Genomic DNA, 70,775 nt, shown 5'->3' on the forward strand with positions numbered 1-70,775 from the left:
CGAATTGGCTCTTCCAACTATGGAGACTTCTGTAGAGGGATACAAGTTCTTACTGCCAGTAGAATTTCATGATTTTTGTGTGAGTGGTTTGTGAGATATCGAATTTTGAAGTTAACTACGCTGTTGTCTGAAACAGATTCAGTCAGTTATCTTGTCAGATGTTTTAGAACTTATATATGGCAGAATTTAATTATCCATTGAATACCGAAGTTGTAGGGTATTTTGTGTAGATAGTCCTAGATTATTTGTTTGATATCACTATCGTTATAATTTTAAAGATACAAAATTAACAAACAGCGCTGCTGCTGTATGGCATGTGGTTAAGGGTGGGAGGCTTTCCACCAGGTCTTGGTTTCAAGTGTAGGAGTAATTTGTTGATTGTTGGCAAATGTTTGTGAAATATTTGTACTAAGTTTTATGCCCGCTAGCAGGTGGCTACACTCCAGATCATGCCTAGTACATTTCTTTTTCTTCGATGAAGGCAAGTGAATGTAGCGGTGGTTGCTACCGTTTTGCCTTGTTGTTTTTTTATCGCCTACACTCTAATATTCAGAATTATGGAATTCTTTCATAATTTAACTCTATGGTGATGCTTTACTTGCTTGTATTATACTGATGCTCAATCATATATTGATGATGATTATGGTTCGAGTATGACCCATGAGATTAATTTACACCGCTGAAGGCAGATAAAGTATTATTTGAGGTTTGTATTGTATCTGAAGGCAGATAAAGTATTATTGGAGGTTTGTTTTGTATTTGAAGGAAGTGAAGTATATTGATAAATGCAGCATGCCATATGCATTACATGATTCATTTGCATCTGAAGTTTGGTCGTGACCTATGGTCCGACCGTACTGGTACAACTTAGCATCGTACGTTGCCCGATGAGGGGTACAATGCGGCTTCATACCCTTAGAGGTATGAAGGCAGAGGACATATGCATTGCATTCATATGCATTCATTGATGTGATATTAGCAGATGATGTGGTTTTATACTCTCAGTGGTATGAGGGCAGAGGACCTACACATTGCATTCCTATGCATACATTGAAGTGATATCTGCAGGTATTGTTGACGCGGGGAAGGGTTATACAACCTATTGTGGCTGTTCGAGGAAATGAGATGGTATTGGTTATATTGGGACTATTAAGTTCTATATCTACAAGTATTTCTAATCTCAATTGTGATTCCTTTAAAATGTTGTTAAATTCAATTTGTAGTTTAAATATCTCGTCAAAACAATTTGCTTGCTGAGATGTATCATCTCACTCTTGCATTACTCAATGCAGGTACTTGATTCATGTTGGGAATGAGGGAAGTAGCAGCACGTCCACCTTCACTATTATAATAACGTTGCCCAGTTGCAGCCATGATTTAATTAGAAACTCGATGTCAAATGATGTTTGCTTTTTTCTAGTCGTGTGCACTGGTTAATTTAGTTCATGTCGTTATGTTTAACTTTCCTTTGCTAGCAGATTAATAATGCTTAGTATGTTTTTTTGTCATGATATATGTTTATACACAGTTGCCCCTCGTTTATGCAATCTTTGAAAGGAGATGCTGCCGAAATTTTATATACGAATGTTAGAGGTGTAGTTTAGTAGCATTCTGGGGTGTTTGTGGATCCCGGGGTGTTACAGTTGGTATTAGAACATAGGCTTTAGATTCTTGGCAATTTGAAGATAAATTTGACACACTTGCACATATAGGAATGGTATGGGTTCAAATATCTTTGATATATATTAGTGTCTTTGAAGTGCAGATGACAATAATTTCACCCCTCCCTATTCCTTTACAGTGATGTGGTAAGTTGTTTATGACTTAATGCCTAATATGATTTATCTCTAAATCTTTATATTGTTTTATTAATGCGATTGATATCGTTGGTCTTTGGTGAGATTGAAGTTGTTATTATGCTTGTGATATACAAGTATGCCTAAGTTGTTTTCATCATGTTTTTCATGGTTGAGTTTATTACAATAATATTGTTATATATGCTTGATTGAGGATGTTCCTAAGAGGAGTTTGAATTGTGTGTTTTGGGTTACAAGGTAACCATCAATTTGAATTTAAGTTGTTGAGCGGTTGGTGGATAGTTCCAACTATCTTTGCAAAGAATGATTGTTTATGTCGAGAAACTAGTTATGAAAGAAATGAATATTGGTACTTTTATATGAATTTGGGGGAAGTCTTTACATAGCCAGAATGGCTTACATGTCTCTCTTCTATTGTGTGTTTTAGTAGCCACAAAGCCTAGAGGTGCTTTAAAGTGGTTGCATGTTAGTCATGCTAGTTGTAGAATAAATCTTTGTTTTTCTTGACCCATTGGTTATGTATTAATACGTTGAGGATCAAATGGTTCTCTCCCCAATGCATGCTGGTGGAGCCATTGTTGGACCACCTATCTATTGGTTTGAATGAAGTCATTGCCTAGCCTAGAGTTGGTTGTGTGTGGTTAGTCACCTGTTCCTAAATGATGTGGTTTTTACATCAACTTGAGATGTTTGTCAAATGTGTGAAGGATTACGGGGTTATTATTGACCTCGTATGTCTGGTACTTTGAGTGCATCGTATGATAAAATGAAATGTAAGTTTCTGAACTACAGTAGATGAAGACTTATATTATGTGTAGGTTAACCTTACTAGTTGGGATATTTTTCTTAGTTGAGTTGTTGGATGAAGTATAGCGACATTGGTTAAGCAAGTATTGTGTTGTTGTTGTGCTGTCAATGCTCTTTGTGGAGTTTTTGGCATTTCTTCGATGAAATGTGTCGCACAAGATGTTATTGGCTTCTTGTCGGCTTTATTGCTCCATTAGTTCTGTAGATTTTCTCCCTTTTGCTGGGGTGCAAAGTATGTTAGATTACATGATTATCTTTTCATTATGGCAAGAACAAGGTTTAGGAAGATTAGGAGTTTTGTTTCAATAGAACTACTTGTTTTCGTGGTGCTGTGAGGTGAGGTGTTTGATCTTCTTATACATTCATCTGGTGTGGATGTTTCACCATTGAATTAAAATGAATTGTTAAAGTTGGTAAAGGGTGTGCTTAGTGCGTATTACCCCTTCATAAAAGAGTGTCTTTTAAGACATTGATGCTGATGTATGGCTGCATCCAGATTCGATGTTGTGAAATCGTAGTGTTGATTGCATCTATGACTTGGGTTGAGCTCTTGATGTTAGGTGTTGTAGTTTCCTTAGACAATTAGTCGATGTAGAAGTTCTTGTGTTAATTAAGACCAATAATGGACCCATGTTTTGCATGGTGCTGCTATATGGGGTACCTTGGATGTTTTGTTGGAGTGGTCGAATTCGAGGACGAATTCTTTTTAAGGGGGGTAGAGTGTGATACCCCAATTTTCTGAAAAGAAGTTAAACTTATTTTTCTCTTTTCTTTCATGTTCTGTGGCATTGGGGTTTGGAGTTTCAGGAGGCATTCCTCAGAAAATAGTAGATCTTTTGGCATTTTTTTCCGCTGGGGTCAGGAGCTCAAAGGGGAGAGCGAGTTTGGGCCATTGATCTTGATCCGGTGGATGGGAGCCCCCCCTCTCCTCCCCAACCCTAGCCCCCCCCCTCTCCTTCTCCCCAATTGGGTTGCAGCCGCCCCCTCCCTCTCTTGCTCTCCTCCCCATTGGTAGCCACCCCCTACCCTCTCCATGGCTCCCTCCTCCCTCTAGATCCCCCCACGCAGCAAGGATCGAGAAGAGGAGGAGCACGTTGAATTGAAGAGGAAGAGAGGATCAAGGAGATGTTCTTCCCCATCTCTTCTTGAAGATTTTCTTGGGAAAAACCCTAGGTATGGATGAAATCCTTGTTCCTCCCTGTAATTATGTGCTTTTGGAGACTGTGGATCATGGGGATTAAAGGATTAGAGGTTGGATTAGATGTGGGGTTAGGTTTTGATCTCGAATTTAGTTTTCTGTGGAATGGCAGATTCGACAGTTTCTGTTCATGCCAGTTTTTCATGGTCTTGGTGGCCTCAAAAAAATGAAAAGTCTATATATGAGTCGTAGATAATTTGTAGATATTCCCGTGGCCGTGAAGAACACCTCAATCGGACATAAGATTAGAAAGTTATTGCAGTTTTATTATAGCAGTTTTTCAGTCTCATAATTCTGTGAAGAATCTATTCTCTTAAGATTTAGGCAATTGTATCAATAGAATTCAACTTTGGGTTTGTAAGCAAAGTTGTAGATAATTTCATAAACTTTCCAGATTGTTAAAAAGTGCATTCATATGAATTATGAAACCCCAGTTATGTTTGTTTTACTGTGGTTGTTCCTGTTTGCCTGACAAAAATGAGTGGGTCTGTTCACTGGTAGGTTTCATCAGGTAAATGGCCGAATTGGCTCTTCCAACTATGGATACTTCTGTAGAGGGATACAAGTTCTTACTGCCAGTAGAATTTCATGATTTTTGGTTGAGTGGTTTGTGAGATATTGAAATTTTGAAGTTAACTATGCTGCTGTCTGAAACAGATTCAGTCAGTTATCTTGTCAGATGTTTTAGAAATTATAGATGGCAGAATTTAATTATCCATTGAATACCGAAGTTGTAGGGTATTTTGTGTAGATACTCCTAGATTATTTGTTTGATATCACCATTGTTATAATTTTAAAGATACAAAATTAACAAACAGCGCTGCTGTTGTATGGCATGTGGTTCAGGGTGGGAGACTTTCCACCAGGTCTTGGTTTCAAGTGTAGGAGTAATTTGTTGATTGTTGGCAAATGTTTGTGAAATATTTGTACTAAGTTTTATGCCTGCTAGCAGGTGGCTACACTCCATATCATGTCTAGTACATGTTGGGGACTTGTTCTCAAATGCTATGAGTTAAGAACAAGGCAACACAAAGAATGTTAAACGTTAAAGTCCTTCGTCCTTCGAAGCATTATTTCCCTTGGGATATAATAATTTTCGGACGAAGGTTATGAAGGACATAACTTCATCAACACAACATATAATAATGAAGCAAGAATCATATACAACATAAAAAATAATATAAGCAGTCATGTATTATTATCAGCTCATTTCTATTTTATTACTATGGAAAAATAGAAATGACATCAGATTACAAGTGTACCTTCGGCTTGAAAGAAGGTAAAAGTACAAGCGTGACGCAAAAGCAAATGCCAAGTCAGCGTGAACAGTACTGGAGCACTGTTCATCTATTTATAGGCATGGGACGTAGCCCATGTAAAATTACACCCATGCCCTTTACATTTGCTAATAACTATATAGTAATCCATCGAGGTGTAAATAGCTTTTTCATCTTTAAGTCGGTTTCCTTTTCTGCTATCATGCCGAAGCTCCCCTGCGCATAGCTTCGGCTCTGCACCATCCTTCGTATTCCTTGTACTTCTTCACACTGTGGTTTTGATTCAAGTCCAAAGGTACCTATTCATGAATTATACTCCAGAAACATTGTTAAATCATGTTTTTAGGACCTTCGGAAGCCGAAGGCCCCCAACAGTAGCCCCACGCAATATTAATTTGTTAGAATGATAAATTCAGATTGCGATATGGACGAAGGCCCTAAGCCGAAGGTCCGAAAAAACACCTTCCCTTTGCTAGAATCGCAACAGTCAATGACAAGCGGGGCCCTCCTGTTTTCAACGTACTAGGCGTATAAATAAGAGCACACCACGAGCTCATTTGGCATGCTTTTTTGCCATCTGCTCTTGCTTGCTCAATTTTTAGCTCTTGCGCACCAACACTTGCTTGGTTTTTTAAATTTTCTAAGCTTCGGCTTTGAGAGCACTTTTTTAGTATTTCCGAAGATGTCTCAAGATAAAAAAGTTGTTGCTGAAACGAAGCTGAGCCTTTCTGAGGAGAAGAATCTTGGCTTTATTGAATCAATAGCAAAGACAAATACAGAGAAGATTACTAGGGAGATTTTAGAAGGTTTATCTGAAGACACCGGTGACAGCGACAGTTATGACATGAAAAGTGGCGGGGAAGACTATGAAGATCGACCCTGGAGACCAAGTCATGCAGTTTTCGGAAAATCAACTATTAAACAGAGTCATCTCGACAATATGAGGGGAAGATACTTTCGAGATGTGTCTATTGTGAGGGCTGACAACGGAGACAAGACTTCTCCTACTCCCGAAGAAAATGAAGTCGTGATCTTCTGAAGCTTCTTCAAGGCTGGGCTTCGGTTCCCCCTAAGCAGCTTTGTGGTTGAGGTTTTAAAGATATTCCAGTTTTTTCTTCACCAGATTACTCCTGAAGCCATCATAAGAATGGGAATCTTCGTATGGGCTGTGAGGAGTCAGGGCTTGGAGCCAAGTGCAAAAAGTTTCTGCAGTATGCATGAACTTTTATATGAGACGAAGCCCTGGGGTAAAGAGCAGTATCATAACAAATTTGGCTGCTACAGCTTCGTTGCTCGCTCAGGCTCAAGCTGCCCAGTGCCAACCTTTTGGAAAAGGTGGCCTGGAGACTGGATGAAGGAATGGTTCTACGTGAAGAACGATTTAAAGGTACGATAAGACATTAAAGATATCATCATGCGTCCTATTTGGCAGCGCTTTGGCCTTCGGAAACCGAAGGTAGAGACTGATGAGGCAGCCGAAGGATGCCGAAGGGCCTTCGGCACGCTTTGCTCTTTCATCGGGACAAGGGACCTAGTCCAGGAGCATATAGCCTTCAAAATATGGCCACTTTTAGAGAAGTGGGAAATGCCGAAGGAGACTGTCACTAAAACTGGCGAAGGAAATCTGGTTCGACTGAAATACAACTTCAAATATGGAGATAAATTTGATGAGCCAAATGATGACTGGCTCAAATGTATCGAAGCTACAAGTGATGAACTGCTTGGGTCGTACTCCAAAGCGGAAGATAATGCGCTATCTGCGGCCTTCGGAAGCCGGAAAAAGAAGAGACTGAATAGAGTTTTTGATGCTATTGGGTTCATGTACCCTGACTACCGCTACCAGTCACGGGGGCAAAAAAGAAAAAGTGCAACTTCCGGGAAATATGATGCTTCAGCTGCTCCAAGCGAGCCCGCGCCGAAGAGGAAAAAGGTGAAAGTCCTTACTCACCGACCGCGCTTCATTGAACCGGCCATAGTGCCTGAATTTGGCGGTGAAACCTCTTCGGCTATTGAAGCCAAAGAACCTGCGGTTACGCAGAAAACTAAAGAGCCGGCTGCAATGCCGAAGGCATCACCAGCCAAATCAGGTGAGCCAAAGGCCATTAATATTGAAGAGGCAGAGGTTGAAAGAACAAAAATATTAAAAGTTATAAGCCCTTCGGCAGAGGTGACAGTGCCGAAGGCGCAAAAGGATCTTACAACGACCCCCAAGAGGAAAAGGATGGTCAACGTACTAGATGTACTGGAGAAAATAAAGACTTCAAGCTCTACTCCAGGGAAAACAGCCGAAGCTTCAAAAACGCGAATTGAAACAAAACAAACTGAAGCCGAAGCTGCAAAGAGTCATGCCGAGACCGAAGTTGGGCCTTCAGAGCCCGCCAAGGATAAATCCCTGGAAACTGGAGAAGAAGAAACGGAAAGAGAAGCTACGAAACAGATTCTGTCTGAACAAACTGCCACTCCTACTCCCGAAGCATCTTCTGAAATTCTCGATTATATTGTACGACATGCTTCGGGAAAAAGGTTGTCTGAAAAAGAAAAGCGAGAAGCTCAATTCTATGCCCAAAAATTGAAATATCCAAAGGGGGCATTGATATTCAACGGCAGCGAAGAAGAAGATTTCTTGTATTGTCTCCCAGACAACAAGGAGATCTCTGTCTGCCGGGAGATGAGAAGGAGCTTCGGATTCTCGACACTAGAAGACGGGCTCTTGGTATTATCGAAAGATGGACTGGCGGACAACTTAGCATATAATAGTTTAAAGGTATGAGAATAATTTTTTTGTATTTTAAAGCAAAAATTTGTTTTATTTGCTTATACTTAATACTACACTTCTTTTTGCAGGGCCTGATACTTAGCAATGCCCTCAGAGCTCAGAAGAATGCCAAAGACAAAGGATGTACTATAGCTCTGAACAACCTTCGTTCCGAAGTAACTGAACTAAGGAACGAAGGTCTTGAAAAAGATAAAATCCTAAATTCGTTGGTGAACAAAATAAAAGAAGATGAAGTTACTTTTAAAACCCAAGCTGAAGCTCAGAAATGCGAAATTGAAGATCTTCGGAAACAGCTGGCTGAAGCAAAATTGAAATGCGCCATCGCCAAAGCTGACCGAGACGCCAGTGATTACTGGAAAAATTATTGGGAAAAACGGTTGTAGAACTTCGTTCTTCAAAAGAAAAATGTTATGAAAAATCCATAGAATGTGTGGGAAAAATAAAAACTAGCTTCGCCAATGTTGGCACATACTCCAGCGAAGACAACTTCGTAAGAGGCGATCCTGAGGGCCCAATTGACTGGATCAGCAACGAAGCCGAAGCTTTTGAGGAAATTTTGAGTGGTCGTGGAGATGTCTGCGCCTTCTCAGGTGCCTGGGGAATTGCGGCTATTTTGGAGAAGTCAGGTTGCGACCATGTGAAAACTTTAGCCCAAACCGAAGCTACTTTATCTATTGATGACATGAAGGACCCCTCGGCTGAAGCGAGCTTAGTTGGCGAAAAATTCTTTACTGACATCTGGGAGAATGGCGGCCGAGGGATGGCCCACGAGATAATAAAAAAGAGCGAAAAAGATTCTCACGATGCTAGAGAAGTAGCGGAGGCAGCTAAAAAACTGCAGAACTCGAAAGGCGGATAGGTATTGCCTGATTGTTTTTAACTTTATGTTTTATTTTTGTGACTTCGAACTTATTTATGTTTTGTATCGCAGCTGAACTATCTCCTCCTCCAGAGCCCTTCGAGTCAATAGCCGACCCAGAAGCAGAGAAAGAAGATGAAATTACTAAAGTGGCCGAAGCTATTATGGACGAAGTTGTTTCTTGACTGCTAAACGAAGCTGCGAAAACAGTTTTAAAAGAAGAATAGCTGTTATTGTAAAAACATTTGGAATGTAATATTTGCTGAACAAAGTGTGTAACATTTTATAGTTTTGAGTGTAATATATAAGCTGTTTGCAATTCAATTCTTTACGATGCATGAAACTTTACGTACATACTGTTTTTGAGCCTTCGGCGAAAAAACACCTTCCCTTCTTTTCATGCTTCGTGAAGAATATCCATATTCCGTAAAAACATCCAATCTTCGTAAAAACATTATGCTTTGTAAGTAATAGATCTCATTTCATATTAGAGTTGATGAAGCTGTACTTCTTCAAAACTTATTTTGTGCCTTGGCACAACCTCTTCGAAGCAATTTCCGAAGATTAACATTGTATCCCCTTCTTGTGCCATTGATGCAATATGATGTATGATGTTATGTTATGCGAATGATGTAATGATGTTATGCTATGCAAAATGATATTTGTGCCGAAGATACACACACATTCCCATAGTAGAACACACAATCTCTTTGCCGTTTATTTTTCGGCTTCACCGCTTATTTTTTGGTGTATCAGCGTTGACTTTTCGCTGTAAGTTCTGCATTCCCTTAGGAACGTCTTTTGAACTTCTTCGCCTTCTATTTCGGCGGTATTCGCGTTGACTTTTCTCGCTTCGCCTTATATTTTGGCGAAATCAGCGTTTATTTTTCGCTGTAAGCTCTGCATTCCCTTTGGAACGACTTTTGAGCAGAAAACTTACGCTGCGCTCCCTTAGGAACGACTTTTTGTTGCTTCGGCAAAACTTACGCTGCGTTCCTTAGAACGACTTTTTGTTGCTTCAGCAAAACTTGTAATATAATTGTGAACCCTGCGTTCTCTTGAGAACAACTTTCGTGCTTCACCGACTTTTGAAACTTCGTGAGTCTGTGAAGAAGGTATATTATATCATGACAATAACGAAGCTATTACAAGAAATTGAAAACAACAAAAGAACTAGGCTTTCAATGATTGCTCCTTATTAAAAAAGAAAATGATTACGAATGCAAAAACTGCTTCAGGGGTAGGATATCTCTTAGTAGATATGCTTCGATTCTGGCACAATATTGTTGACTGTGTGAGCTTCGGACTCCTCCCTGAAGTCTCGCTGCTGGTGAGTATGCTGGCTCCCTTCTGGCTGTTGGCCTCGGGAGTATGCTGGTTGTATTGGTGGTGGAGGTGGAGGCTGTTGCCAAGATGCCTGTGGTTGGCTTGCCGAAGCAACAAAAGCTGCAGGATGGTTACCCACATACTCTGGTATATATGGTGAGTGATACGGAGCAGTGTGCATAACCTGCTTCGGCTGGTTCTGTTGGGCTGCAGCTTCTGCTATCTCCTTCTGTTTCTGAATGGTGACATGGCACATCCTTGTAGTATGGCCCTTGTCCTCACCACAAAATAGGCAATAAATTTTCCTGGGCTGATCCCCAAACCTTCCACCGAAGCCCCTGGCGTTTCTGCCCCTTGGAGCTAGGGGCCGAGGATAGCTTTGTTGCTGTCCCGAAGCCTGGGAGGAATATTGCGGCCTCTGTTGCTGACTTCCTCTGTCGTCATTCTGAGTGGAGTGGATTGATCTGACGTGCCTTGGGTGGATTCTCCCTCCGAAGCCCCTGGTCATTTCAGAGAACCTGTAAGCTTCCTCCCTTCTCTGTCGAAAGTCATTATCAGCGCGGATGTATTCATCCATCTTCTGAAGCAATTTTCCAGGGTCTGAGGGGGTTTCCTGGCAAAGTATTGGGCCGTAGGTCCTAGCCGAAGCCCCTTGATCATGGCCTCAATGACAATTTCATTGGGCACTATTGGTGCTTGTGCCCTCAGACGCAAGAACCTTCGGACATACGCCTGAAGGTATTCTTCGTGATCTTGCGTGCACTGGAACAAAGCTTGAGCGGTAACCGGCTTCGTTTGAAACCCTTGGAAACTGGTGATCAGCATGTCCTTCAGCTTCTGCCATGATGTGATTGTTCCTGGCCGAAGAGAGGAGTACTAGGTTTGTGCAACATTCTTGACTGCCATGATGAAAGATTTCGCCATGACTGCAGTATTGCCACCATATGAAGATATGGTTGCTTCGTAGCTCATCAGAAACTACTTCGGATTTGAGTGTCCGTCATACATGGGGAGCTAGGGTGGCTTGTAAGATGGGGGCCAAGGTGTAGCCTGCAGTTCTGCTGACAGAGGAGAAGCATCATCAAAAGCAAAATTTCCATGATGGAAATCTTCATACCATTCATCCTCGTTGTAGAAGCCATCTTGGTGCAGCTCTCTGTGCTGGGGCCTTCGGTTTTTCTCATCTTGAGCAAGATGACGTACTTCTTCAGTGGCTTCGTCAATCTACCTTTGTAGGTCAACTAGCCGAGCCATTTTTTCCTTCTTCTTTTGCACTTGCTGATGAAGCATCTCCATATTCCTGATCTCTTGGTCCAACTCATCCTCCTGGGGCGTTGAACTGGTGGCCTTCCTCTTCTGGCTTCGGGCCTCTCGAAGAGAAAGGGTCTCCTGGTTCGGGTCTAGTGGCTGCAGAGCAGCAGCCCCTGTCGCTGAAGCTTTCTTCGGTGGCATGACGAAGGTCAAATGCTTGTCGAAGGTGGTCGAAAAGGATTCACCGGAGGTGGGCGCCAATGTTGGGGACTTGTTCTCAAATGCTATGAGTTAAGAACAAGGCAACACAAAGAATGTTAAACGTTAAAGTCCTTCGTCCTTCGAAGCATTATTTCCCTTGGGATATAATGATTTTCGGACGAAGGTTATGAAGGACATACCTTCATCAACACAACATATAATAATGAAGAAAGAATCATATACAACATAAAAAATAATATAAGCAATCATGTATTATTATCAGCTCATTTCTATTTTATTACTATGGAAAAATAGAAATGACATCATATTACAAGTGTACCTTCGGCTTGAAAGAAGGTAAAAGTACAAGCGTGACGCAAAAGCAAATGCCAAGTCAGCGTGAACAGTACTGGAGCACTGTTCATCTATTTATAGGCACGAGACGTAGCCCATGTAAAATTACACCCATGCCCTTTACATTTGCTAATAACTCTATAGTAATCCATCGAGGTCTAAATAGCCTTTTCATCTTTAAGTCGGTTTCCTTTTCTACTATCATGCTGAAGCTCCCCTGCGCATAGCTTTGGCTCTGCACCATCCTTCGTATTCCTTGTACTTCTTCACACTGTGGTTTTGATTCAAGTCCGAAGGTACCTGTCGGCGTTTCGACCCCGGGGGGTCCCTGGAACGACGAGTAAATTGTCGCTGCGTGTCCCAGCCCAGATGGGTCGGCGCGAGATGGAACACAAGGGGGAAAAAGGGAACCGCGGCTCGTGTTACCCTGCGCCCAGAGGGGGTTACAAGCGTTCGCGAGAGCGGGAGAGAGCCTGCTCGTCAGCCCGTCCTCCCGCACGGCCACCTTCTCATACGAGATCCCTGGACCTTCCTTTTATAGATGTAAGGAGAGGGTCCAGGTGTACAATGGGGGGTGTAGCAATATGCTAACGTGTCCAGCAGAGAGGAGCCAGAGCCCTATGTACATGCCGACGTGGTTGTCGGAGAGGTGCTAGTGCCCTGTGCATGTGGCGTCGTGGCCGTCGGAGGAGCGCTTGAGCCCTGTAGAAGCACAGCTGTCGGGGCTGACGGGACCTTGCTTACGTCTCCTTGCTTCCGTAGGGGGCTGAGAACCGCCGTCGTCACGGGAGCACGCGGGGTGTCATCATTACTTGTTTTACCGGGGCGAGCCAGATGGGACGACGGTCTTGTTCCCCGTAGCCTGAGCTAGCTAGGGGTAGGGTAATGATGTACCCCCCTGTGGCGTGGTCAGCCCGAGCCCAAGGTCGGGCGAGGCGGTGACTCCTCCGAGGTCGAGGTTGAGGCCGAGCCCTGGGGTCGGGCGAGGCGGAGACCGTCTTCTGAGGTCGAGGTTGAGGCCGAGCCCTGGGGTCGGGCGAGGCGGAGACCACCTTCCGAGGTCGAGGTTGAGGCCGAGCCCTGGGGTCGGGCGAGGCGGAGACCGTCTTCCAAGGTCGAGGTTGAGGCCGAGCCCTGGGGTCGGGCGAGGCGGAGACCACCTCCCGAGGTCGAGGTTGAGGCCGAGCCCTGGGGTCGGGCGAGGCGGAGACCACCTTCCTAGGCCGAGGCGGGGGCCGAGCCCTGGGGTCGGGCGAGGCGGAGCTTCCTGTTGCGCCTGAGGCCGGACTTAGCTGTTGTCAGCCTCACCCTGGCGGGTGGCACAGCAGTCGGAGCAGGGCAAGCGGCGCTGTTTTCCTGTCAGGTCAATCAGTGGAGGGGCAAAGTGACTGCGGTCACTTCGGTCCTGCCGACTGAGGAGCGCGCGTCAGGATAAAGTGTCAGGCGATCCTTGCATTGAATGCTCCTGCGATACGGTCGGTTGGCGAGGCGATCTGGCCAAGGTTGCTTCACTGTGAAGCCTGCCCGAGCTGGGCCTCGGGTGAGTCGAGGGTGCGCCCGTTGCTTGAGGAGGCCCTCGGGCGAGGCGTGAATCCGCCTGGGTCTACTGTTTCTGCCCAAGGCTGGGCTCGGGCGAGGCGAGATCGTGTCCCTTGAGTGGACGGAGCCTTGACCTGAATTGCGCCCATCAGGCTTTTGCAGCTTGTGCTGATGGTGATTACCAACCGAGTTTAGGAGTCTTGGGGGTACCCCTAATTATGGTCCCCGACAGTAGCCCCCGAGCCTCAAAGGGAGTGTTGGTACTCGCTTGGAGGCTTTGTCGCACTTTTTTGCAAGGGGACCGGCCTTTCTCGGTGACATTTTGTTCCGGTGGTTTGACTCCTCTGAGGTCTTAATGCCTTTCGTGATGCCTCGGCCGGTCTGGTTGTTCCCTCATGCGATCTGATCGTAGCCTGGGTGCATGGTCAGGTTCCGAGTTCTCGGGCTGGTATGTTGACGCTGTCAACGGTTTGGCCGGAGTCGGGTTTGCGAGAGCAGCCCCCGAGCCTCTGCACGGAGCGAGAGGACGGTCAAGGACTAACTCGGCTTTTATCATACGCCCCTTTGTCGCCTTTCCGCAAGGAGGAGGGGGGAAAGCGCCATGTTGCCCTCGAAGGGCGCCGAACATGGTGTCTCCAGTGAGTTGCTAACAGGTGATCCAAGTGGACGCCCGTGCCCCGTTCGATAAGGGTCGGCTAGTGGCCCAGAAGAGCGCTCCAAAAGTACCTGCAGGTGATTTGCCGGACCCGGTCCCGTTTGATAGGGTTCGAGGGCTCGATGCCTCCCTCTAATGGGATTCCGTTATAGAATCGCTCCTGCTGGTCTCGGAAATGTCCTAGGGTACCTCGGGAGCGTAGCCCGAGCCTCGGCCATGTATCGGACGTACCCAGAGTCATCCCTCGCTCTGCATGTTCTAGGGCAGCTGTCGAACCCTTCGGGGGGCCAGCCTTCGAACCCCTGATCAGTAGTGGGCGCGGAGCCCGAGTGGTCTGAGGCGGTTGTCGAACCCTTCCGAGGGGCCAGCCTTCGAACCTCTGATCAGTAGTGGGCGCGGAGCCGGAATGCTCTGAGGCGGCTGTCGAACCCTTCCGAGGGGCCATCCTTCGAACCTCTGATCAGTAGTGGGCGCGGAGCCGGAGTGCTCTGAGGCGGCTGTCGAAACCCTTCCGAGGGTCCAGCCTTCGAACCCCTTATCAGTAAGAGGGCTCGGGGCCCGCTTCCTTCGCGGAGAAGGATCCCTTCCAGAATATCCCCTTTCCCGGTCCCTGTAGCAAGAGAGAGGAAGGGGAGAAGGAAAAGGATATGAATTTAAACGGCGTGGCGCACCTTTTTTGACGCGGTCATAATGGCGGAGGTGAAACGTTGCCCGCTTCACCTGCCAAATGTGTCGCCTAACCTACCGCGAAGTTAATGCGACGGGACGGGTGGTTCGCGGGGCAGCCGTTGTGCATGCGCGAGCCGTTCGAGGAACGGGCGTTTCGCCTTCGAGTTTGAATTTCGCGGCGGGTTCGGGTGAAGTGTTGAACGGGTCTTGCCCGAGCCTTTATATATCCGGAAGAGGGACCGGTGGTGGTTCCTTACCCTGCTGCTTGCCTCCTGCTTTGGTTTCCGCAACCCAAGGGAATAGCCAGAGAAAGAAAACCACTCACCTTGTCCGCTCCGCCGCCACCCCCTTCGCTTGGCGATGGCCGACCGGGTAACCTTCGTTCCACCGTGCAACCCGTGGCCTTTTTCCACCATCACGGTGGACAATCTGGAGGCCCTTGTCGCCGATGGCTTGCTCCATCCCCTCTCTGGTGACCCGTAGCCGGAGTGGATGGTCCCTCCGAGCGGGGCCGGCCCGACCCCGCCGCCGGGGTATGTGCTGAGTTTCGTCTCCTTCCATGAGCGGGGGTTCGGAGTGCCAGCAAGCCGTTTCATGCGGGCGCTCCTGCATTACTACGGGGTGGAGCTGCACAATCTCAACCCCAACTCCATTGCGCAAGCGGCCATCTTCGCGGCGATTTGTGAAGGCTTTTTGGGGATTGACCCCCACTGGGGTCTGTGGACCCATCTCTTCTCGGCGGAGCCTTTTGCCTTGACGACGGGGGAAAAGAAGGTCTGCATGGCGGTGCGGGCCGGTGGCTGCATCCTCCAGTTGAGGCAGGCGCGCGCGCAACAGTACATCCCCGCCATCCTTGTGTCTTCGAACAAGGGGTGGCAGCGCCGGTGGTTTTACCTCCGGAATGACGATGGGAGGCTCCCGTCGTTTTCTCAACGAGTGGTGACTGCTGCCGGCAGAAACTGGCGCTATGGTGCCGCGCGCGAGAAACAGGAGAATCTCGAGCCCCTTTTGGAGGCCTTGCAGGAGCTGCGAGACGGAGGGCTTATCGCCGCGGGGGTGGTTGCCGCCATCCATCGCCGGAGGGTGCTTTCCTTGACACAAATAAATATTTGGATCATGTGCTTGTATTGTACAAGCGTATATGCAATAGATCGTTTAAGAAGTTAGATAGAGTTCTGATAAGCCTAGAATGGGAATTAAAATTCCCTAAAGTCGTAGTTGAGGCCCTCCTCAGATCACGTTTGGACCATACACCTCTGTTACTTAATGGCAGTATGGCTTCTCAAATCGATAATCACACGCTATTTAGGTTTGAACTAGGATGGATTATCATAGATGGATTTCATGATATGATCTCTACAATTTGGTACCAAGAAACGAGTGGTGACTCTGGCTAGAAAAATGGCAAAATAAAATTTGATCCCTTCACCAACACATGCAAGATTGGGCTAAAAACACCGCCGGATCAATTAAAAAGGACAAATCTCAACTTACTCAAATTCTTGATGAGTTGGATAAAAGGCAGAAACTACTCGTTTATTGCCTAATGAGTTAGCTTTGAAATATTACCTTAATGAAATACTTGCTATAAGAGGAAATATGTTTATTTCAACGAGCAAAAGTGAAACATCTGCTTGAAGGAGATGATAATACAAAATACTTCCAATTAATGGCAAATGGTAAACACTAGAAACAGAGAATATATATAGTATTAAAGATGATAATGGGGGTTTGTATAGAAGAAGAGGAGCTCAAACATCTTATTAACATTTTTTTACAAAGGTCTTTTTAGGAAACCAGAACAAAACACAATAGAAATGGATGAATCGTTTACTGACGATATCCAACATGTTTTTGATAATGAAAATTAGATTTTAACTACACCCTTATGTATGAATGAGGTTCGTGAGGATGTTTTTCACATGGAACATGATAAAGCTCCTGGCCCTGATGGATTCCTAGATAAGCTTTATCAAGTGTTCTGGGAAGTCATCAAAGATGATTTGATGTTTCTGTTCCTAGATTTTCAAAATAATACTCTGCCAATGTATAGCCTAAACTTTGGAGTAATTACACTAATTCGTGAGAAGTGTGATGCTATTAGCATTCAAGAATATCGACTAATTTGCTTACTAAATGTGAGTTTTAAGATTATTACTAAAGTTCTCACGAATAGAATTGGTATGGTTGTAAACAGGGTTATTAAACCTTCATAGAAAACCTTTATTTCCTGTCAAAACACTCTTGAAGGGGTTATAACACTTCATGAGACTATTCATGAGCTTCATAGAAAGAAATTAGATGCCATTATTCTAAAATTAGACTTCGAGAAAGCATATGATAAAGTTAAATGGGACTTTCTCCAACGAGTAATGCGTATGAAAGGTTTCTCATCTAAATGACATACTTGGATTCATTCTATAATATATGGAGGATATGTCAAGGTGAAAGGCAATAATTAACTAGGTTCCTTTATTAGTACACGCACAGGTCTACGACAGGGTGATCCCCTCTTGCTGATACTCTTTAATATCATTGCAAATATTGTTGGTAATTCTTTTTTCAAGAGCAAAAGAGGCAGGTCAATTTGCAGGGGCAGTTCCCCATTTGGTAGATGGGGGACTATCCATACTCCAATATGCAGATGACATGGTGGCGTCTACGGGCCATAGCTTGGAATATGCTCATAATGTGAAATTACTTCTGACCACATTCGAGCAAATGTCAGGTATAAAAGTTAACTTCCACAAAAGTGAACTATTATGTTATGGATTGGCTAAGGAATATGAGGACCACTACTCGTGTATTTTCAGATGTGGTATTGGGTTGATGCCTTTTACAAACCTCAAAATTCCAAAGACACATCGCAGGTTGAGAAATAGTGAGTGGCAAGGTGTCATTGATAGGTTCGAGGAAAGACTTAGTAATTGAAAAGGAAAATTTTCTCTCCTCGAGAGGACACTTAGTGCTTATCAATTCTATTCTAAACAGTCTTCCAATTTTCATGATGACTTTTTTTGAGATACCAGTCAGAGTGCTGAAAAAACTTGATGATATTTGATCTAGATTCTTTTGGCATGGAGGCCACCACAAAAAGAAATATAGACTAGTGAAGTGGAAGATTATTTGTCAACCAAAGAAGCTAGGTAGCTTAGGGGTGACTAACCTCATTACAAACAAAACTTGCTTGCTCAACAAATGGTTGTTCAAGCTTCTTAATGAAGAAGGTACTTGGCAACAAAGAATAAGTGTGATTTCTTCGCAATGCTTTTGACCTATTATCAAAGGTTCTCCCATTCGCGGGAGGAGAGGCAAAAACTTCTTGCTTCTCAAAATAATCTTGACAAGTTGTACCGGGGTGCCTCTAGTTCTCTTACCACCTTGGAGAGGAGTCATCGCTTTAGCATGGAGGAGCTGGAGCGCAAGAGAAACGAGCTGAAAGAATCCCAAGATGAGGTGTTGGCGCTTAGCGAATTTCTATCTTCTAAAGATTCTACCATCAAAGATCTTCGTGCCTCGAAGAAGCTTGTGTCATAGGAGTTAGAGGCTGCTCGTCGAGATATCAAGGTCTTAGAGGACGACCATGAGATCATGAAGGCATGGTGTAACAAGGCGATGGACAAGGCAGTCCGGGCTGGCTGCATCTTTATGAAGAGACCCGGCGTCATGGTTCCAGATGATATCATACCTGATGTCCTTGCCGCATTGGATACTTCAAGCAAAGCTCCAGCTTCTGGTGATCCCGCAGATACTATTCCTCCTGAAAATGCTCCTATATAATACTTTGTAATAAGCAAAAGCCGAATGTTGGTCGATTAAGTAGGAAGGTGGTTCCTCCCATACGTTCTTTGACAATTTGAATCTGAGTTTCAAAACTTTGTTGATAGGGCATGGTGTGCTCTCTTTGTTTTTGTAGTTGAGGATGTGCGGTATCATCTTAAGTTGTTTCCGACTTAAGCTGATTGCTCCGTTAGCAGGGTATAGTAGGCATCCTTTGTTTTGTAAGCATGTAGCACCAACTTTAGTTGTTTCTGACTTAAGTCGATTGCTCTGTTAGTAGGGTGTAGTAGGCACCCTTTGTTTTGTAAGCGTGAGCATGTAGCACCGACTTAAGTTGTTTTAGACTTAAGTTGGTTGCTCCGTTAGCAGGGTATAGTAGGCACCCTTTGTTTTGTAAGTGTAAGCATGTAGGACTGACTTAAGTCGATTGCCCCATTAGCAGGGTATAGTAGGCACCCTTTGTTTTGTAAGCGTAAGCATGTAGCATCGACTTAAGTCATTTCCGACTTAAGCCGATTGCTCCGTTAGCAGGGTATAGTAGGCACCCTTTGTTTTGTAAGCGTGAGCATGTAGCACCGACTTAAGTCGTTTCTGACTTAAGCCGATTGTTCCCTGAGAGTTTGTCTATACATGGAGGAACGCAGAAGCTTTGTTGAGAATGAGGTCACCAGATTACAAATTGTAGTCTACCACCTAGAGTTTATGGTGCTACTATGGATAGAACTATCTAAGGTGCTCGATACTCCATGAGTTCCCTACTGGAGTACCATCCATCTGAGTTAGCCGATATGATTTGGGCCTAGTTACTTATGCAATTATGGAAGGCCCTTTCAATGGTGGTGATAGCTTGTGACGTCCCTCTTATAACTGTATGCGACGGAGCACCAGGTCATGTAGGGCTCGACCAGGCTGAGTTCGCAAACTCCAGACAACATAAGGCAGTTCCCTGATCCATTCCCCTGCGAGCTTTTCATTTTTGTCAAAGACATTCTTTTTGAGTGTTTCTAATATCATCCCATTTGCTCTCTCCACTTGCCGATTAGCTCTGGGGTGTGCTACTAATGCATATTTGAGCTACATACACTTCTGATCACAGAAATCAAAGAATTTTGCACTGGTGAAGTTCGATCACAGGTCAGTGATGATGTTATTGGGTATCTCGAATCTGAAGATAATTTCCTGGATGAACTATACCGCTTTGGCTGAGGTCAGGGTTGCAATCAGCTTGTATTCTATGCATTTTGTAAATTTGTCAATGGCTACCAGCACATGTGTGTACCCTCCTTGAGCTTTTTTGAACGACTCGATCATGTCTAGTCCCCAGCATGCGAAGGGCCAGGTGATCGGAATAGTTTGCAGCTGCTGCGCTAGCAGGTGTTGTTGCTTGGACAAAAATTGGCATGCTTCACATCTTTGGACTAGGTCGGTTGTATCTTTCTTTGTTGTTGGCCAATAAAAGCATGCTATGAAATCCTTCCCCACAAGAGTCCTAGATGCTGGGCTCGTTTGTCAGTAGTAATGTAGATGTCCACCTCCCCGAATAGTTGTTCCAAAGTGGTGGGTGCCTTCTAAAGGATAGCCCAGATGAAGGTCGAGTCATTGGACTCGCGGTAGAAGTCCTCGATCATGGTTGCCTCTGCGACGTCAGGGATGCGGTTACTCATGGTTTGGAAACGCCTTAGGAACAAGCGGAGGGTCTCGTCGCTTTGAAGTTTGATGGACTTGAGGTCCCAGGGTTGCGTCAGTTTGTCATAAAGGGATTGAAAGTTCGCAACAAACCAGAGGCTGAAGTCATCCCAGTCGTCGATGCAGTGGCGAGGTAGATATCGAAGCCAGTGCAACGCGTATTGCCCTAGGACTATGGGTAAGTATGTGTCATGATGTCCTCCGTCGCCCCAGAGGCCCGGTCGGCGGTCGTGTAGACGGCCAACCAGCCGTCCGGGTCCTACTTGGGTTCGTACTTGTCGACGTTGGAAACCTTGACGTTCGGCGGCCATTGAATCGCTCGGAGCCGGGGCGTAAGGGCTGAGACTCCACGCATCCCCCGGTCCTCCCGACGATGGTCATGATGACGGTCTCGAGGGGACGAGTGATGTCGTGCGTCATGTCACCTTGACCGGTCTAGGGCTAGGCTGTTGGTGGAGGCTGCTGCTGACTCGGTCCTAGTGGCACAACTACGCGTCTGTGCACCATGATCTCGGTCGTACTCTTCTTTAGGGGTGGGCATTCGACCTATTAGGGAAATTCGGTTCAGTCTATTCGGGTTTTTGAAATTTCGGGTACAGAAAAATGAGAACCGAAATTTTCAAAATAATTTTAAAAACCAAACCCGAATAGACCCACAATTTTCGATTTGGTCTATTCGGTCCACAGAATAGACCCGAATAGTAGAGAGACTAGTATCTTTTGTTCAAATATATACAATGAATAATTAATTGGAAGTAGTATTATTACAACAAGTGACTATAAAAAGATAGTATATAGAGATATATATACTATCGTTAAGATGATATCATAATTTTTAGCTAATAAGTTCATAAATCATATAATAATAACATCACATATTAAGAGCTTTTTATATTTTGGGTTATTCGGTCTAGTCGGGTTTTAAAGGTTAGGAACCGAACCCAAACCCATACCCCGAAATATAGTACATATAAGAACCGAACCCGAACCCGAATAGACCGACAATTCGGTCTATTCGGGTTTAGTTCGAGTTTAGGTTTCGGTTTTAAAATGTCCACCCCTACTCTTCTCATTGCTTCATCGCCTCCTCATGCCGGCGATCACGCGAAGCGTTGATATTGATCTGCACATCTCGTCTACTGTTGATGGCGTGGCGTAGATCATTCGGCGGATGGACGAGCGAAAGAAGATGGTTCGTCGTCTGGGTGAGGACCTCATGATAGCCATCCGTGTCTAGGGTGCGCGACAAGCCATTAGCGATTTGAGCCAAGACTCCCCCGACTTCACTCGGCGTATTCAGTACTCGAGCAAAATCAGGGAATAGGTTCTGAGGGAGAAGCGGGTTCTCACGCCGGAGCCTGGCGTCCTGCTCATTTTGCTCTCGTTCATGTTCATGGGCGTGGCGACGATCACGATGATCATCTTGCTGTCGTTGGGGGTTTCCCCTACTTCAGAGGCTTCGTCCAGGGAGACGGGTTGCGCTGGATCCTGTTCCCCGGCTTCATGGTGACGCCATATGTTACGGCGCTTGTTCTGGCGTCAGCGCGTGTCCCATTGGGGGGCTCTTCCGCAGTATGGTGGGCTCGTCATCGGAAACTGGTGTGTCCTCCACCCTTCCCTAGATGAAGAGGATGTCCGAAAAGGAGCTTGGTGTGATGCTTCGTGCACCCTCCATCTTCTTTGAAGGGCAGAGTGGTCGGGATGGTCGTTAGTTGTGCCCCCACGGTTGCGCCAATCCTAGGGGTGCATGCTTCTCTTCGCCGAGTGATCCAAGTCCATGCTCGACAGGGCAACGTGGATTATAGTCGCCTAGAGGGGGGTGAATAGGGCGAAACTGAAATTTACAAATATAAACACAACTACAAGCCGGGTTAGCGTTAGAAATATAAACGAGTCCGCGAGAGAGGGTGCAAAACAAATCACAAGCAAATAAAGAGTGTGACACGCGGATTTGTTTTACCGAGGTTCGGTTCTCGCAAACCTACTCCCCGTTGAGGAGGCCACAAAGGCCGGGTCTCTTTCAACCCTTCCCTCTCTCAAACGGTCCTTCCGACCGAGTGAGCTTCTCTTCTCAAATCAAAGCCGGGAACAAAACTTCCCCGCAAGGGCCACCACACAATTGGTGCCTCTTGCCTTGATTACAATTGAGTATTGATCTCAAGAACAAGTGAGAAAGAAAAGAAGCAATCCAAGCGCAAGAGCTCAAAAGAACACGGCAAATCTCTCTCGCTAATCACTAAAGCCTTATGTGGAATTGGAGAGGATTTGATCTCTTTGGTGTGTCTAGAATTGAATGCCTAGCTCTTGTAAGTGGTTGAGAAGTGGAAAACTTGGATGCAATGAATGGTGGGGTGGTTGGGGTATTTATAGCCCCAACCACCAAACTTGACCGTTGGTGGAGGCTGTCTGTTCGATGGCGCACCGGACAGTCCGGTGCACACCGGACATGTCCGGTGCCCCAGCCACGTCACCAATGCCGTTGGATTCTGACCGTTGGAGCTTCTGACTTCTGGGCCCGCCTGGATGTCCGGTGCACACCGGACATGTACTGTTGGATGTCCGGTGCGCCAGTATGGGCGTGCCTGACATCTGCGCGCGCTACGCGCGCATTAAATGCGTCGCAGGTAGCCGTTGGCGCCGAAATAGTCGTTGCTCCGCGGATGCACCGGACATGTCCGGTGAATTATAGCGGAGCATCCTTCGTGAAATCCCGAGGCTGGCGAGTTCTAGAGCCGCGTCCCGTTGGAGCACCGGACACTGTCCGGTGTACACCGGACAGTCCGGTGAATTATAGCGCGCCGGCTCCGGATTTTCCCGAGGCTGAAGAGTTCGAGTTGGAGTCCTCTGGTGCACCGGACACTGTCCGGTGGTGCACCGGACACTGTCCGGTGTACACCGGACAGTCCGGTGCCCCCAGACCAGAGGTGCCTTCGGTTGCCTTTTTGCTCCTTTGTTGAATCCAAAACTTGATCTTTTTATTGGCTGAGTGTGAACCTTTTACACCTGTATAACTTATACACTAGAGCAAACTAGTTAGTCCATTTGTTTGTGTTGGTCAATTCAACCACCAAAATTATTTAGAAACTAGGTGTAAGCCTAATTCCCTTTCAATCTCCCCCTTTTTGGTGATTGATGCCAACACAAACCAAAGCAAATATATAGAAGTGTATAATTGAACTAGTTTGCATAATGTAAGTGCAAAAGGTTGCTTGGAATTGAGCCAATATAAATACTTACAAGATATGCATGGATTGTTTCTTTATTTTTAACATTTTGGACCACGCTTGTACCACATGTTTTGTTTTTGCAAAATCTTTTGTAAATCCTTTTCAAAGTTCTTTTGCAAAAAGTCAAAGGTAAATGAATAAGATTTTGTAAAGCATTTTCAAGATTTTAAATTTTCTCCCCCTGTTTCAAATGCCTTTCCTTTGACTAAACAAAACTCCCCCTAAATGAGATCCTCCTCTTAGTGTTCAAGAGGGTTTTGATATATCATTTTTGAAATACTACTTTCTCCCCCTTTTGAACACAATAGGATACCAATTGATAATATTCTTGGAAACACGAAGTTTTTGAAATTGGTGGTGGTGCGGTCCTTTTGCTTTGGGCTCATACATACTCTCTCCCCCTTTGGCATGAATCGCCAAAAACGGAATCATTAGAGCCCTCGAAGTGCTAACTTCCCCTTTGGTCATAAATAAATGAGTTAAGATTATACCAAAGACAAAGTCCTTTTGCTCTCTCCCCCAAAGATGGAGAGTGACATGGAGCGATGGCGAAGGATGAGTTACGGAGTGGAAGCCTTTGTCTTCGCCGAAGACTCCAATTCCCTTTCAATACACCTATGACTTGGTTTGAAATAGACTTGAAAAACACATTAGTCATAGCATATGAAAGAGACATGATCAAAGGTATATAAATGAGCTATGTGTGCAATCTAGCAAAAGAAATTGCGCGAATCAAGAATATTGAGCTCATGCCTAAGTTTGTTAAAAGATTGTTCATCAAGAGGCTTGGTAAAGATATCGGCTAATTGATCTTTAGTGTTAATATATGAAATCTCGATATCTCACTTTTGTTGGTGATCCCTAAGAAAATGATACCGAATGGCTATGTGTTTAGTGCGGCTATGCTCGACGGGATTATCCGCCATCTTGATTGCACTTTCATTATCACATAGCAAAGGGACTTTGGTTAATTTGTAACCGTAGTCCCGCAGGGTTTGCCTCATCCAAAGCAATTGCGCGCAACAATGGCCTGCGGCAATGTACTCGGCTTCGACGGTGGAAAGAGCGACCGAATTTTGCTTCTTTGAAGCCCAAGACACCAAGGATCTTCCCAAGAACTGGCAAGTCCCCGATGTGCTCTTCCTATTGATTTTACACCCCGCCCAATCGGCATCCGAATAACCAATCAAATCAAATGTGGATCCCCTAGGATACCAAAGCCCAAACTTAGGAGTATAAGCCAAATATCTCAAGATTCGTTTCACGGTCGTAAGGTGAGCTTCCTTAGGGTCGGCTTGGAATCTTGCACACATGCATACGGAAAGCATAATATCCGGTCGAGATGCACATAAATAGAGTAAAGAACCTATCATCGACCGGTATACCTTTTGATCCACGGACTTACCTCCCGTGTCGAGGTCGAGATGCCCATTAGTTCCCATGGGTGTCTTGATGGGCTTGGCATCCTTCATCCCAAACTTGTTTAGAATGTCTTGAGTGTACTTCGTTTGGCTAATGAAGGTGCCCTCTTGGAGTTGCTTCACTTGAAATCCCAAGTACTTCAACTCCCCCATCATAGACATCTCGAACTTTTGTGTCATGATCCTACTAAATTCTTCACATGTAGACTCGTTAGTAGACCCAAATATAATATCATCAACATAAATTTGACATACAAACAAGTCATTTTCAATAGTTTTAGTGAATAGAGTAGGATCGGCCTTTCCGACTTTGAATTCATTAGTGATGAGAAAATCCCTAAGGCATTCATACCATGCTCTTGGGGCTTGCTTGAGCCCATAAAGCGCCTTAGAGAGTTTGTAGACATGGTTAGGGTACTCACTATCTTCAAAGCCGGGAGGTTGCTCAACATAGACCTCTTCCTTGATTGGTCCATTGAGGAAGGCACTTTTCACGTCCATTTGATAAAGCTTAAAGCCATGGTAAGTAGCATAGGCCAATAATATGCGAATTGACTCAAGCCTAGCTACGGGTGCATAGGTTTCACCGAAATCTAAACCTTCGACTTGGGAGTATCCCTTGGCCACAAGTCGAGCTTTGTTCCTTGTCACCATACCATGCTCATCTTGCTTGTTGCGGAAGACCCATTTGGTTCCTACAACATTTTGATTAGGACGTGGAACTAAATGCCATACCTCATTCCTAGTGAAGTTGTTGAGCTCCTCTTGCATCGCCACCACCCAATCCGAATCTTGGAGTGCTTCCTCTACCCTGTGTGGCTCAATAGAGGAAACAAAAGAGTAATGCTCACAAAAATGTGCAATACGAGATCTAGTAGTTACCCCCTTATGAATGTCGCCGAGGATGGTGTCGACGGGGTGATCTCGTTGGATTGCTTGGTGGACTCTTGGGTGTGGCGGCCTTGGTTCTTCATCATCCTCCTTTTCTTGATTATTTGCATCTCCTCCTTGATCATTGCCATCATCTTGAGGTGGCTCATCTTCTTGATCTTGTCCTTCATCAAATTGAGCTTCATCCTCATTTTGTGTTGGTGGAGATGCTTGCGTGGAGGAGGACGATTGATCTTGTGCATTTGGAGGCTCTTCGGATTCCTTAGGACACACATCCCCAATGGACATGTTCCTTAGCGCGATGCACGGAGCCTCTTCAATACCTATCTCATCAAGATCAACTTGCTCTACTTGAGAGCCGTTAGTTTCATCAAACACAACGTCACATGAGACTTCAACTAGTCCAGTGGACTTGTTAAAGACCCTATATGCCCTTGTGTTTGAGTCATAACCAAGTAAAAAGCCTTCTACAGTCTTAGGAGCAAATTTAGATTTTCTACCTCTCCTAACAAGAATAAAACATTTGCTACCAAAGACTCTAAAATATGAAATATTGGGCTTTTTACCGGTTAGGAGTTCGTATGATGTCTTCTTGAGGATTCGGTGTAGATACAACCGGTTGATGGCGTAGCAAGCGGTGTTAACCGCCTCCGCCCAAAACCGATCCGAAGTCTTGTACTCATCAAGCATGGTTCTAGCCATGTCCAATAGAGTTCGATTCTTCCTCTCCACTACACCATTTTGTTGAGGGGTGTAGGGAGAAGAGAACTCATGCTTGATGCCCTCCTCCTCAAGGAAGCCTTCAATTTGAGAGTTCTTGAACTCCGTCCCGTTGTCGCTTCTTATTTTCTTGATCCTTAAGCTGAACTCATTTTGAGCCCGTCTCAAGAATCCCTTTAAGGTCTCTTGGGTTTGTGATTTTTCCTGCAAAAAGAATACCCAAGTGAAGCGAGAATAATCATCCACTATTACAAGACAATACTTACTCCCGCCGATGCTTATGTAAGCAATCGGGCCGAATAAATCCATGTGGAGTAGCTCAAGTGGCCTGTCGGTCGTCATGATATTCTTGTGTGGATGATGGGCTCCAACTTGCTTTCCTGCTTGACATGCGCTACAAACCCTGTCTTTCTCAAAATGAACATTTGTTAGTCCTAAAATGTGCTCTCCCTTTAGAAGCTTATGAAGATTCTTCATCCCAACATGGGCTAGTCGGCGGTGCCAGAGCCAACCCATGTTAGTCTTAGCAATTAAGCATGTGTCGAGTTTAGCTCTATCAAAATCTACTAAGTATAGCTGACCCTCTAACACACCCTTAAATGCTATTGAATCATCACTTCTTCTAAAGACAGTGACACCTATATCAGTAAAGAGACAGTTGTAGCCCATTTTGCATAATTGAGATACAGAAAGCAAATTGTAATCTAATGAATCTACTAGAAAAACATTGGAAATAGAATGGTCAGGAGATATAGCTATTCTACCAAGACCTTTGACCAAACCTTGATTTCCATCCCCGAATGTGATAGCTCGTTGGGGATCTTGGTTTTTCTCGTAGGAGGAGAACATCTTCTTCTCCCCTGTCATGTGGTTAGTGCACCCGCTGTCGAGTATCCAACTTGAGCCCCCGGATGCATAAACCTACAAAACAAGTTTAGTTCTTGACTTTAGGTACCCAAATGGTTTTGGGTCCTTTGGCATTAGACACAAGAACTTTGGGTACCCAAACACAAGTCTTTGACCCCTTGTGTTTGCCCCCAACATATTTGGCAACTACTTTGCCGGATTTGTTAGTCAACACATAAGATGCATCAAAAGTTTTAAAAGAAATGTCATGATCATTTGATGCACTAGGAGTTTTCTTCTTAGGCAACTTAGCACGGGTTGGTTGCCTAGAGCTAGATGTCTCACCCTTATACATAAAAGCATGATTTGGGCCAGAGTGAGACTTCCTAGAGTGAATTCTCCTAATCTTGCTCTCGGGATAACCGGCAGGGTACAAAATGTAACCCTCGTTATCCTGAGGCATGGGAGCCTTGCCCTTTACAAAATTAGACAATCTTTTAGGAGGGGCACTAAGTTTGACATTGTCTCCCCTTTGGAAGCCAATGCCATCCTTGATGTCAGGGTGTCTCCCATTATAGAGCATACTTCTAGCAAATTTAAATTTTTCATTCTCTAAGTTATGCTCGGCAATTTTTGCATCTAATATTGCTATATGATCATTTTGTTGTTTAATTAAAGTCATGTGATCATGAATAGCATTAATATCAACATCTCTACATCTAGTACAAATGGAAACATGCTCAACACTAGATGTAGAGGGTTTGCATGAATTAAGTTCAACGATCTTAGCACGCAATATTTCATTTTTACTTCTAAGGTCGGAAATAGTAGCATTGCAAACATCAAAATCTTTAGCCTTAGCAAGCAATTTTTCATTTTCATTTCTAAGGCTATCAAGAGATAAATTTAATTCTTCAATCTTAGCAAGTAAATCATCATTATCATTTCTAAGATTGGGAATTGAAACATTGCAAGAGATAGAATCAACCTTAGCTAATAAATTAGTATTTTCATTTCTAAGGTTGTCTATAGTCTCATGGCAAGTGCTTAGCTCACTAGATAATTTTTCACATTTTTCTACTTCTAGAGCATAAGCATTTTTAACCTTAACATGCTTTTTATTTTCTTTAATAAGGAAGTCCTCTTGGGTGTCCAAGAGATCATCCTTTTCATGGATGGCACTAATTAATTCATTAAGTTTTTCTTTTTGTTGCATGTTGAGGTTGGCAAAAAGAGTACGCAAATTATCTTCCTCATCACTAGCATTATCATCACTAGAGGATTCATATTTAGTGGAGGATTTAGATTTAACCTTCTTTTTGCCGTCCTTTGCCATGAGGCACTTGTGGCCGACGTTTGGGAAGAGGAGTCCCTTGGTGACGGCGATGTTGGCGGCGTCCTCGTCGTCGGAGGAGTCGCTTGAGCTTTCGTCGGAGTCCCACTCCCGACAAACATGGGCATCGCCGCCCTTCTTTTTGTAGTACCTCTTCTTCTCCTTTCTTCTCCCCTTCTTGTCGTCGCCCCTGTCACTATCACTTGATAATGGACATTTAGCTATAAAGTGACCGGGCTTACCACACTTGTAGCAAACCTTCTTGGAGCGGGACTTGTAGTCTTTGCCTCTCCTTTGTTTGAGGATTTGGCGGAAGCTCTTGATGACGAGCGCCATTTCCACATTGTCGAGCTTGGAGGCGTCGATTGGTTGTCTACTTGGTGTAGACTCCTCCTTCTTTTCCTCCGTCGCCTTGAATGCGACGGGTTGAGCTTCGGATGTGGAGGGATCATCAAGCTCGTTGATCTTCCTCGAGCCTTCGATCATGCACTCAAAACTTACAAAATTCCCGATTACTTCCTCGGGGGTCATTAGTGTATATCTTGGGTTGCCACGGATTAATTGAACTTGAGTAGGGTTAAGAAAAATAAGAGATTTTAGAATAACCTTAACCACCTCGTGGTCATCCCACTTTTTGCTCCCGAGGTTGCGCACTTGGTTCACCAAGGTCTTGAGCCGGTTGTACATGTTTTGTGGCTCTTCTCCTTTGCGAAGCCGGAAGCGACCGAGCTCCCCCTCGATCGTTTCCCGCTTGGTGATCTTTGTAAGCTCATCTCCCTCGTGCGCGGTTTTGAGCACATCCCAAACCTCCTTGGCGCTCTTCAACCCTTGTACTTTGTTATACTCCTCTCTACTTAGAGAAGCGAGGAGTATTGTTGTTGCTTGAGAGTTGAAGTGCTTGATTTGGGCCACCTCATCCTCATCATAGTCTTCATCCCCTACGGATGGTACCTGTGCACCAAACTCAACAACATCCCATATACTTTTGTGGAGTGAGGTTAGATGAAATCGCATTAAATCACTCCACCTAGCATAATCTTCACCATCAAAAGTTGGTGGTTTGCCTAATGGGACGGAAAGTAAAGGTGTATGTTTAGAAATGCGAGGGTAGCGTAGGGGGATCTTACTATACTTCTTGTGCTCTTGGCGCTTAGAAGTGACGGAAGCCGCGTCGGAGCCGGAGGTGGATGGCGATGAAGAATCGGTCTCGTAGTAGACCACTTTCCTCATCCTCTTTTTCTTGTCCCCACTTCGACGCGTCTTGTGAGAAGCGGATTTCTCCTTCTTCTCCTTTTGGTGTGAAGAAGACTTCTTCTCCTTCCCTTTGGAGGAGTTCTTCTTCTCCTTTCTCTTGGTGCGGGACTCTTCGGATGAAGTGCTCCCATGGCTTGTAGTGGGCTTTTCGCCGGTCTCCATCTCCTTCTTGGCGTGATCTCCCGACATCACTTCGAGCGGTTAGGCTCTAATGAAGCACCGGGCTCTGATACCAATTGATAGTCGCCTAGAGGGGGGTGAATAGGGCGAAACTGAAATTTACAAATATAAACACAACTACAAGCCGGGTTAGCGTTAGAAATATAAACGAGTCCGCGAGAGAGGGTGCAAAACAAATCGCAAGCAAATAAAGAGTGTGACACGCGGATTTGTTTTACCGAGGTTCGGTTCTCGCAAACCTACTCCCCGTTGAGGAGGCCACAAAGGCCGGGTCTCTTTCAACCCTTCCCTCTCTCAAACGGTCCTTCCGACCGAGTGAGCTTCTCTTCTCAAATCAAAGCCGGGAACAAAACTTCCCCGCAAGGGCCACCACACAATTGGTGCCTCTTGCCTTGATTACAATTGAGTATTGATCTCAAGAACAAGTGAGAAAGAAAAGAAGCAATCCAAGCGCAAGAGCTCAAAAGAACACGGCAAATCTCTCTCGCTAATCACTAAAGCCTTATGTGGAATTGGAGAGGATTTGATCTCTTTGGTGTGTCTAGAATTGAATGCCTAGCTCTTGTACGTGGTTGAGAAGTGGAAAACTTGGATGCAATGAATGGTGGGGTGGTTGGGGTATTTATAGCCCCAACCACCAAACTTGACCGTTGGTGGAGGCTGTCTGTTCGATGGCGCACCGGACAGTCCGGTGCACACCGGACATGTCCGGTGCCCCAGCCACGTCACCAATGCCGTTGGATTCTGACCGTTGGAGCTTCTGACTTCTGGGCCCGCCTGGATGTCCGGTGCACACCGGACATGTACTGTTGGATGTCCGGTGCGCCAGTATGGGCGTGCCTGACATCTGCGCGCGCTACGCGCGCATTAAATGCGTCGCAGGTAGCCGTTGGCGCCGAAATAGCCGTTGCTCCGCGGATGCACCGGACAGTCCGGTGAATTATAGCGGAGCATCCTTCGTGAAATCCCGAGGCTGGCGAGTTCCAGAGCCGCGTCCCGTTGGAGCACCGGACACTGTCCGGTGTACACCGGACAGTCCGGTGAATTATAGCGCGCCGGCTCCGAATTTTCCCGAGGCTGAAGAGTTCGAGTTGGAGTCCTCTGGTGCACCGGACACTGTCCGGTGGTGCACCGGACACTGTCCGGTGTACACCGGACAGTCCGGTGCCCCCAGACCAGAGGTGCCTTCGGTTGCCTTTTTGCTCCTTTGTTCAATCCAAAACTTGATCTTTTTATTGGCTGAGTGTGAACCTTTTACACCTGTATAACTTATACACTAGAGCAAACTAGTTAGTCCATTTGTTTGTGTTGGTCAATTCAACCACCAAAATTATTTAGAAACTAGGTGTAAGCCTAATTCCCTTTCAGTGGACAAGGGAGTCCACCACGATAGAGGCATGGCCTCGGTCGATCGAGCCACAGGCATCACAACGGCCCTAGGCCCACCCGACGTTGGTGCGAACTTGCGCGAAATGAAAACCTGTTGTGGTTCTCGCGCTTTGGATTTTGTCGGCGTAATTCTCGCTGGTGTTGTATGAGGCAATTCTGTAGCCGCTTTTGGCACCACCAGAGAGGATTTCTTCTCGGACGCGTCCGCTATGCGGTGCAAGATACCTTCCTGATCTGCAATGCAGGAGATGGATCCGAAGTGGAAGATCTCTCCAGCATTGAAGTTGAGCAAGGTGTTGAAGATGATGGCCATGGAGTCGTCGTGTATCAACGTTGCACCCACTACCTGGCGCGCTAGTTGTCTGTGTTTGTGACCCGACCGCGCACCACGGAGTTACGCACGTGATGCTTTTGGGTAGGACGACGTCGTTGATTGCGACTCGATGGTACGTGCGGAGGCACGTCGTATTGCTCGTAGGTTTATACAAGTTCGGGCCACTTTGAATTGCGTAACACACTACTTCCTGTTGTGGCTATGTATTGATTTATGGAGTATGAGGATTACAAATGAACTTTGTGATGGCTCGGTTGTTGTTGATGAGGATGGGGTGAGATGAGATGATTTTGTAGGGGTCCCTCATCGGCCTTATATACACGACCAGAAAGTTATCCCTTTACAAGTTGTGACCACTACCTTCACTTATCTCTTTCTTTGTCGCAGCTTGCAGCCCTACATATCCAGAATATTGATCGCTTTCTCGTCTGAGTTATTGTCGAATGCTTAGCTCATTAGATGCTTACATCCACACCACCCGAGATATCAGTGCTTCGATAGTGCCTAACTCGGAAGTCGGTCTTTGTCTTCTTGGATCAGGCTCACCCGACTCGGCTATATCCTATTGGTCCATCCCATAGTATGAACCAACGTTTTAGTGTTCATGAGAATCCGGGGGATCTCTATCCCCCACAACTTTTCCTAGGCACAATCTAGGGATCATCCCAAGGTCCAGACTCACTACTAGGGCAATATAGAGATAATTAGTGTTTGGTCTAAAAAGACCTTAACACCCACGCCTTCTGCTAGCTACTAGTATAAATACACACACGAAGCAACCAGATTTAGATGGACTAATAGCATCTGCCTACCTGCACTGGACTCAAAAACATGCCTGCCGTAGGATCCTGTGATGTGTCCATTCGCGTGTTGAGTCGGCGGCTTGTGAAGGCATCCGACCCCTCCCTCCAGCCGCACGTCGTCACCTTCTCAAACCTAGATCTCTACCCGGACAACGTGCAGGCCTCCATAGTGTGCCTCTACCCCAAGCTGTCAACAAAGTCCGGCCCGGGCGGCGGCTTCGACGCCGTCGTCTCCACCTTCGAGGCCGTCCTGCCGACCTTGCTTAACCACTTCTACCCTCTCGCCGGTCGCATTGTCGTCAACCCAAGCTCCGGCGTCCCCGAGCTCCACTGCCACAACCAGGGCGCGGAGCTCGTGGTGGGAGAGGTCGGCGTCGCCCTGGGCAGCCTGGATTACGGTCTTGCCGAGGAGTCCCTGAAGAAGATCATGATGCCGTACCCTGAGGACGTCACGCTCTCGGTGCAGCTGCTGTCCTTCGCGTGCGGCGGCTTCTCCGTCGTGTGGGCCAACAACAACCTCCTCAACGACGGCAACGCCATCACCATGTGCGTCAGGATGTGGTCCGAGCTGGCACGGGCCGGCGGGAGCATCGCCACCGTGGGAGCGGTGTCAGTGAACCACGACCGCTCGATGTTCCGCCCCCGCAACCCGCCGGCCTACAGCGACGCGCTCGACGCCATGTTCGCCACGTACGACGACCACCGGACGGTGAACGCCCTGACGGCCGCCGCCAGCTTCGTGGAGCGCCTCTACTACGTCGAGGCGGCCGACATCGCCAAGCTGCGGGACATGGCCACTGTCACCGAGCTCCAGCGTCCCTCACGCGTCCAGGCGGTGTCCGCCTACTTGTGGAAGGTCCTCGCCGCCGTCGTGGCCGCGTGCCGCGTGCCCGAGGAGCGGTGCTGCATGGGCTGGATGGTGGACGCTCGGCGGCGGGTGAAGTCGCCCGAGCTGATCCCCGCGATGCGCAACTACTTCGGCAACGTCACGGCCTACGCGCTGGGCGGCGCGGCCGTGGAGGAGATCCGGCGGAAGCCGCTGGCCGAGGTGGCGGCCATGGTGCGGGAGACCATCACGTCCATAGACTACGACGAGTACCTGCAGGAGCTGGTGGACTGGGTGGAGGTGCACAAGACGGAGCACGTGATGGAGAAGGGCGTCCTCGGGCTGGGCTCGCCGACGTTGAACCAGACCGTGTTCGCGTCGTTCCCGCTCGACACGAACTTCGGCTTCGGCGACGCCGCGCTCGCGCTGCCCATCTGCGACTATGGGAGGCTTTGTTCGGGCTACCTGTCCGTCGGAGCGCGGCCTGGAGGCGACGGCTCCTGGCTCCTCAGCGCCTACATTTGGCCGCAGATGGCGGCGGCGCTGGAGTCGGACGGCGTCTTTAAGCCTCTCACGGCGGAGTATCTCGGTCTCACAGTCACACCCTAGCGGCGACGTGGTCGATCTACATGCGCTGCATGCATATCAGATCAGAATCATGCATGCGCGCTACCTTGCATTGTGTACGTCGTTCGTGTAATAATGTTGCATGGTCTCGGGCCAGTGCTAAATAAAAATCTCTGTTAATTTTCTTCAAAAGAGACATGAAAGAAGCTCCTATGAGCACTTCCTCTAATGCTATCTCTGACAGCTAGCTTACCCATCTTTAACAAGCGAGTGAGCTCATAGATAGAGAAAAAGAGAGAGATGGGTATACTAATAGACCACTCATTAACAAGGGAGGCATCCACCTCTATTAATCAGCTATTAATAGAGGCAAGCGTCTTACTTGTCTCTCTTAGGACATGTACAACTGTAGTACAGTTTTTTCAAGTAAAAGGCACAACTAAGACATATATAGGTATAAATAAGATGTATCTAAACTTCTATAAGGTACGACTTCATTTATGTAGGTTGTATTAGGTGAAGTTGTGCTTTGGGCTTCGAGTATCGAGCCAGAGGTGTGTCTCGATGAAGACATAGTTTCTTCATTTTTTATACCTATCTCTCTAGGTCCAATCCATAGTAGCATACTCATTTAATACATGATACATAAGTATTTTTAATAATGTGGCAAGAGAATTAAGAGGAAATAGAAGAAAGTTGTATGTTAAAAACAAGTTTAATAATATAGCCAACAGATGGATGTAAAGAACCTCGCAGGCTACCTCTTAGCCCATGTGTATAGTTGTTAGCTCTTCACTGTTAATGTGTGCATGACCTACTTGTCTTTTTCATAAAATTTCTGGTTCTTATGTGCAAGTCTGTTGTAAGTTTATAGACCGCTTCAGCTCTCTCTCCTCTTCCCTCTCATCCACCTTATTATTTGGCTTGCTTATAGCCTTTTATTATACTTGCTCTAGGGGGGTGATGTTTGGGCATGGGATCTAGATATTGAAACTTGAATCGTCAAATTGACACACATCTCATACTCTTATATATGCTTGGTAGTTGGTACCATGCATTGAAATAGTTGTATTTTATGTAATTGCATTTGACGTGGTAGTTTTGGATATTGTGATAAGATAAATAGACTAGTAATAGTCTAAACACACCTCAAGACACAGTGCATTAATATGCATTTACATGTCTTCCAAATTTGATTTAGTCGCTAAATTTTAGAAGGTGGTCTAAGAACCAAAAGGTCGAGAAATAACTTTACAATATAATATTATATACAGTACTAGAAGGCTATATATATGGAGAGCATATCCTATAGGCAAAAGACGCCGGTGCTCCCATGCGCAAAATGCATCCAACTCATCCGTTCTGTATTCAACGGTGTTAATGTGTTATGACTTTTTGCAAATAAGTCCTCACACGCTCTCCACGTTAGTGTTGTTCATAAAAAAACTCGGTACACCGTTCGATATTAGACGGATGGATTGGATGCATTTTGCGCATGGGAGCACCGGCGTCCTTTGCCTACAGGATATGGTCTCATATATATGTCGAGCCCATCTTTATTTAGCAGATATATAATATCCCAAAGACCAGAGTCTCATCTGCTGGCGTACAGGTACAAAAGCTGACAGAAAAACAAAGGAAGCACATCATGCATCGATTCGAATCAAAAGAAAGAAAACACATATATGATCGATCCGTCGAGCTAACTGTGTTCCGTTCAGTTGCTCACATAGCTAGACCGAGGTACTCCGCCGTGAGAAGCTTGAAGATGCCGTCGGACTCCAGCGCCGCCGCCAGCTGCGGCCATATGTAGGCGGTGACGAGCCAGGAGCCGTCGCCTCCCGGCCGCGCTCCGACCGAAAGGAAAGCCGAGCAAAGCCTGCCATAGTCAGAGACCGTGGTTGCCAGAGTAGCCTGGCCGAAGCCGAAGTCGGTGTCGAGCGGGAACGTGGTCATCACCGACTGGTTCAGCGTGGGCGCGCCGACTCCGATGACGGCCGCCTCCATCAGGCCTTCCGTCTTGTGCACCTCCACCCAGTCCACCATCTCCTGGAGGTACTCGTCGTAGTCCACCGACGTGATGGCGTCCCGCACCATGGCCGCCACCTCCGCCAGAGGCTTCCGCACGATCTCCTCCGCCGGCGCGTCGCCCAGGGCGTAGGTCGTCACGTTCCCCAGGTAGCCGGGCATCAAAGCGACGAGCTTAGGCGCCGTGACACGGCGCCGCGCGCTGACCCACCAACCCATGCGGCAGCGCTCCTTGTTGCTCCGGGGGCACGCGGCCACGACGTCGGCGAGCGCCTTCCACAGGTAGGCGGACAGCGCCTCGACGCGGGTCGGGCGCTGGGCCGTGGTGGCCGCCGCCGCCGTGTCGCGCAGCGCGGCGATGTCGCTCGCCTCCACGTAGTAGACGCGGTCCACGAAGCTGGCCTCCGCCGTGAGGGCGTTGGGCAGGCGCTGCTCGTCGAACGTTGTGAAGGTGGCCGCGACGGAGTCGCTGTACGACGGCGGGCTGCGCGGGCGGAACACGGAGCGGTCGTAGTTGAGCGGGGGCGCACCGCCGATGTCCCCGGTCCGCGCGAGCTGGGACCACGTCCTGACGATCGTGGCGCCCACGTGGCCGTCGCCGACGAGGTGGTTGATCCACCACATGACGGAGAAGCCCCCGCACGCGAAGGAGAGCAGCTGCACCGACAGAAGGACGTCCCTGGGGAACGGGAGCACCATCTTCTTGACGGAATCCTTGGTCGCGCCGTAGTTGAGGCTCCCCAGGGCGACGCCGACCTCGCCGACCACGAGCTCTGCGCCTTGGTTGTGGCAGTGGAGCTCGGGGAGGCCGGAGCTTGGGTTGGTGACGAGGCGGCCGGCGAATGGGTAGAGGTAATTGAGCAAGGACGGCAAGAGGGACTCGAACAGGCTGGGGATGCGCGCGCTGAAGCCGCCGCCGGCGTTGGGGTAGACGCACAGCGTGCCGAGCTGTGAGTCGCAGACGTAGAGGTCGAGGTTGGAGAGGGACATGACATGAGGCTGGATGGAAGCGTCGGAGGCCTTCACCAGCCGGCGGCTAACCACGCGGATGCTCGTCGGGTCGTTAGCCGCCATGGTGGTAGCCATAGCTAGTTATGCCGCTACAACTACTACTACTGGTGAATTGCGTTGGCCATCTGCACTCTGCACTGCAGCAACACATATACATATATATATATATAGTATGTGATGCCACTTGAATACAATTTTCTGTGATACTTCCGGCGGGCAGGGCGGGCTATAAGTTCTTGGGCTTCAGTCCATATAACAATCTAGTCTAGTTCGGTCCCGAAATAAGATATAGCCCAGCAAGGCTTAACGACAAGACAATGGGCTCAATGTTGAGGCTTGGCCCAAGATCTCTTCCTCCCAAGACTATTTTAGGCTTTTAGCCCGTGAGCTAGCTACTCCCGCAGTGCAGCGAGTTTGACTATGGTGACCCACGCACTGACACGCCGGACCCAACCGACGCCAACAACACCGCGTTCGTCGCCGCGGGATCGGGCTGGGCTTGTTGGCCTCGCCTCGGTTGGTGCCCTCTCTGCCGCCGCGGACGAGAGTCGCCACCACCACCACCATCCAGCCAGCCCCTTCCCTTCCCCAGCAGCAGTCTCCAGCCGCAGCCATGGCCAAGCCACCGCCGCCCACCTCCACCTCCGACCCCGCGCTCCCCACCACTGCTACAACCACCTCGTCGGCCCCCAAGTCGTCGTCTCGCCCCTCCCCCCGCCCCCGGGGCCTCCTCGATCCGCTCGCAGCCTCCGCGCGCTCCCTCCTCGCCTCGGCGCGCCGCTCCCCGGTCACCACGTTAGCCGCCGCCTTCTTCCTCCTCGCGCTCGTCATGTACGGCGAGGACGCCCGCACCATCGCCGAGCTCTCCATCGACGACTACCTCTACCCGGACGCCGACCTCTACAACGTCTCCGGCCTGCCGCCCCTCGCGCTGCCCCCGCTCACCTGCGACCTCTCCAGCGGCAGATGGGTCTTCGACAACGTCTCCGTTCCGGCGTACCGGGAGAAAGACTGCACCTTCCTCACCAAGCAGGTCTCCTGCCTCGCCAACGGCCGCCCCGACGACATGTGGCAGTACTGGAGATGGCAGCCCAACGAGTGCTCCCTCCCCACGTACGTCTTCCTCCTCCTCCTCCTCCTCCAGATCGCATCTTCCATGCTCAGTTGTGTGATTCGACTGATTGGCAAAGCAGGTTCGACGCTCGGAGATTCATGGAGGCGATGCGCGGGAAGCGGCTCATGTTCGTGGGGGACTCGCTGAACCGCAACCAGTGGGAGTCGCTGGTGTGCCTCGTGCAGTCCATCCTGTCCAAGGGCAGGAAGAAGATCGTCAAGCGGGGCTCCTTCAACACCTTCTACGCCAAGGAGTACCGCGCCACGCTCGAGTTCTACTGGGCGCCCTTCCTCGTCGAGTCCAACTCTGACAACCCCAACTTCCACAGCATCAAGGAACGGATCATCAGTCCCGAGCGGATCGAGGCGCACGCCAAGCACTGGAAGGATGCTGACTACCTCGTCTTCAACACCTACATCTGGTGGATGAACAACGCCGATATCAAAGTCAGGTCAACACCTACATCTCGCTCCCTGACTGGGAATGCGTAACTTCTTTCTCTGCGTCTTTTCTGCAATCAAGCGATGGGATCGTGTTCTGAAATCGCTGGATCCATTTTTGCAGGAGACCCAATTCGAGGTACTGGTCTGACAACGATGAGGTTCCCAGGATTGAGGCGTACGGCCGTGTGTTCAAGACATGGTCTGATTGGCTCAATGACAACATCGATCCTGCCCGAACGTCCATCTTCTTCATGACGATTTCTCCTCCTCACCTCAGGTGACCGAAAGCTGCTGCAATTATATTTCCTTTTCCCCTTCTTCTATATGGTACGAACAATGGTGGTTCGCTGCGGACTTTGGTTGATTAGTTCCTTGCAATGCAACCTTGAATGTGGACCACTGTCGGTTCGATTGGGCACCATACATTGGCTTGATTGAAGGGGTTGTTGAGTCCAAATTGCCTTCTAGAGAAGCAACCTTCCTCCTTTTCTATTCAGCAGGGCACGGTGTCATTGTCCACTCAACCAAACTATATGGTCGACCAGTCAATGAATAAAGCTCAGTTGTTAGGTTGGTTCATGGCCCACAAGGAAAACGATTTCTTAACTTATGGGTCTGATTGTTAAAATTCTTGCATGGATACAAAATCCAAATCTAATCCAATTTGGTAACATGGTACATAGATGGTACTAATCTTTAGTTTAGAGTTCAGAGTTTTGTGAATAGATCAAATAAATTTTGAAATCTCTCACTGCATTGCAGGCGATGTTTGGTTCAAATGGTATATGAAAATTTTAATGTAAGAAGCATCTATAGACTAAAGTACACCAAAACTTGGGATGGTGGGGAGGCTTTTTTTATAATCTCACCAAACTTCTATGTGGGTCTGGTTCACAATTAGCAAGGAAAAAGGTACCATTTGGTAGTACAACAGAAAATGAATAATGTTTCACATGTGGTGTGGGTTAGCTGAGAATTCTGTGCTGTTTTTTGCATTACAAGCAACCTGAAAACTGGGATTTGGCATGTAAACAATCTCTAGAGAGAGAAAGGTGCCAGTTGGTCTCAAATTGGCTTCTGTATTTGCCCTGGTTCTTGACAGACTTGTATGACTCTGAGTACTGATGATATGTTGGGAGGGGGGTGGAGGGGGTGTTAATGGTTGAGAAATATCTATATATAGATATACCTGTTAAAATTTAGTTTCTAGTACATGATATCTTGATTTGCCATTTGTAACGTCGTGCCATGATAGCTATTAAAAGCCGTCTTCTACTTCTAAGAAATAAGGGCCTTCTTATTCAGTTAAAACAATTGGGCAGCTGATGCCATTGTATGTTGAGCCTGAGATGTTGGAGTTATTGAAATTAGGTTCATATTTTGATATGGACCACATTCCTACAAAGTACAAAATTCTACTTCATGCACATTGTAAATAGTAGGAATATTAAAACAAAAAGAGTATGCACACCTCAGAAACTGAACACTATTTTTCTGCAAACAAATTAATGTCTAAAATTGATACTAGGTAATAGCAAAATTGAAGGGAACTTCTTCTCTGTTTATTTATCGTGGGCTTAAAAATTTCATCATTCACATCAGCATTTTTTTATTTAGCTTATTAGTTAATCTGTGAAATGATGTAGCAGTGCCCAAGTCAAATTCCATCGTACACTAAGCAATTATATGACAAAAGAAGTTTAATCATATTTTTTGTGTTATTGCTTTTCCAATATTGGATTTGCAGTAAATCTTAGATGACCAAATGACTTTGAGCTCCAGATGAGGTTTTATAGGCAGAGACAGTATTATATAATGCATCTATCGAGCTTTTTTACCTAAAAGGCCTGAACGGTAGAAAAAATCTTATATAATCAACACAAACCTTTAGGTTTCTTAGTGTTGCCAAAGAATCCAACTGAAATCTTTAGAAAAATGACACTATCTGTGTCAGGAAGCACTTCATCTCAGAAGTCAGAAGTGAATTTAGTTTTAGGGTCAGGAAAATATGATATGTTCTCTTCACTGTACTAAATGTACTATGCCACAGCCCACAGGACCAGCAGCCTAGCATCAAGGATACTCAGGATAACATATTGTACAGGCAGAAAGAAACTTTATCCAGCATATGTGATTTCTTGCAAGTTTTCATTGAATGCAATATTATATAGAAAATAGCCTATTTGAAAATTGGAACCATCCATTTATGGCTATTATATAGAAAATAGTCTGTTCTTTATCTCTCAACTCAAGTCATAATCATGGTTTAAGATAGCCCCTCGACTTCAATGCTAGAAATCTTAGGTGCTGGGCTGGTGCTAAGGTAAACATCAGCTCCTATGTAGGCTGTTGTCATCGCCTGCTTAGGCTCCTGATAGGTTTTTGTATTCTTTCTAACGTGTGATGATGTTAGCCTTGTATTAGGTGACCCAGGGGCGTTGGTTCTGCCTCTCCTTTGGTTCTTTCTTCTCTACTTAATTAAATGACATGCACCTGCGTTGTCCATGGCAAATAATTCAGTTGGCAAGCGCTATGTTATCATAGATGTGCTCTGTTATTCATGGCAAATAAATTTAGTTGGCAAGCTCTATGTTCTACCATCAGATTTAGTTTTGTGCATCGTTAGGCACAACTAACTAGTTAGTGAGTGTCTTTGGAGCAGATCAGCAGAGTAAATAATAGCATCATGTTAGTCTTGAGTGCCACATAGCCAGCGTTTTTGCAAAAGTGAGTGTCGGTGTCTATATAAACTAATGTTTCATAGAAAGCTTGCCCCACATGCTTCCACATGGGCATGTCCTGGACAGCATAAGAGAAAGCAGGCTCCATTTGCTGCATGTTGTACTTTAAATTTGTTTTCACACCTTATAAGACCATATATTTGCAAATTACTTTTTCCTTTGGTGTTGAATCCTATTGATTTATCAGGTGCTGGTTGACTTTATTTTGATGTAATCGTGAATCAACTGAAAAGAAAAAGGAATAAAATTAAGAGCGATTGTGATTAGATGATGTCAGCTTAAAACCAACTTCATGTTTTCTGTTGATTTTGGGCTGTGAATTAGCACCATGTTTCACTCATTTATTTCTATCTATGTTCTAGATTGATGGTCTTGCTAAAATTTGCTGTGTGTGTGTGTGTGTGTGTGAAAACAGCCCACAGAATTGGGGAAACCCGGACGGTATCAAATGTGTAAGAGAGACGCTTCCATATCAGAACTACAGCCAACACTTGGATCTTTACCATGACATGCGGCTGTATGACTTAGTGGTCAATGTGGCCAGCTCCATGGAGAAGGTCCCAGTGACAGTGATCAATATCACAAGGATGTCAGATTACCGGAAGGACGCCCACACGTCCCTGTACACCATCCGGCAAGGGAAGCTGCTGACGCCTAAGCAGAAGGCAGACCCCGAGAAGTTCGCGGATTGCATCCACTGGTGCCTTCCTGGCGTGCCGGACGTGTGGAACCAAATACTCTACACGAGGATTCTTTCGAAATCATCATGGCATTCTAATTTTAGCCCCCCTCCATCCCAGTCTCTGCCTCTTCCTCCCCAATGAGAATCAGAAGTGGGGGCTTGGTTTTTGTCGGAGAATGTATGATTTTTCATTCTTTTTCCTTCCTTTTTGGGTAGATTGAGTAAAATGATAGCACGAAAAGGAAAATGAATGTTCTGATTACTGATGGTATAGCATGTAAGAAGATTCAGCTGAAGTGTAAATTAGTTGTGAGTTAGCCAATTGAGAAAACAACAGCGACCTAGTATAAAGTGCATATACATATACTGCTGGTTCACAGGCAAAATTACCTATATATAAGCCTTTTTTCCTGATGGATGAAAAAAATGTGCCTATCTTTTTTTTAAATGACTATTGCTTCTTTTTTTTTTTGAAGTGCCCATTGCCCCTATGAGTATGGGTAATGTACAGTATATAGGACATGGACATGGGGAAGACTATTTTGATGACAGAAATATATCTTGTTTTGGAGACCATTTTATTTCAGCCTATGGACTTCAACTAAACCATATTTGAATGCAGTAGAGCTAATAGTCAGCTGCTAAAATTATTTAAGGACATCTAAACAGTTTAGCTAATAGTTCAACTATTAGCTATTTCTAGCAAATTAGCTAGCTAATTTTACTAGCAATTTTTAGCCAACTAAGCATCTCCCATAGACTAGCCAAATGGTTCATCAAGTCAAATTTTAGCTACTTTTCAAATTGGCTCCCTTACTAGCTAAATTTAGTTAGCCATCTGTCGGTACTCTGAATCAGGGGTACCCCTTACTACAGTATGAAGACACGGTGCCCGCGCGGCTATCTCCAGTCGTACGGTAAACAACACCCGACCCCTCCACGTGGGCGACTCCGAGGCCGCCACGTGGCTAGAGGAGACGATATACTCCAAGGTGGCAACAATGGGTCCGGATCCCCACGGGAAAGTGTCGGGCCCCTGGATGAACAGCCCGGACCTCCGGGTGAGGTTCAAGACCTCCACAGGTACAAACCAGACCCCTGGGACGGGTCTCGGACCCCTCAGGGGGGGTCCGGGCCACTCGCACTAGGGTCCCGGGATTCCAAAGCAGAGAATACCCAGGCCTTAATCGAAGCCATGCGGGGGTCCGGTGCTGACACGTGCTCGGACCATACCGCGTGCGCTCCCACTCCCCGCTCAGGCGGAGACCCGATGCTGCCACGTGGCCTACTGCCCGTGACATAAGCCGGCGGGCGGAGCCTGACGTAAGGCCTCTGGGCCGCACGGTCTCTGCATTTAATGCGGGTAAGGCGTGCCGCCTGTCCACTCCACTGGCAGGTGATGTGCCGCCTCAGCATTAAATGAGCCTTGTCCACTCTGCCAACGGGCGGCGACCAGGCCATCCTGCAGGCGGCATGCCCGTCCGCTCCGGTGGCAGACAGTACAATAGTACTGCAGTATACACTGTGCTCATCATCACTTGTACAGGGGAGCTTGCGCTGCACGCCGAAGCTACACAGGCTGCGGATATCATGGCGCAAGGAGATGGCACTAGCAACCAGCATTAGTTGCTCCAAGTATTACATCTGTTATGTCCCTGGGCCCGCATGTCGGGGCTCAGCACCCTTGTACGTGCCCCCTTCAGCTATAAAAGGGGAGGCACACAACGTTACAAGATAGAGACACACTTAGACTCAGCTCAGGCTCACAAGTTCATATAAGCTCTCAAACTCAATACATCACACAGTGGAGTAGGGTATTACGCTCCGGCGGCCCGAACCACTCTAAACCCTTGTGTGTTCTTGTGTTCGTTCATCGCTTAGCAGACATGTAAAACGCTTAGGCCCCTCCTCATCTTAGGATTTAGGGCGGGTGCATTCCGCCACCCGGCCGGAGAATTTCCTCTTCGACATTTGGCGCGCCAGGTAGGGGGCTAGGCTTTAGGTTTTTGCTTGTTCAGTATGATGGTGCAAATCGTTGAGCATCGCGTCGAGACTTCGGTGGATTTCCTGGTGGAAGAGGAAGTCGCTTCTTCCACGCTACAGGTTCCCAACCGCCCGGTGGCGGGCATTGTTGTTGTGCACGCTGCACAGCAGCATACAACCGCGCAGACATCCCGGACTCCATCGAGGGCCGCTCCGGGGGCGTTGTCTGCGGCCAGGGAGTTGCTGCGCCACCCCCAAGCTCCACGGCCTCACCAGGGGCCATGAAACAGTGGCGTGATGACGTCGACCGACTTCTCAGCATGGCGCACTCTGGCTCGACCAGATCTAGGCCACGGTCATCCCGGCGCCAACATGAGGCGACAGCGTCTGTGCGCTCACCCTCTGTGAGGGGTGCACAGACTAACGACCTCCGGGCAGAGCTCAACCGCAGGCGTGCGGGAGAGGATGCCCGGGTCTCTCTGGAGAGGGCGCGGGAGCGCCGACAAAACTTCGAGGGTCGCGAAGACGCTCGAGTCTCTCTAGAGAGGGCGCGTGAGCGCCGGCTAAACATCGAGGGTCGCAACCTCGATCAAGATTTTGTTGCGGTAGCACCGCAGACCCCAACGGGCGCCCGGATCCAGGCAGGTGTCCCATTGGCCGGCGTGGGCTGCGCCGCGCTCGCGAATCATCTCCGCGCGGCGACCTGGCCCCCCAAGTTTCGGTCGTACCTGCCAGAAAAGTACGACGGTACGTCCAACCCGTCGAAATTCTTGCAGGTATACGTCACCGCCATTACGGCAGCAGTGGAGGCACCGCCGTAATGGCAACATATTTTCATGTTGCCTTGTCTGGGCCTGCCCGGACTTGGCTCATGAACCTTACCCCAGGATCAATCTACTCCTGGGAAGAGCTCTGCGCGAGGTTCGCAGCGAACTTCGCCAGTGCTTATCAGCGGCATGGCGTGGATGCTCACCTCCATGCAGTGAGGCAGGAGCCCGGGGAAACTCTCCAAACCTTCATCTCCCGCTTCACCAGGGTACGAGGGACTATACCCCGTATCTCCGACGCTTCCATCATCACCGCCTTCCGCCAGGGGGTGCGTGATGAAAAAATGCTGGAGAAGTTGGCCACGCATGACGTGGAAACTGTTACCACGCTCTTCGCTCTGGCCGACAAGTGCGCCAGGGCTGCCGAGGGCCGTGCATGGCACTCGGCACCACAGACCGGGGTTGCCCAGACGGGTGGCTCGGGTGCCGTCTCTCAGGACGGCAAAAAGAAGAAGAAAAAGAATCGCGGCTCCGAGAGGCCATCGTCTACTACTTCGATCGTCGCAGCTGCGACTGGGGGCTGAAACGAGCGCAACAAGCGCCCACGGCCGCAGAGGGGTAACAGTGGCTCATGCCCTGTACACCCTAACAGTCGCCATAGCGTCGCGGAGTGTCGCGAGATCATCGAACTCGTGAAGCGCGTCAGCGAACGGTGCGAGCAGACCTCCAAGGACGGCTCCCCTCCTCGTCGCCGGCCCGGCAAGGAAAGGGCCGACAGCGGCGAGGTGGCCGCGGGAGAACTGGACCTCGGGTATCAGTCACCCGAGGGGGTCCTGAAGGACGTTTTCACCGGAGACTCCAACTCCGGCGATGACAACTAGTCGAGCCATCGGGGAGACCTCGTCCTTCCTGGTCTACGGGGCTGAAGCATGCCTTCCCCCGAAAACCTTTATGGGCTCCTCATGGGTCCAGTATTCTAACAAGTCTATGCAGGAATAGCCGCGGCGTAAGGACGTGGACTACACCAACGAACGCATATGGCAAGCGGCAACCTGAAATGCACGGTACAACCAAGCGCTCGGGCGCCACCGCCAGCGGACCGTGCATAGTAGGGACCCCGGGGTACGGGACCTAGTCCTACGGCGAGTACTGAACCGAGAAGGGCTCCACAAACTCTCCCCCAGTTGGGAAGGACCCTTCAAGGTGACGGAAGTATGCCGACCCGGGGGTGCCCGCCTCGCCACAACTGAAGAGGTGCCTCTTCCCAACCCCCGGAATATAGAGTATTCCTGTAAGTCCTACCCACAGAAGCAAGTCCGAGGGTTATGATTTCTTCTGTTAACTAGGTTGTGCATACGTGTACGCCAGCCCGATGAGGTCCGCCCTCATAAGCCCGGCATGTTGGTCTGCACTCATGCATGTCAAGTTATAAGGAAAGAATTTACCCCCTCAGATGTGCCCCTGTGATAGTTTTATTCTGCTGCAGATTCCAGATATTATTATTTTATCTAACCCACCCATACGGTCTCCCATCCCTGCTAACATAATGATATCCGAATTGAGTAGTCAGGCTTGCAGTTTAGGACCCCTCTGCGAAAGTGGGAGGGTCTGGCAGCCTGGGGGCCGGCTCTGGAGAACGGGAGCTCGTTCCATGGAGTGGTTCGAAGCTGTGTAGCCGCTTATCCCGGTTCCGTACCCTAGGCCTGCACACTCCACCACTCTGTGACGGGTACCCTAGTATTTGGAGCTATAGTCTTGTGGGTCCGGTAACCTAGGATCCGGTTCTAGAGAATGGACGCTTGTCTCCTGGGGTGGTCCAAAGCCGTGTAGCCGCTTAGCCTAGTCCCATACCGTAAGCCTGCACACTCCACCACTCTGCGACGGTTGTCCTAGTATCTAGAACCACGGTCCAGGGGGTCCGGACACACAACTTGGCTTCCCAGACTAAATCCTGCAGGTCCCGTGCCTATATCAAAGGATGGCTAGTATCAGGCGATGGGCCCTATGGGTGTGCTACTAACGCTCCCTAGCCAAAGTTGTGTTCAGGTCCAGGTCCCAGTCGAGGCTGCCTCCTGGGGGCCGCTGCCAACTCTTCTAGGTATACTGGTATCCAGCCTCGACACGTCGAGCCTACATCCCAGGGGGGCCAGGTACCAGGGAGGAGTCGGCAATGCCACTCACAACAGGGACAAATAGTATGCAGATAAGTGCTAATACTGCTCGATAAGTAGTACTCAAAAGTACCTTACAAAAGCAAAGTTATTACATCCGCCTTCAAGCGGGGCCCTAGCCTTATGTCTACAGGTATGACCTACTCGACATCAGTAGGGTCGCGCTGGAAGCGCGCGGCTGCCATCTTCGCGACATCTTGTACGACCCCCCGAGCGGCGTCTTCAGCAGCCAGGCCGGCGGTAACCATTGGAGGCGGCACCGAAGCCATCAAAGCCAAAGAGATGGAGGCATGAAAGATGGAGCCGTAGCTCAGCTCGCTTCCCACCTTCACAAGGCTGGTGAACATCCTTTCCTTCGAATGCTGGAGGAAGAAGCGGGAAGAAGTGTCGCCCCCATGGACATCTTGCAGAGGTAGGCGATGATGGCCGCCTGAAGGATGAAACAGGGCGTAAAGTGCTGAGGTTGAAGGCTGAGCCCCTCCAGCAGCAGCACAAAGAAAGACGAGATCGGCAGCGCCAACCCGCTCGGGAGGTTGGAGACGAAAAGCACGAACTCCCCGGCGGCAAGGTCGCCGTGAGGAGAGGTGCCGACACGGATCCTTCCGGCGAACGTCGGCGCACCCCATCCGAGCAGGTTGCGCACCAAGTCGAGTGCCACCTCGGACTGGAAGCACTCGGGAGGGTCTAGCAAGGTCATGGCGGCAGAAGAGCGCGGAGAACTCGAGGGCGAAAGGGCGTTGCGAGTGACGAGAATGGCTACCACGCTCGGGGGAGTCCCTTTTTAAAGAAAGATTCCCCCACTGACGCCCCGAGATGTCGCAGAAGATCTCGCCCGACGCGCGCCAGGGAGACCCAGCCTCTGGCGCGGGGGCCCGGGCCCACGAGTCATGCTCCTTGGGTGTTGGCCTCCGTGTGCAGAGAAGGCGAACCGCCGCGTGAGGAGCACGCCACCACCTGCGGTAGTGCGCCTCTTCATCTCCACCGAAAGCAGCGGCCTAGCCTCTGACACGGGAGCCCAGGCCCACGAGTCATACTCCTTGGGCGTCGGCCTCCGTGTGCGGAGAAGGCGAACCGCCGCGGGAGGAGCACGCCACCGCCTGCGGTAGTGCACCTCTTCATCTCCGCCGAAAGCAGCGGCCCAGCCTCTGACGTGGGGCCCGGGCCCACGAGTCATACTCCTTGGGTGTCGGCCTCCGTGTGCGGAGAAGGCGAACTGCCGCATGAGGAGCACGCCACCGCCTGCGGTAGTGCGCCTCTTCACCTCCGTCCAAACCGACAGCCCAGTCTCTGGCACGGGGGCCCAGGCCCATGAAGCGTCCTGGTCCTCTAGGACTCAAATGTGATACAATTACTAGTCCCAGGAGGCTAGTAAACACATTTATACATCAGATGATTACAGATCTGCTTAAACGAGACAAACCTATAAAGGTGGCGATCAACTTTAAGAGTTGGTCCACAACTCGGGACATATCATCAGAGTGGGGCTGAAGCAGCCCGATATACGCAACGAAGCAAATCAGCAATCCAACAGCCACAGGCAAGGTTGGGAACAGTCGTAACTCTTACCCGATCTCCTTTTCTAAAAAACAACAAATAAGCAAGGGTGAGTACAACGTACTCAGCAGCCCACCTTCACCCGCGGAATGGGGAAATCAGATATAATGCATGGAATATGTGGAGCTCAGGATATTTTGCAGAAACATCAATATTTTATGCAGGGTTGTTTTGTAAAACATTTTGTATTTTTCAAAGCGCATCCTCTCCCAAAGGAGTAGGAAGTTTTTCAATATAGAATAAAATCCCCTGGACTAAACCATCCAGGTATCTTAGCAGTTTCCCACTGGTTTTCTTTTTCAAAAACAGCTACTGGACTTCCCGTCCACCATAGCTCATGGCTCAACCGCCGAACCTTTTAAAACCCACTTTTCTCAAACGCACCTTTTTTTTGAAAACAAAACACTAATTGTCATACCACACCAGACTTGTCCATTCCTGTGGACATAGACTATTCGAATAGGTTTGAACTTTGCGCAGAGGGGTACACTTTACCCACTAGTCCGGTTTCTGCGATCTCACCGTCGTGAGACCCGAATGTCGAATCTCTTTCTTTCCTCGCACGTCCTTACCTTAACGGTTATACCGGAAGGAGTCAGGCCACCGCCATGTCCAAACCGGACAAAACATTCCCCCTCCTTATCCTCTCGGTGCTCCCCAGCCTTCATAACCCTAGGGTTTGGACCGTACGAGTTTAGATTGAGTGATTGCCCATACAGTCTCGAGTGGTTGTACTTGTCATGAGTACAGGTAGTGGAGGATGACAAACCAGTCCTTATATGAGAGGACAATCCTTTTGCTCACACCTAAACTAGCTGAGCCATCACCTTAGGCCCTCCCCTAAACCAGGGAGTCCCTGGTCATCCCACTCACAAGGTGATAAGGGTGAAAACCCTTCATCATACACATTTTGAAAAGCATTTTCTTTTGAAAAACTCACCTTTTCTCAAATCATTTGTAACAAATATATCAAGGATTGATTGCGGCAAGCGGCTGGGTGGCCATAATAACTTGTCTCAAAATCATATCATGCATAAAATAACAGGCTGAGGGTTGTGGTTGAAAAATCATAGGTAATTTATGCATCAAAGGGATCCAGTGAGCTTGCCGTGCTTATCCAGCGAAGGGGGAAGGGGAGCTCGCGGATCTGGCTTCTAGCTCCACTGCCTAGCGTAGACTTGCAGATCTGGCCTCCACGAGACGGCACGAACGCTCCGATAACTATGCAACATGAATAAGCAAACATACAAACCAGCAAGTATACCAACAAATATTTAGTATAGTGGTCAGAATAGCGATATATGAATGAGTAGAGTCTTGAGTAGAATCTGTGTCATGTGGTGTTGAGATACTACTGGTGGTGGAGTGGAGGTGCTTACCAGGAGGGTGAACTGGAGGCGAAGCGACACTATGCGTGTAGCCGGCAGAGCAGGGTAACTGAGTGGGTGGGGTGTTTGCCTTGGCTGAGGGTGTTGAGTGTGTGTGGAGAGGGAGAGGGTAGCTAGGTGTATTTATAGCTGGGTGTATATGGTGTAGCATAGTGAAGTTCACTGTTGGTGAGAATAGTGACGAATGAATCGACTGACTTAGTCTGAACGGAAAAATTATAGGCAGAATATGGGACAAGAGTATTTTGGGAGTTTTCTGGAATATGAACCATGCTTAAGGGATGACATGGTTGGATAGGGAATAGTTTGATAAGAATTTAGAAACAAGAATTATTGGAATCTGAGTTTGGAAGCCTGATTCGAAGGAATCTCAAAGTTAAGTGTGCTCAACTTAGAGAAACCTGGGATGGGTGACCAGATGGGAAGTTCCCTACTGGAAGGAAAATCACAGTCACCGGAGTTCGTATGACTGGAATATGGGTCTGGCTGGTCTTGGCCCGTTTGGCACAGCTCCAGCTCTTGATTCTAAGCGAGGATCTGGAGGAGCCGTGCCAAACGGGTATTTTTTTAAACTAATTCTCATGTGGAGCCGAAAGATCGGGAGTCGTTTTTGTGAAGAAAGGTGGGATCTAAAAAAACCTGCTCCACCCTCCCTTAAAACAGCTCCTCAACCAACCAAATATGGACCTCCCCTTAAAGTTTGATCGAAATTACCCGCAATTGTCATTGGATAAAAACATAACGAGCCAATTTATGGATTAAACATTTGAAACCATTTTATGCACTACTATGATAGAAATATTTTATATGTTATTGTTTCATAATTTTTTTCTGTATATGCATCCTATTTATTGGTTTGTAACAAAGTTGAACTGCAAAGGGTAAAACAGACAATCGCCACAGACCACCAACTTTCAGAAGACAAGAATCAGTTTACTTGCCAAACGGTTTTAAAAATGATTCTGATTCTCTAGGAGAATCAGGAGGATCAGCTCCTCACGAGGATCAGGATCTGGAGCTAAAGAAGCAGGAGCTGGAGCTTTGCCAAACGGGCCCTTAGGTGGACTTGACAGCATGATGGATGAGTAGTTGAAATTTGGGGTGATCAGATGATCGATGAATAGTAATGATGAATAGTAATGATGAATAGTAATGATGAATAGTAACGATGAATAGTGACGACGAAGAAGTTACCATAGATATTGTCGATACCCTGAATCTGGGGTACCCCATACTACAGTATAAAGACGTTGTACACGTACGACGTCTCCTGGCCGCACGGAGAACGGCACCCGACCCCACCACGTGGGCAGGTCTAGAGGCACCACGTGGCAAGGAAAGATGATACACCCCAGGGTGCATCATTGGCTCCGGACCTCCACGGAGGAACACCGGACCCCTGTACGCACAACCCGGATCCTCGATTACAGACCCGGACTCCCAAGAAGGCATGTCGGGTCCCTCGGATGGCCCCAGGTCCCTCCGAGAAAGGTCCGGACCGCAGCAAGGTCCTGGGACAGGGGGAACCCTGGCATGAGTAGGGGTCCGGTGCTGGCACGTGTCCAGGCCTTCCCCTGCGCTCCCCGTTGAGGCGGAGACCCGCTGCTGCCGCGTGGCTTGTGGCCCGTGACATAAGCCGACGAGCGGAGCCTGACGTAAGGCCTCTAAAGCCGTGCGGTTTCTGCATTTATTGCGGAAAGGACGCGCCGCCTGCCACCATACTGACAGACGATGTGCCCTCTCAACATTTAATGCGTCCTATCCACTCCGCTGGCAGACGACGTCAGGGTCACCCTGTAGACGGCGCGCATGTCCAATCTATTGTCAAACAGTGCGCCCGTGTCGTGCGGCGCATTGTGCTCACCATCCCTTATCGGCGCATTGTGCTCACCATCCCTTATACGAGAAGCTTCCCCTGCACGCTGAGGATACGCATATCTCGGATGTCAGGGCGCGAGAAGATTGCTTCAGCGGCGAACATTTGTAACTACAAGTGTTATATCCGTTATGTCCCTGGGCCCATATGTCGGGGCTCAGTACCTTTGTGCATGCCCCCCTTCAGCTATAAAAGGGGAGGCATACGACGTTACAAGGGCACTTAGACCCAAGTGATTCAAGACAACTCAAACTCTCAAGCAATACATCATACAGTGGAGTAGGGTATTACGCTCCGGCGGCCCGAACCACTCTAAATCCTTATGTGTTATTGTGTTCTTCCCATTTTCCAACTAACAAGCAAAACGCTTAGGCCCCTCCTCATCTTAGGATTTAGGGCGGGTGCACTCCGCCACCCGGCCGGAGATTTCCTCTCCGACATTTGGCGCGCCAGGTAGGGGACTAGGCATTAGGTTTTTGCTTGTTTTCTCGCTCAGCATGATGGTGCAAATCGTTGAGCACCGCGCCGAGACTTTGATGGATTTCATGGTGGAGTAAGAAGTTGCTTCTTCCACACCACTGGTTCCCAACTGCCCTGTGTCGGGCACTGCTGCTGTGCACGCCGCACAGCAACATACAACTGCACAGACATCCCGGACTCCGTCGAGGGCGACTCCAGGAGCGTTGTCAGCAGCTAGGGAGTTGTTGCGACACCCTCCAAGCTCCACGGCCTCACCAGTGGCCATGAAGCAATGGCGGGACGACATCGACTGACTGCTCGGCATGGCACATTCTACCTCGACCAGATCGAGGCCTCGGTCATCCTGGCGCCAACATGAGGCGTCGACGTCTGTGCGCTCACCCTCAGTGAGGGGCGTATAGACCAACGACCTTCGAGCAGAACTCGACCACAGGCGTGCGGGAGAGGACGCCCGGGTCTCTTTAGAGAGGACGCGCGAGCGCCGCCAAAACATCGAGGGCCGCAACCTCGATCAAGACTTCGCTACGGCAGCACCGCAGACACCAATGGGCACCCGGTCCCAAGTGGGTGTCCCCTTGGCCAGCGTGGGTTGTGCCGCTCTTGCGGATCATCTCCGCGTGGCGTCGTGGCCGCCTAAGTTCTGGCCGCACCTGCCAGAAAAATACGACGGAACGTCAAACCCATCGGAGTTCCTGCAGGTGTACGTCACCGCCATCACGGCAGCAGGTGGAAACACCGTTGTGATGGCAACATATTTTCATGTCGCCTTGTCTGGACCAGCCCGGACTTGGCTCATGAACCTCGTTCCAGGGTCAGTCTACTCCTGGGAAGAGCTCTGCGCAAGGTTCGTTGCGAACTTCGCCAGTGCTTACCAACAGCATGGTGTGGAGGCCCACCTCCATGCGGTGAGGCAGGAGCCCGGGGAGACTCTCTGGACGTTCATCTCCCGCTTCACCAAGGTGCGAGGTACTATACCTCGCATTTCCGATGCTTCCATCATCACGGCCTTCCGTCAGGGGGTACGCGATGAGAAAATGTTGGAGAAGTTGGCCACGTATGACGTGGAAACTGTCCCCACACTCTTCGCTCTGGCCGACAAATGCGCCAGAGCCGCTGAGGGTCGTGCATGGCACTCGGTCCCACAAACCAGGGCTGCCCAGTCGGGTGGCTCGAGTGCCGTCCCTCGGGACGGTAAGAAGAAAAGGAAGAAGGACCACGACTACCAGAAGTCGCGGTCCACCGCTCTGGTCGTTGCAGTCATGACCGGGGGCCGGGGCGATCGCAACAAGCGCCCACGGCCGTAGAAGGGTAACAGCGGCCCATGCCCTGTGCACCCCAACGGTCGCCACAGCGCTGCGGAGTGTCGCGAGATCATTGATCTCGCAAAACGTGTCAACGAACGACGCGAGCAGTCCTCCAAGGATGGCTCCCCACCTCGTCGCTGAAAGGGAATTAGGCTTACACCTAGTCCCTAATTAATTTTGGTGGTTGAATTGCCCAACACAAACAATTGGACTAACTAGTTTGCCCAAGTGTATAGACTATACAGGTGTAAAAGGTTCACACTCAGCCAATAAAAAGACCAAGTTTTGGATTCAACAAAGGAGCAAAGTGGCAACCGAAGGCCCTCTGGTCTGGGAGCACCGGACTGTCCGGTGTACACCGGACAGTGTCCGGTGCACCACCGGACAGTGTCCGGTGCACCAGAGGACTCCAACTCGAACTCGCCACCTTCGGGAATTTCCAGAGGCACTCGCGCTATAATTCACCGGACTGTCCGGTGTACACCGGACAGTGTCCGGTGCGCCAAGGAAGATCAGCCTCAGGAACTCGTCAGCCTCGGGAAAGTCCAACGGCTAGTCCGCTATAATTCACCGGACTGTCCGGTGTGCACCGGATTGTCCGGTGCAACTCCGGAGCAACGGCTAGTCGGCGCCAACGGCTACCTGCGGCGCATTAAATGCGCGCGCAGCGCGTGCAGAAGTCAGGCGCGCCCATACTGGCACACCGGACAGCAAACAGTACCTGTCCGGTGTGCACCGGACACCCAGGCTGGCCCACAAGACAGAAGCTCTAACGGCTAGAATCCAACGGCAGTGATGACGTGGCAGGGGGCACCGGACTGTCCGGTGTGCACCGGACTGTCCGGTGCGCCATCGAGCAGACAGCCTCCCAACGGCCACATTTGGTGGTTGGGGCTATAAATACCCCAACCACCCCACCATTCATTGCATCCAAGTTTTCCACTTCCCAACTACTACAAGAGCTCTAGCATTCAATTCTAGACACACCAAAGAGATCAAATCCTCTCCAATTTCCACACAACGCCATAGTGACTAGAGAGAGTGATTTGCTTGTGTTCTTTCGAGCTCTTGCGCTTGGATTGCTTTCTTCTTTCTTGATCCATTCTTTGCAATCAAACACACTTGTAATTGAGGCAAGAGACACCAATCTTGTGGTGGTCCTTATGGGAACTTTGTGTTCCAAGTGATTGAAAAGAGAAAGCTCACTCGATTCGTGGATCGTTTGAGAGAGGGAAGGGTTGAAAGAGACCCGGCCTTTGTGGCCTCCTCAACGGGGAGTAGGTTTGCAAGAACCGAACCTCGGTAAAACAAATCTCCGTGTCTCACTTGCTTATTCGCTTGGGATTTGTTTTGTGCCCTCTCTCACGGACTCGTTTCTTTATTACTAACGCTAACCCGGCTTGTAGTTGTGTTTATATTTGTAAATTTCAGTTTCGCCCTATTCACCCCCCCTCTAGGCGACTTTCAATTGGTATCAGAGCCCGGTGCTTCATTAGAGCCTAACCGCTCGAAGTGATGTCGGGAGATCACGCCAAGAAGGAGATGGAGACCGGCGAAAAGCCCACTACAAGCCATGGGAGCACTTCATCGGAAGAGTCCCGCACCAAGAGGAAGGAGAAGAAGAAGATCTCCTCCAACAAAGGGAAGGAGAAGAAATCTTCTTCTCACCACAAAGAGAAGAAGGAAAAATCTTCTTCCCACAAGCCGCATCGGAGTGGGGACAAGAAGAAAAGGATGAGGAAGGTGGTCTACTACGAGACCGATTCTTCATCGGCATCCACCTCCGGCTCCGACGCGGCATCCGTCACTTCTTAGCGCCAAGAGCGCAAGAAGTATAGTAAGATCCCCCTACGCTATCCTCGCATTTCCAAACATACACCTTTACTTTCCGTCCCATTAGGCAAACCACCAACTTTTGATGGTGAAGATTACGCTAGGTGGAGCGATTTAATGCGATTTCATCTAACCTCGCTCCACAAAAGCATATGGGATGTTGTTGAGTTTGGTGCACAGGTACCATCCGTAGGGGATGAAGACTATGATGAGGATGAGGTGGCCCAAATCGAGCACTTCAACTCTCAAGCGACAACAATACTTCTCGCCTCACTAAGTAGGGAGGAGTATAACAAAGTACAAGGGTTGAAGAGTGCCAAGGAGGTTTGGGATGTGCTCAAAACCGCGCACGAGGGAGACGAGCTCACCAAGATCACCAAGCGGGAAACAATCGAGGGGGAGCTCGGTCGGTTTCGGCTTCGCAAAGGGGAGGAGCCACAACACATGTACAACCGGCTCAAGACCTTGGTGAACCAAGTGCGCAACCTCAGGAGCGTTAAGTGGGATGACCACGAAGTGGTTAAGGTTATTCTAAGATCTCTTATTTTCCTTAACCCTACTCAAGTTCAATTAATTCATGGTAATCCTAGATATACTAAAATGACCCCCGAGGAAGTAATCGGGCATTTTGTAAGTTTTGAGTGCATGATCGAAGGCTCAAGAAAGATCAACGAGCTTGATGATCCCTCCACATCCGAAGCTCAACCCATCGCATTCAAGGCGACGGAGGACAAGAAGGAGGAGTCTACACCAAGTCGACAACCAATAGATGCCTCCAAGCTTGACAATGAGGAAAGGGCGCTCGTCATCAAGAGCTTCCGTCAAATCCTCAAGCAAAGGAGAGGGAAAGACTACAAGTCCCGCTCCAAGAAAGTTTGCTACAAGTGTGGTAAGCCCGGTCACTTTATTGCAAAATGTCCATTATCAAGTGACAGTGACAGGGATAACGACAAGAAGGGAAAGAGGAGAGAAAAGAAAAGGTACTACAAAAAGAAGGGCGGCGATGCCCATGTTTGTCGGGAGTGGGATTCCGACGAAAGCTCAAGCGACTCCTCCGACGACGAGGACGCCGCCAACATCGCCGTCACCAAGGGACTCCTCTTCCCCAACGTCGGCCACAAGTGCCTCATGGCAAAGGACGGCAAAAAGAAGGTAAAATCAAGATCCTCAACTAAGTATGAAAGCTCTAGTGATGATAATGCTAGTGATCAGGAAGATAATTTGCGTACCCTTTTTGCCAACCTTAACATGGAACAAAAAGAAAAATTAAATGAATTAATTAGTGCTATTCATGAAAAGGATGACCTTTTGGATTCCCAAGAGGATTGTCTAATTAAAGAAAATAAGAAACATGTTAAGGTTAAAAATGCTTATGCTCTAGAAATTGAGAAATGTGAAAGATTATCTAGTGAGCTAAGCACTTGCCGTGAGATGATTGACAACCTTAGGAATGAAAATGCTAGTTTAAATGCTAAGGTTGATTCACATGTTTGTAATGTTTCAATTCCCAATCCTAGAGATAATAATGATGATTTGCTTGCTAGGATTGAAGAATTAAACATTTCTCTTGCTAGCCTTAAAGTAGAAAATGAAAATTTAATTGCTAACGCTAAAGAACTAGATGTTTGCAATACTACCATTTCCAATCTTAGAGATAAAAATGATATTCTTCATGCTAAGATTGTTGAACTTAATTCTTGCAAACCCTCTATATCTACTGTTGAGCATGTATCTATTTGTACTAGATGTAGAGATGTTGATATTAACGCTATTCATGATCACATGGCTTTAATTAAACAACAAAATGATCATATAGCTAAACTAGATGCTAAAATTGCCGAGCACAACTTAGAAAATGAGAAATTTAAATTTGCTCGTAGTATGCTTTATAATGGGAGACGCCCGGGCATCAAGGATGGCATTGGCTTCCAAAGGGGAGACAATGTCAAAATTAGTGCCCCTCCTAAAAGATTGTCCAACTTTGTTAAGGGCAAGGCTCCCATGCCTCAGGATAACGAGGGTTACATTTTATACCCTGTCGGTTATCCCGAGAGCAAAATTAGGAGAATTCATTCTAGGAAGTCTCACTCTGGCCCTAATCATGCTTTCATGTATAAGGGTGAGACATCTAGCTCTAGGCAACCAACCCATGCTAAGTTGCCTAGAAAGAAAAAAAATCCTAGTGCATCAAATGATCATAATATTTCATTTAAAACTTTTGATGCATCTTATGTTTTGACTAACAAATCCGGCAAGGTAGTTGCCAAATATGTTGGGGGCAAACACAAGGGGTCAAAGACTTGTGTTTGGGTACCTAAAGTTCTTGTGTCTAATGCCAAAGGACCCAAAACCATTTGGGTACCTAAAGTCAAGAACTAAACTTGTTTTGTAGGTTTATGCATCCGGGGGCTCAAGTTGGATACTCGACAGCGGGTGCACAAACCACATGACTGGGGAGAAAAAGATGTTCTCCTCATATGAGAAAAACCAAGATCCCCAAAGAGCGATCACATTCGGGGATGGAAATCAAGGTTTGGTCAAAGGTTTGGGTAAAATTGCTATTTCTCCTGACCATTCCATTTCCAATGTTTTTCTTGTTGATTCTTTAGATTACAACTTGCTTTCTGTTTCCCAATTATGTCAAATGGGCTACAACTGTCTGTTTACTGATGTAGGTGTCACTGTCTTTAGAAGAAATGATGATTCAATAGCATTTAAGGGTGTGTTAAAGGGTCAGCTATACTTAGTAGATTTTGAAAGAGCTGGACTTGACACATGCTTAATTGCTAAGACTAACATGGGTTGGCTCTGGCACCGCCGACTAGCCCATGTTGGGATGAAGAATCTTCATAAGCTTCTAAAGGGAGAACACATTTTAGGACTAACCAATGTTCATTTTGAGAAAGACAGGATTTGTAGCGCATGCCAAGCAGGGAAGCAAGTTGGCACTCATCATCCGCATAAGAACATAATGACGACCGACAGACCACTGGAGCTCCTGCACATGGATCTATTCGGCCCGATCGCTCACATAAGCATCGGCGGGAGTAAGTACTGTCTAGTTATTGTGGATGATTATTCTCGCTTCACTTGGGTATTCTTTTTACAGGAAAAATCTCAAACCCAAGAGACCTTAAAGGGATTCTTGAGACGGGCTCAAAATGAGTTCGGCTTAAGGATCAAGAAAATAAGAAGCGACAACGGAACGGAGTTCAAGAACTCTCAAATTGAAGGCTTCCTTGAGGAGGAGGGCATCAAGCATGAGTTCTCTTCTCCCTACACTCCACAACAAAATGGTGTAGTGGAGAGGAAGAATAGAACTCTATTGGACATGGCAAGGACCATGCTTGATGAGTACAAGACTTCGGATCGGTTTTGGGCCGAGGCGGTCAACACCGCTTGCTACGCCATCAACCGGTTATATCTTCACCGAATCCTCAAGAAGACATCATATGAACTCCTAACTGGTAAAAAGCCCAATATTTCATATTTTAGAGTCTTTGGTAGCAAATGCTTTATACTTGTTAAAAGAGGTAGAAAATCTAAATTTGCTCCTAAGACTGTAGAAGGCTTTTTACTAGGATATGATTCAAACACAAGGGCATATTGTCGGCGTTTCGAGACAGGGGGGTCCCTAAGCCGACGAGTGAGTGTGCTGCGTGCCCCAGCCCAGATGGGTCGAGCGCGTGGGCGAGCGCGAAGGGGGGAGAGGCGAGGTGGCCGAAGTCGGGCGTGAGAGAGGTGGAAGTCCCGCGGCCTTCGTGTTCGTCCCGCGCCCAGGTCGGGTGCGCTTGCAGTAGGGGGGTTACAAGCGTCCACGCGGGTGAGGGAAGCGAGCGGCCCCAAGAGAGCGCCTGTCCCGTCCTCGGTCCCGCGCAGCCAACCTTTTCTAAGAAGACCCTGGTCCTCCCTTTTATAGTTGTAAGGAGAGGATCCAGGTGTACAATGGGGGGTGTAGCAGAGTGCTACGTGTCTAGCGGAAAGAGAGCTAGCGCCCTAGGTACATGCCAATGTGGCAGCCGGAGAGGTCTTGGCACCTTGCTGGCGTGATGTCGTGGCTGTCGGAGGAGCGACGGAGCCTGGCGGGGGGACAGCTGTTGGAGCGGTCGAGTCCTTGCTGACGTCGCCCTGCTTCCGTAAGAGAGCTGAAGGCCGCCGTCGTCACAGAGCTCGTGGAGCGCCATCATTGCCCATCCGGCGGAGCTGGCCGGATGGGACGCCGGTCTTGTTCTCCGTGACCCGAGTCGATTCGGGGTAGGATGATGATGGCCCTTCCTGTTGACGTGGCAGGCCTGTGCCCTAGGCAGGGCGGCGTGGGGGCTCCTCCGAAGCCGAGGTCGAATCTGTCTTCCGTTGTCGAGGCCGAGCCCGAGCCCCTGGGTCGGGCGAGGCGGAGATCTTTTGGCCGAGGCCAGGGCGGAGTCCGAGCCCTGGGGTCGGGCGAGGCGGAGTTTCGTCGTCTTCCGGGTCTTAGCCCGAGTCCGAGCCCTGGGGTCGGGCGGAGCGGAGTTCGCCGTCTTCCGGGTCTTAGCCCGAGTCCGAGCCCTGGGGTCGGGCGGAGCGGAGTTCGCCGTCTTCCGGGTCTTAGCCCGAGTCCGAGCCCTGGGGTCGGGCGGAGCGGAGTTCGCCGTCTTCCGGGTCTTAGCCCGAGTCCGAGCCCTGGGGTCGGGCGGAGCGGAGTTCGCTATCTTCCGGGTCTTAGCCCGAGTCCGAGCCCTGGGGTCGGGCGGAGCGGAGTTCGCTATGGCGCCTTTGGCAAGGCCTGGCTGCCTGTCAGACTCACTCTGTCGAGTGGCACTGCAGTCGGAGTGGCGCAGGCGGCGCTGTCCTTCTGTCAGACTGGTCAGTGGAGCGGTGGAGTGACGGCGGTCACTTCGGCTCTGCCGAGGGGCGCGTGTCAGGATAAAGGTGTCAGACCACCTTTGCGTTAAATGCTCCTGCAACTTGGTCAGTCGGTGTGGCGATTTAGTCAGGGTTGCTTCTGAGCGAAGCCAAGGCCTCGGGCGAGCCGGAGGTGTGTCCGCCATAAAAAGGGGGGCCTCGGGCGAGACGGAAGTCTCTCGAGGTCGGCTGCCCTTGGCCGAGGCTAGGCTCGGGTGAAGCGTGATCGAGTCACTCGTGTGGACTGATCCCTGACTTAATCGTACCCATCAGGCCTTTGCAGCTTTATGCTGATGGGGGTTACCAGCTGAGAATTAGGCGTCTTGAGGGTACCCCTAATTATGGTCCCCGACAGTAGCCCCCGAGCCTCGAAGGGAGTGTTAGCACTCGCTTGGAGGCTTTCGTCGCACTTTTTTGCAAGGGGACCAGCCTTTCTCGGTTGCATTTCGTTCCGGTGGGTGCGCGCGAGCGCACCCGCCGGGTGTAGCCCCCGAGGCCTCGGAGGAGTGGTTGCACTCCTTCGAGGTCTTAATGCCTTGCGTAATGCTTCGGCTGGTCTGGTTGTTCCCTCATGCGAACTGGCCGTAGCCCGGGTGCACGGTCGGGGCCCAAGCTCTCGGGCTGGTATGTTGACGCTGTCAACGGTTTGGCCGGAGCCGGGTTTGCGAGAGCAGCCCCCGAGCCTCCGCACAGGGCGAGAGGACGATCAGGGACAGACTCGACTTTTTACATACGCCCCTACGTCGCCTTTCCGCAAGGAGGAGGGGGGGAGTGCGCCATGTTACCCTCGATGGGCACCGAACATGGTGTCTCCGGTGAGCTGCAAGCGGGTAATCCGAGTGGACGTCCGTGCCCCGTTCGTTGGGGGTCGGCTAGGGGCCCAGAGGCACGCCCAAAAGTACCTGCGGGTGATTTGCCGGACCCGGTCCCCTGGCGACGGGGTCCGAGGGCTCGATGCCTCCCTCCGATGGGATTCCGTTACAAGATCGTTCCCGCTGGTCTCGGAAATGTCCTAGGGTACCTCGGGAGCGCAGCCCGAGCCTCGGTTATGTATCGAACGTACCCCTGGTCATCCCTCGCTCGGTGTCTGAGGCGACTGTGAACCCTTCGGGGGCCAGCCTTCGAACCCCTGATCAGTAATGGGCGCGGAGCCCGAGTAGCCTGAGGCGGCCATGGAACCCTTCGGGGGGCTGGCCTTCGAACCCCTGACCAGTAGTGGGTGTCGGGCCCACGCGGTCTGAGGCGACTGTTGAACCCTTCGGAGGGCCAGTCTTCGAACCCCTGATCAGTAGGGGGGCTCGGAGCCCGGTTCCTTCGCGGAGGAGGATCCTTTTCGGGGTATCCCCCTTTCCCGGTCCCTGTTGCAAGAGATAGAGAAAGAGGAAAAAGGAAAAGGATACGAAATCGAACGACGTGGCGTACCTCTTTTTGACGCGGTCATTACGGCGAAGGCGAAGCGTCGCGCGCTTCTCCCGCCAGAGGCGCCGCGTGTCCCGCCGCGGAGTTAATGCGACGGAGCGAGTGGTTGGTGGGGCGGCCGTTGTGCGTGCGCGAGCCGTTCGAGGAACGGGTCACGGGTGTACCGTCATCACGCCGTGGGAGGAGGCACTCTTGCTGTCCCCGGACGGGACGTGAGCCTGGCTGGCGACGTGACTGCTGCGCCCGCCCGCCTGCCACCGCCATTACTGCCGGCCCACTTTCGGCCGCTTTGACCAACGCGCCAGGCTGGCGCCGCTGGGTCGTGCGCTGGTTGCCTTGAGTCGCGGCACAGGCTCCGCAACCGAAGAGGCGCGACGGTGGCACAAGTGGTGGTGCGGTTGCTTGCATGCAGCAACTGGCGCGCCAGTTGCTTGACGCGTGGGCCTGGGCTTCCAAGCTGGCGTGTCAGAAGTCAGAGAAGCGCGTCCACCTGGCGCGGTTGCATGCCGCCTGCACGGCTGCCCGCCCCTTCCGCCCGTTGGTCTGGGCAAAAGTGGGGGGTCGCTTGTAACCGCTGGGCGGTCGTGCGCACCACGCGCGGCGGTTTGGCTTCTTCTACCCTGAGCCGGTTTGCATGACATGCGGGACCCAGCCCCCGAGTCGCAGGGGAGGGCCTTGGAGCGTGTTGGAGAAGACTCAGCCCGTGGCGTCTGGGGGCGCACGTAGGGAGAGTTGCCTTTAAAAGGAGGGAGACTCCTTTCAGAAGGCAACCATGTCTTCTTCCTCCCTTATGCGTCGTGTCTTTCCATCTTCCAAGCCCCCGGATGGGGGGTATCCGTCGCCTTTCCGCCTCCTCGTTGGAGGAACGCAACCCCATGGGAGTTGGTACCTCTCAGCCATCGTTCGGCTTCAAGGATTTTCATCATGCAGCCCGGCTGCACCCCTCCACCGGTGGTCACCCAGGATGGCGACCTCCGGCTTGATGGTGGGGGAAAGCGAGCCGGGCTGCGGCCTCTGCCCCTCCCTCAGCCTCAAGGATTTTCATCACCAAGGCTGGGGAGGGGAGAGTGCCGAGTTGGGGTCGGCCCCTGCGCGGGCGGTGGCCCGCTCCTTCACTCAGTGATCGGAGGGAAGGGCGGTCGTCGTCCGTGGCGCTGGCAGCTGCAGCGTGCCTGGCTTTCGGGCGCGAGTGGCTTCGGAGCCGCTCGCGGTGCCGGCATCCACCACGGCAGCTTGAAGAGGTTCTGCTGCCGGCGAGATAGCCGGGGCCGGCCACGGACTGACCTCCAACTCTACGGCCTTCTGCCCGTCCTTGCCTCACGAGTTTTGTCGTGGGCGGGGGCCTCCTGGCAGCAGCATCCGCCCTGAGGTCAGTGCTGCCGCTGTTCGACCCCCCGGAGCAGAAGTCGTCGTCGTCGCCGCTGCTGGGGCAGGTGACGGCGCGCCGTTCGCCGGCCTTCCGTTGCTCCGCAGGCCTTCCCCCTCGGAGTGGGGTTGTTCGTACCTGCGGAGGGGGAACCGGAGTTCCGTTTGTAATGGCATCTCGAATGCCAGTGTGTTTGTTCATTGCGGCTGTCGGGGCCTGAACATGTATGTAATTTCGGCACGGAGCCGTGTTTTTTCCTCATTTTCGAGCACTAAGTCTCGCCTGTTGATTATCTGAACCGCTTTACCAAGCATGAGTCGCCCCGTGTCAAGGTGACGAGTGAGGTATCCGTATCCCGGAGGCGTAGGAATCCCTCGGCCCGATCGGCCTTGTTGTCTGGGGCTCCTCTAGCTTAGTTAAAGAGACCCCTCGGCCGCCCTTCGATGAGCCGAGGCCAGGGGTAGCGATATCAGCATGAACAGAGGCGGAGTTGGCTCGAGAATGGGGACCTGGTTGGCCGGAGCCTAGCCGTGTTGTCCATCAGCGGAGCCGACGCCAAAGTCGATCAGCCGAGGCCTCGGGTCGGGCTGGCGCCCTTGAAAGCCGGTTGGCCGAGGCCCCAGGGGTAACCGGCCGAGCCGCCCGCTCGGGCCGGATTCCCGGAGAAATCCCTGGACCGCGTCGCCGTCCGAGGCTGGGTCGGACTTTGCTGAAGACGTCGTCGATGCCGAGGGTGCTATGGCTCCCTTCAGCGTGAAGACCCGAGCCTGCAGGATCAGATCGTCTTGTAGCGTGTGCCTTCTGCGGCCGCCGAGGCCAGAAAACACACCCTCGCCGTGCTTGCGAAGCTGCGTCTTTTTTCCTCTTGTTTCGAGCATCTGGACTCTCTGTCGGTAACAGGGATGTTTGTGTGAGCGAGAGTTGCTTCTCGCGGAAGGGACGAGTGAGGTATCTGTATCCCAGAGGCGTGGGAATCCCTCGGCTCGGTCGGCCTTGCCGCTTACGCGTACTTTCACCCGTTCATGAGGCCCTATCCCCGACTGAGTCGAGAAAGCTTGAAGGACTGCTTCGGCAGGAGAGCTTCCGAACGTGAAGACTTGTTCGATCCACGGAGTCGCTTTATCCGAACGCGAGTTACTTATCACAGAAGGTGATGAGTGAGGTATCCGTATCCCGGAGGCGTAGGAGTCCCTCGGCTCGGTCAGCCTTGGCTGCTTACGTGTACTCCGTCGTTTCCAGGATCCGCTTTCCGAAGTAGTCAAGAAGCACGAAAGAAATCCTGCTAAAAAGAGATCCTTTTTCGAGGAAAAATTCGACGCAGAGGGGGTCTCCCCCCTTTTAGCCCCCGAGGGAGGGTCGGGCTTTGTCGAGGCTAGGCCGACCCTTCCTTGACGACTAAACTTTGCGTAGGTGCGAGGTATATGAACAACTTGGAAACATCTTAAGGGTAGAAGCGACGTAGTTGTTTGATGTTCCAAGCGTTGCCTTAGATCTCGCCTTGATTGTTGGCCAGCTTGTATGTTCCGGGCTTCAGAACTTTGGCGATGACGAATGGCCCTTCCCAGGGCGGCGTGAGCTTGTGCCTCCCTCGGGCGTCTTGCCGCAGCCGAAGCACCAGATCGCCCACCTGGAGGTCTCGGGACCGGACCCCTCGGGCGTGGTAGCGTCACAGGGACTGCTGGTACCGCGCCGAGTGTAGTAAGGCCCTGTCCCGAGCCTCCTCCAGCTGGTCCAGCGATTCTTCTCGGCTAGCTTGGTTGCTTTGATCGGTGTAGGCCCTCGTCCTCGGGGAGCCGTATTCCAGGTCAGTGGGCAAGATAGCTTCAGCCCTGTAGACCAGGAAAAACGGCGTGAAACCCGTGGCACAACTCGGCGTCGTCCTTAGGCTCCAGACCACCGAGGGGAGTTCCTTCATCCACTGCTTGCTGAACTTGTTGAGGTCGTTGTAGATCCGAGGCTTGAGCCCTTGTAGAATCATGCCGTTGGCACGCTCTACTTGCCCATTCGACATGGGATGAGCCACGGCGGCCCAGTCCACCCGGATATGGTGATCCTCGCAAAAATCCAAGAATTTTTTGCCGGTGAACTGGGTACCGTTGTCGGTAATGATGGAGTTTGGGACCCCGAAGCGATGGATAATGTTGGTGAAAAACGCCACCGCCTGCTCGGACCTGATGTTGTTCAGAGGTCGGACCTCGATCCACTTGGAGAATTTGTCGATGGCGACCAGCAGGTGCGTGTAGCCCCCAGGCGCCTTCTGCAAGGGACCGACGAGGTCCAGACCCCATACAGCGAAGGGCCAGGTGATGGGTATCGTCTGCAGAGCCTGAGCGGGCAGGTGGGTCTGCTTCGCATAGAATTGGCACCCTTCGCAGGTGCGGACAATTCTAGTGGCGTCAACCACCGCCGTTGGCCAGTAGAAGCCTTGCCGGAAAGCATTCCCGACCAGGGCTCGGGGCGCTGCGTGATGGCCGCAAGCCCCCGAGTGTATTTCTTGCAGCAGTTCCCGACCTTCGGCGATGGAGATGCATCGTTGGAGGATGCCCGAGGGGCTGCGATGGTAGAGCTCCTCTTCATCGCCCAGCAAGACGAAGGACTTGGCGCGTCGCGCTACCCGCCGAGCCTCGACTTGGTCGAGGGGTAGCTCTCCTCGACGGAGATATTGCAGGTACGGGGCCTGCCAATCTCGATCAGGCATGGCCCCGCTCTGCTCTTCCTCGACGTCCAGTGTCTCGCCTTCGGGGGCCGAGGGTACCTCGGGCTGAGCCGAGGGTACCTCGGGCCGAGCCGAGGGCGCCTCGGCCTGAGCCGAGGGTGCCTCGGGCTCGGGCGCGTCTTCGATCTTGACAGAGGGTCGATGCAGATCCCGGGAGAAGACGTCCAGGGGGACCGTCGTTCGCCCCGAGGCTATTTTAGCCAGCTCGTCTGCGGTTTCGTTGTAGCGCCGAGCGATGTGGTTGAGCTCGAGCCCGAAGAACTTGTCTTCCAGGCGCCGAACCTCGTCGCAGTAGGCCTCCATCTTCGGGTCGCGGCAGTGGGAGTTCTTCATGACTTGGTCGATGACGAGCTGCAAATCACCGCGGGCGTCGAGGCGTCTCACCCCTAGCTCGATGGCGATCCGCAACCCGTTGACCAGAGCTTCGTACTCGGCCACATTGTTGGACGCCGGGAAATGGAGGCGCAGCACGTAGCGCAGGTGCTTTCCAAGGGGCGAGATGAAGAGCAGGCCCGTGCCGGCTCCTGTCTTCATCAGCGATCCGTCGAAAAACATGGTCCAGAGCTCTGGTTGGATCAGAGCCGTCGGCAACTGGGTGTCGACCCATTCGGCCACGAAGTCCGCCAACACCTGGGACTTGATGGCCTTCCGAGGGGCGAACGAGATCGTTTCGCCCATGATTTCCACCGCCCACTTTGCGATCCTGCCCGAGGCCTCTCGGCACTGGATGATCTCCCCCAGGGGGAAGGATGACACCACAGTTACCGGATGAGACTCGAAGTAGTGTCGTAACTTCTGCCTTGTCAGGATCACAGCATACAACAGCTTTTGAACTTGTGGGTAGCGGATCTTGGTCTCGGACAGCACTTCGCTGACGAAGTAGACCGGCCTCTGAACGGGCAATGCATGCCCTTCCTCCTGCCTCTCGACCACAATCGTGGCGCTAACCACCTGAGTGGTCGCGGCGACGTAGACCAAGAGGGCTTCTCCATCCGCCGGGGGCACCAAGACAGGCGCCTTTGTAAGGAGCGCCTTCAGGTTCCCGAGGGCTTCCTTGGCCTCAGGGGTCCAAGCGAAACACTCGGCCTTCCTTAAGAGGCGGTACAGGGGCAGACCTCTTTCGCCGAGGCGTGAGATGAAGCGGCTCAGGGCCGCGAGGCATCCCATGACCCTCTGTACACCTTTTAAGTCCTTGATGGGTCCCATGCTGGTGATGGCCGCGATCTTCTCCGGGTTGGCTTCAATGCCTCGCTCGGAGACGATGAACCCTAGGAGCATGCCTCGGGGCACCCCGAAGACACACTTCTCAGGATTGAGCTTGACTCCTTTCGCCTTGAGACATCGGAATGTCACTTCAAGGTCGGAGAGGAGGTCGGAAGCCTTCCTTGTCTTGACTACGATGTCATCGACGTAGGCCTCGACTGTGCGACCGATGTGTTCGCCGAACACATGGTTCATGCACCGCTGGTACGTCGCGCCCGCATTCCTCAAACCGAACGGCATGGTGACATAGCAGTACATGCCGAACGGCGTGATGAAAGAAGTCGCGAGCTGGTCGGACTCTTTCATCCGGATCTGGTGATACCCTGAGTAGGCATCGAGGAAGGACAGGGTTTCGCACCCAGCGGTGGAATCCACGATTTGATCGATGCGAGGCAGAGGGTAGGGAACCTTCGGACATGCTTTGTTGAGACCAGTGTAGTCTACACACATCCGCCATTTCCCCCCTTTCTTCCTCACAAGCACAGGGTTGGCAAGCCATTCGGGATGGAATACCTCTTTGATGAACCCTGCTGCCATTAGCTTGTGGATCTCTTCGCCAATCACTCTGCGCTTCTCCTCGTCGAATCGGCGCAGAGGCTGCCTGACGGGTCGGGCTCTGGCCCGAATATCCAGCGAGTGCTCGGCGACATCCCTCGGTATGTCGGGCATGTCCGAGGGACTCCACGCAAAGACGTCGGCGTTTGCACGGAGAAAGTCGACGAGCACTGCTTCCTATTTGGGGTCGAGCCCGGAACCGATCCGGATCTGCTTGGTGGTGTCGCCACTGGGCTCAAGAGGGACGGCCTTAACCGTCTCCGCTGGCTCGAAGTTGCCGGCATGGCGCTTCACGTCTGGCACCTCCTTGGAGAGGTTCTCCAGGTCGGCGATGAGGGCCTCGGACTCGGCGAGGGCCTCGGCGTACTCCACGCACTCCACGTCGCATTCGAACGCGTGTTTGTACGTGGGGCCGACGGTGATGACCCCGTTGGGGCCCGGCATCTTGAGCTTCAGGTAGGTGTAGTTGGGGACGGCCATGAACTTCGCGTAGCATGGCCTCCCTAGTACGGCGTGGTAGGTTCCTCGGAACCCGACCACCTCGAACGTCAGGGTCTCCCTTCGGAAGTTGGAGGGCGTCCCGAAGCAGACGGGGAGGTCGAGTCGCCCGAGGGGCTGGACGCGCTTCCCAGGGATGATCCCGTGGAAGGGCGCAGCGCCTGCTCGGACGGAGGACAGATCGACGCACAGGAGCTTGAGGGTCTCGGCGTAGATGATGTTGAGGCAGCTGCCCCCATCCATCAGGACCTTGGTGAGCCTGACATTGCCGACAACGGGGTCGACGACGAGCGGGTATTTCCCCGGGCTCGGCACATGGTCGGGGTGGTCGGCCTGGTCGAAGGTGATGGGCTTGTCGGACCAGTCTAGGTAGACTGGCGCCGCCACCTTCACCGAGCAGACCTCCCGGCGCTCTTGCTTGCGATGCCGAGTCGAGGCATTCGCCGCATGCCCTCCATAGATCATGAAGCAGTCGCGGACCTCGGGGAACTCTCCTGCTTGGTGATCTTCGTTCTTGTCGTCGTCGCGGGCCCTGCCACCCTCGGCGGGTGGCCCGGCCCTGTGGAAGTGACGCCGAAGCATAACGCACTCCTCGAGGGTGTGCTTGACGGGCCCCTGATGGTAGGGGCACGGCTCCTTGAGCATCTTGTCGAAGAGGTTTGCACCTCCGGGGGGCTTCCGAGGGTTCTTGTACTCGGCGGCGGCGACAAGGTCCGCGTCAGCGGCGTCGCGTTTCGATTGCGACTTCTTCTTGCCTTTCTTCTTGGCGCCGCGCGGAGCAGTCGCCTCGGGAGCCTCTTCCGATGGGCGGCCCTGGGGCTGCTTGTCCTTTCGGAAGATAGCCTCGACCGCCTCCTGGCCAGAGGCGAACTTGGTGGCGATGTCCATCAGCTCGCTCGCCCTGGTGGGGGTCTTGCGACCCAGCTTGCTCACCAGGTCGCGGCAAGTGGTGCCGGCGAGGAACGCGCCGATGACATCCGAGTCGGTGATGTTGGGCAGCTCGGTGCGCTGCTTCGAGAATCGCCGGATGTAGTCCCGGAGCGACTCCCCCGGCTGTTGCCGGCAGCTTCGAAGGTCCCAGGAATTCCCGGGGCACACGTATGTGCCCTGGAAATTGCCAGCGAAGGCCTGGACCAAGTCGTCCCAGTTGGAGATCTGCCCCGGAGGCAGGTGCTCCAACCAGGCGCGAGCAGTGTCGGAGAGGAACAGGGGGAGGTTACGGATGATGAGGTTGTCGTCGTCCGTCCCACCCAGTTGGCAGGCAAGGCGGTAGTCCGCGAGCCACAGTTCCGGTCTCGTTTCCCCCGAGTACTTCGTGATAGTAGTCGGGGGTCGGAACCGGGTCGGGAATGGCGCCCGTCGGATGGCCCGACTGAAGGCCTACGGACCGGGTGGTTCGGGCGAGGGACTCCGATCCTCCCCGCTGTCGTAGCGCCCCCCACGCCTGGGGTGGTAGCCTCGGCGCACCCTTTCGTCGAGGTGGGCCCGACGGTCGCGTCGATGGTGCTCGTTGCCGAGGTGGCCCGGGGCCGCAGGCGCGGTGTTACGCGTGCGCCCGGTGTAGACCGAGGCTTCCCGCATGAATCGGGAAGTCGCGGCATGAGGTTCCGAGGGATATCCCTGCTTTCGGGAGGCAGTGCTCTCGGCCCGTCGGGCCGCAGCGCCTTCCAGGAGATTCTTGAGCTCTCCCTGGATTCGCCGACCCTCGGTGGTTGATGGCTCCGGCATCGCGCGGAGGAGCATCGCTGTGGCTGCCAGGTTCTGACCAACCCCGCTGGATGCGGGTGGCGGCCTGACCCTGACATCGTTGGCGACGCGGTGCTGGAGACCTTGGGGCAGGTGACGTATTTCTCCGGCCAGGGGTTGGCCCGCCCATACCTGCCCGACGTCCCGACGGATCGGCTCAAGCGCTCCTGTTCCCTCGTTGAGCCTGGCCTGCGCCTCGCGGACTTGCTCGAGTTGTGGGTCGTAACGCCCCGCCGGAGCGGGGACCACAGCTAGCTCCCGTGGGATGTCGGCGCGAGGCACCGGCCTAGGAAGATCACCGTCCTCCGGCATGCCGAGATGGTTGCCTTCGGAGGGATCCCCTAGCTCGATGTGGAAACATTCGCGGCTTGGGCCGCGGCTCTCGTCGCCAAGGCTGCGGCTTCCGTCGGAACAGTCGGAGAGGCAGTAGTCACATGCGGTCATGAAGTCCCGCATGGCACTGGGGTTGCCGAGTCCGGAGAAATCCCAACAGATGCTGGGATCGTCATCTTCCTCGGACCCAGAGGGCCCGTAGGTCGAGACGTCCGTCAGCCGGTCCCAAGGCGACCGCATACGAAACCCCAGTGGGGTTGCACTCGCCTCAATGAGAGCGCCCGCCAAAGCGAGGTCGTTTGGCGGGTTGAGGCCGAGTCGAAATGACGTAAGATGGGAGTTAGTCGGTACCTTTTGGTCGACGAGGAGCGACGTAGTCACATCGGGGACTGGTTGCACCGTCATCTCGGGTACGAGGGCGACGTCCTGCAGGCTTTCCGCGAGCGCGCCGGCGTCGTCTTCTTGCTCGGGGTCAGCGTGTCGCGGGGGGACGGCGCTTGCCTTCGTCTCGAACGCGAGGTCGACGTCCGGCGTGCCTTCCGTTGGGGCGTCGGGGGCGTCGATTCGCTCGACGGCCAACGAAGCGCGGCCTCCCGCTTGGCCTTGATGGCCCCGCCTCCTCCTCCGTTGGCGGGGG

General features: G+C 50.4%; 3 protein-coding genes across 3 annotated transcripts; 2 read left to right on the plus strand and 1 right to left on the minus strand.

Moving 5' to 3' along the window:
- The first annotated feature begins 32,607 nt into the window (after positions 1-32,607).
- On the plus strand, positions 32,608-34,171 carry LOC100280589 (uncharacterized). The gene has a single exon (NM_001153508.2). It carries the CDS (start codon positions 32,622-32,624, stop codon positions 34,026-34,028), a length of 1,407 nt encoding a protein of 468 aa, NP_001146980.2. The 5' UTR covers positions 32,608-32,621; the 3' UTR covers positions 34,029-34,171.
- Positions 34,172-35,527: 1,356 nt separating this feature from the next.
- LOC100280459 (agmatine coumaroyltransferase) lies at positions 35,528-37,154 on the minus strand. The gene has a single exon (NM_001153379.2). It carries the CDS (start codon positions 37,098-37,100, stop codon positions 35,712-35,714), a length of 1,389 nt encoding a protein of 462 aa, NP_001146851.2. The 5' UTR covers positions 37,101-37,154; the 3' UTR covers positions 35,528-35,711.
- Positions 37,155-37,547: 393 nt separating this feature from the next.
- Positions 37,548-42,450, plus strand: LOC100193247 (putative DUF231 domain containing family protein). Its single transcript, NM_001138396.1, has 4 exons — positions 37,548-38,138; positions 38,219-38,590; positions 38,704-38,859; positions 41,739-42,450. Exons 1-4 carry the CDS (start codon positions 37,639-37,641, stop codon positions 42,145-42,147), a joined length of 1,437 nt encoding a protein of 478 aa, NP_001131868.1. The 5' UTR covers positions 37,548-37,638; the 3' UTR covers positions 42,148-42,450.
- Positions 42,451-70,775: the final 28,325 nt, after the last annotated feature.

Source organism: Zea mays, chromosome 10 (genome assembly GCF_902167145.1).
Source record: "Zea mays cultivar B73 chromosome 10, Zm-B73-REFERENCE-NAM-5.0, whole genome shotgun sequence".
Taxonomy (NCBI): domain Eukaryota; kingdom Viridiplantae; phylum Streptophyta; class Magnoliopsida; order Poales; family Poaceae; genus Zea; species Zea mays.

Bases quoted from the DNA above. Each gene is read 5' to 3' on its own strand.
- LOC100280459 (NM_001153379.2), bottom strand. From the start codon at position 37,100: ATGGCTACCACCATGGCGGCTAACGACCCGACGAGCATCCGCGTGGTT.
- LOC100280589 (NM_001153508.2), top strand. From the start codon at position 32,622: ATGCCTGCCGTAGGATCCTGTGATGTGTCCATTCGCGTGTTGAGTCGG.
- LOC100193247 (NM_001138396.1), top strand. From the start codon at position 37,639: ATGGCCAAGCCACCGCCGCCCACCTCCACCTCCGACCCCGCGCTCCCC. The intron at 38,139-38,218 runs GTACGTCTTCCT...TTGGCAAAGCAG, and splicing joins AACGAGTGCTCCCTCCCCAC to GTTCGACGCTCGGAGATTCA. The intron at 38,591-38,703 runs GTCAACACCTAC...CCATTTTTGCAG, and splicing joins AACGCCGATATCAAAGTCAG to GAGACCCAATTCGAGGTACT.